This window comes from Tachypleus tridentatus, chromosome 1 (genome assembly GCF_004210375.1).
Source record: "Tachypleus tridentatus isolate NWPU-2018 chromosome 1, ASM421037v1, whole genome shotgun sequence".
In the NCBI taxonomy this organism is placed as follows: Eukaryota; Metazoa; Arthropoda; class Merostomata; order Xiphosura; family Limulidae; genus Tachypleus; species Tachypleus tridentatus.
The window spans coordinates 90,738,639-90,810,727 of NC_134825.1; the positions used below are offsets into that span (position 1 = coordinate 90,738,639).

The 72,089-nt window shown below is 33.0% G+C and overlaps 1 protein-coding gene and 1 long non-coding RNA gene across 13 annotated transcripts; both read left to right on the plus strand.

Moving 5' to 3' along the window:
• The first annotated feature begins 5,011 nt into the window (after positions 1–5,011).
• LOC143255397 (uncharacterized) lies at positions 5,012–27,616 on the plus strand. Of its 12 annotated transcripts, none has more exons than XR_013030630.1 (4): positions 5,074–5,329; positions 8,280–8,431; positions 9,596–9,719; positions 24,043–27,616. It is a non-coding gene; the product is annotated as an uncharacterized LOC143255397 (long non-coding RNA). The 12 variants fall into 12 exon arrangements; XR_013030626.1 differs by having other exon boundaries at positions 24,132–27,616; XR_013030619.1 differs by lacking the exon at positions 24,043–27,616 and adding an exon at positions 13,924–14,185 and having other exon boundaries at positions 5,076–5,329; positions 8,280–8,405.
• A 10,953-nt stretch (positions 27,617–38,569) lies between these two features.
• On the plus strand, positions 38,570–39,570 carry LOC143232688 (forkhead box protein A2-A-like). The gene is given in 3 exon segments (XM_076468425.1): positions 38,570–38,872; positions 38,967–39,293; positions 39,295–39,570. Coding segments are annotated over 3 exon segments (906 nt in total).
• Positions 39,571–72,089: the final 32,519 nt, after the last annotated feature.

The window sequence follows — 72,089 nt, forward strand, 5'->3', positions numbered from 1 at the left end:
GGAACAGGCACAGCTGTGATAGTGCCACAGCAGATAGATTGAGCTGCAGTGTCGGCAAGCTCGTTCCAGCGAATACCAACGTGGCTCGGTCCCAGAAATAGTGGATAGAAGTAGATGTTAAAGAGAAATGGACCAGTCGGTTTTGAATGTCAGCGAGAAGATGATGTGAACTAACATGAAACGGTTCCAGGGCCAGTAGAGAACTAAGCGAGTCAGTATAAATAGTGCAGTTTGAGTACTGCTTAGATTATATGTGATCCAGAGCAAGAGAAATGGCGTACAATTCAGCAGTGAACACAAAAGCTATAGAGCTGCACGCAACCACAACGAACTATGGAAGAGCCCAAACAATTACCTGATTTAGAACCATCTGTATAAATAGGAATGGAAGGATGGTTTGAAAGATGTTCAGCAACTATCATACATGCTGGGCCTTCTTTGTTAGAAGTGACCATGACTGCTTTTCTTTTACGTTTGGTTGCTTGTATGTTTTGTTTTTGAATTTCGCGCAAAGCTTCTCGAGGGCTACCTGAGTTAGCCGTCCTTAATTTACCAGTGTGAGACTAAAGGGAAAGCAACTAATCATCACCACCCACCTCCAACTATTGGGATACTCTTTTACCAACAAATAGTGGGCTTGACGTTATATTATAACGCCCAACGGCTGAAAGGGCGAGCATGTTTGGTGCGACGATGATTCGAATCCGCGACCCTCAGCTTACGAGTCAAACGCCTTAACCCACCTGGCCATGCCGCACCCTTTTGTATGTTAAATGTTATTGTCGGTCAATGCTTCTTTGATAGCTTTCATGTCCATGCTTCTGATAACAAAATTTTTGGCTTGGGCGTAGTTTCCGGGTAAGAGTATTTTTATGTGTTTTCACTGATTGTTGTGTCAGATCAATTAAAATGTTTTTAGGATATTTCATATTTCTTATTGTAAAATATACTTTTCCATAGAAGCAGTATTCAAGATTATTATTAAAATTAATGCATTAAATGTACCAAATTTAGACAGTATAAATTTTTACCACATCTTTTCTGTAAAATGGCCTGCTTTGAACAAGAATAGATGCAACTGTTTGGTTATTTCTGCCAACTTTCTCGAGTCGACTTCTTCACCTCCTTACTTTCAATTCATTTCCTCTATCTTTCAGTAATATTTTGGAGAATAAATGCTTTGAAAGTACTTGCAGAGATATTGCTCATTTTTAGCAAATTTTAACGCATTTTCTTCGTTTTCAACAGAAAAAAGGTAGAGTAGCGAAGTCTGTATAAAATGACATGCAATTTTTATTAGGTAGGGTATTTCAAGTTTCAAAAAGAAAACACATTATTGTTTGTTTTTGAATTTCGCACAAAGCTACTCGAAGGCTATCTGTGCTAGCCGTGCCTAATTTAGCAGTGTAAGACTAGAGGGAAGGCAGCTAGTCATCACCACCCACCGCCAACTCTTGGGCTACTCTTTTACCAACGAATAGTGGGATTGACCGTTACATTATAACGCCCCCACGGCTAAAAGGGCGAGCATGTTTGGCGCGACCATCGGATTACGAGTCGCACACCTTAACGCGCTTGGCCATGCCGGGCCCTTTTTTAAAATATTTTAATATAATCAGTAATTTTATTCTCAGTCGAGTGTGTGTGTTTTTCTTACAGCAAAGCCACATCGGACTACCTGCTCAGCCCACCGAGGGGAATCGAACCCCTGAATTTTAGCGTTGTAAATCCGGAGACATACCGCTATACTAGCGGGGGGCTATGAAAACACCTTATGGAAAAAAACTTCACTTTTACTTCTACATTTTCACCAGACCTGTTGGACTTTCAGTAAGGAAAAAATAGGGAATATAATTTATCTACAACAATTAGTCTAATTTCAAGTCTACTTAATTTGATACGTATCTTTCTTCTTTTTTGTATTTTAGGCTGGATTTTGAGATATGACAATTAAAGTTACATTAACATTTGGATTATGCATTTACCGGATTTTTCAACAAATACATTATATGTGTGTGGTATGCAGGCATATTATGTTTTCTATCCTCTTACTTAAATTTTAAAAATTATCTTCATATTGTATATGTAACCTTAATATAGAATAAAGGTCAAGAGAGCTATTAAGTTCTTCTCACCCTAGGTAACCACTTGACTAGGTTATTCAACTAAGGTGTTACATGCATTTTCTCGTGGGATATATATTTGAAATGCTTATATTCTATGTGATCCAGAGCAAGAGAAATGGCGTACAGTTCAGCAGTGAACACAGAAGCTGTAGAAGGGATTCTGCACGCAACCACCGAACCATGGAAGAGCCCAAACAATCTAGTAACTCTCAATTACCTATCATCAGCATAAGTTTTCAAAAAATCCTGTCTCATATTAGCATGAGTTCTGTTTTTAATTACTTTCAGTTTTCTGAATACTCTTTCCCAATTACTTGAATAAAATATAGGGTTATAAAATATTAATTACAAGGTGGTACAAGTAGTCGTATACATGTTAGTTTCGTATAATAGTGAAAAAACAAAATACATTTCTGCTTCTGATTACACTTTACTTACAGATTGCATAAAATATAGGCCTGGCATGGCCTAGCGCGTTAAGGCGTGTGCTTCGTAATCTGAGGGTCGCGGGTTCGCGCCAAACATGCTCGCCCTCCCAGCCGTGGGGTCGTTATAATGTGACGGTCAATCCCACTTTTCGGTAGTAAAAGAGTAGCCCAAGAGTTGGCGGTGGGTGGTGATGACTAGCTGCCTTCCCTCTAGTCTTACACTGCTAAATTTGGGACGGCTTGCACAGATAGCCCTCGAGTAGCTTTGTGCGAAATTCAAATTCACAATTCAAATTGTGCATAAAATATAATTACCTTTAATTTCCTCTTGACTAAAACAAACTATATCACCTTTGACTCTTTCACCACTGACTTCCACTTTTACGCGTGGCTGTTTTAATTGATTTGGTATTTATTTCGTGCGAGGTTTTGGATTCTATATGCAAACTTTTTAAAGTGTTTGACAAATAATATTAGATTGCCGTATTATATTCTAGTTGCTTTGATTTCAAAAATAATTATAGGGTTCAGAAATTAGTAATTTCATATTTTCAGAAAGATTTTTAGTTAAAGTCATGATAATATGATCCCGTAGTATACTTTAACTGGGTTTTGACGTCACTCATTTAGAGTTACTTTTTCTTCTATTATATTATTCTGTCTGACCCTATGGATCGGAAATACCTATTCAGTTAGAATGCTACCATCCAATACAGAATTTTTAAGTTCTGCGTTAACTTTTGTAGCAAATGCTTGTGTTTCACCAAACTCGGTTTCAAACTTTAGTTGAGTAATAAGTCCTTTTTTGCCATGTATTAAACTGATAGCAAGTCAAAGTTCTTTGTCAGTGTATGCTTTAGAACTGGCCCTACTGGGTCAACATTGCTACATTTCCTAATATGATGAAAAGAATTCAATACATTAGATTCTAAGCAGTTATTTTATTTAAAAAAAATAGTGTTTTTTCACAAGGCTACTGCCAAGTTTTACCTTATTTTTAAAACAACGCATTTTTATGAAGGCAAGACTTTGTTTATTCTTTTCTCACCAAATAATAACTTGTTTAGTATGACTAAGCAACAATAAAAAAATAACATAGTGAATCTGCTCAGCAAACAGAATAAATTTTGAGATTGAAGATTATCGCACGCATAAATTTATAAAGCTGCTTTAGTACCACTTATGCACAGTGTATTTCACGACTCTGTTAGGTGGTGTTTCTACTCTTAACAAGTCAATTTGTCATATTAGAAGCTTCACCAAAAGACTTACCGATAATAATGTTTTCTTGATATCATCCTGTTCAAGACAGACTTTGGAAAGATGTTGTAATTCCTGGTCAGACATCCTTTACAAAAAGAAGAGCAAACAATATTTCTTTAACAGTAGCATTGAAGGCATAACTCACTTTGATGGAAAATATATCAATAACTGAAATATTTCGGGTACTGCTCATTTGAATATTGAAATGTTGTTTCCCTGTATTTTCTAAAAAAAAGTTTCCCAGTTGGTTTAAGAGTTTCTGCAAAAACTTTATTCACGGTAGATAGAAGATTCCGTGTACTACAAATACCACAAGCTGTAATTTCATTTCTTCCAGACAATTGTATTTTACGTTTTTCCATTCGGTTATGCCAACCACTTTTTTCAAGATGTCTCTTCAACACAGCACCATATAAAGGTAACTTAAAAAAAAAAGTATCATGATTTATTGTACCATTATGTGCATAGCAAATAGTTTAATACGAACTACTTGCTCTGAAGACAGTTTCGTGGCACACGAAAAATTTTACTATTTGAAAAACAACCTTTAAATTAGGTACATTTGCACCAATTTGATTATTTTGGCTAAAAATCACTCAGCGGTTCAATTGTGTTGTTATTCAAAGCTTGCATACAACCATTTATAAAAGCATAGTTGATCAAATAATTTTCGTATTTTGAAATAGTTTCATAAATGTGTTTGAAAATTTTATTATCCTTCATGAAGTTAACATATTGTGCAGAGAGAATATGGACACACAGAAATAAAAAGCCTCCACTTCTCTCTACTCCACAAGAGTGTATGATAGAATCAATTTTCTTACCTTCTTAATCTTTTCTTTTCATTTCTATAATCAAAAACTAAACTCAGTACCATTCTGCTTAAGCTGAATAAGACGTTCCTTCACAAAAGCTAGTTTTACGCCATGACTGGCATGCCATCAATACAAAACAAAATAACTTTAAACTGCAAGAATAAAAATTACAACACAATTGCCTGTAGCATGTGAAAGCAAAACATCTACAGCTTGTCCTATCTTGTACTACCAGTAGTTTTCGATTCAATGGAATTGGTATTAGCATGATCAAGAATAGAATAAAAGACAACCAAAGTATTTACAGATTATGATTCGTGTTCTAGGAAGGTTCAGTACAACCTTTTTGTGAATCAAGTGGCATTACATTACTATGCACATCTGTTATGTTGCAGGAAAACAATCCTTTTCAATTTAGCAACTTGACGTTGGGTCTAAAATAGCAGACACAATCTGAAGATTCAACTCGAAGTTCCTTTTTGATACGTTTTCTCGTGCGTATACGAACTCTATTTTGTTAAAAAACAAAACAACAAGAACTACTTCATTTTAAAATCATGAATTGAAGAATAAGAACTAAATGATTAATTTACAGTACTATGTGACGTGTGTCAAAACGAACACTTATAATTTTAAGAGGGGAAATCACTGTCTGATATATAGGTATGCTCCAAGTTCTGAAAATGGGGACCATTAAGTAAGTTGTTTGTTTAATCACTTCACTAGGCTTGTGCTTTAGTATAAGTTTTTCGTTTCAGTTTTTTTTTTAGTATAGAATGTACATAAGTTATTCTTCAATAATACGAGAAGTGAAAAACATTTCATTGACAGCAAATCCTGTACTAAACGTGAGTCGTGCATTGTAATCTCCTAATTTACTTGTGTATTTAAAAGGTATGAAGAATGCTCGTTTAAACTTCTCACAAATATTAACTTTCTCTTTTAAACTTCGTGTTTTCTGCGAGTCAGTGCAAATATTTTCCGTATATACTTTGAAACTAACGAAAATATTTGAATAAAACCAATATACATTACTTACTCAGATTTTTGAATTCGGTATGAATACACGTATTCATGAAAAAACAAATCTAATTTTTATAGCAACATATTAGACGTACAATATTCAAACTGTTAAAACACCAAAATACATAAATAAGAAGAGATTTTCCAAAAAGATTCCTTTAAAGCACACTAAGGAAAAAATGGAAATATACAACTATCAATCATGATTATTGTGCCAACACACAAATTGGACAGGTTTTAAAAACAACTTTCTACACTTGATTCACGTTTTTCCACGAATTATTTAAATAGATTTAAAACAAAAATAATACATTTGTATACCTTATGTTGAATGCCCCAGCAAAGATAAGATGCACCTCGAAATATTTATTGCTTTAATTATTTTTCAAATGTAGGCTTTAGGTACCACACTTTTATTTAATTATATTAATTAAAAATCAGGAGCTCACCCTTACACTCACTTGAAAAAATGAAAACTGAAAGTTATAATTCAAATGGCTTACTTAAGTATCTCCAGTGTAGTATTTAAGCCATCCATGTTAAAAGCATTATAATTTGTTTGTTTGGAGTTAAGCACAAAGCTACACACCAAAAGTATTAGAACCCAGTTTCTAGTGGTAGGAGTCCACAGACATACTACTGTGCCACTGGGTGCTGTTAAAAGCAGATTATAATTACAAATTTTGTGGTTTTTAAATACGAATTTATATTTTAATAAATAAATTAAGGAACAATTAATTTTGGCACATTGTAAGCAAATATTTAAAATTCACTTAATTCTGTCAAAATGCATACCCCAAAACTTGTGCATGATTAATTTTGTGAATATAAATAGTAAAGATGAATTCTTTATATGAAATAATACAAGCAAATAAACTACAATTGTAAATCTTCATAAAATTAGTAAACACCAAGAAACTTCTAAATGTGCTTCAGAGTTAACAAACTTCTTTTTGTAAAGATATATCACTTAAGTATTACTTTGAGATTAGATTAAGTTTCTAAAATTTAATCTAATTATCTATTTTTTCATAAAACTAGTATAAATATGTGCTTTATCCACTATTTAAGTATAAATCAATGATTTAAACCATATTTCTTCATCTAAAAGTGCAAGTTAAAAAATTATAATACACTCAGTATTAATTTGTCCAAGTTTTACTAGAAATATGTACTTTAGTGATACCTTTTGTTCCCAAGAATGATCCCATAATGATATATCAGTACTGCACCAATGAAATAGATTTATCAACCATGTATTACTCAACATCATATTACTCTGACAAACATTTGTATTGAAGAGATTAATGATTAATTTCTTTATAATCTACTACTGATTATTTAGTATCTAGCAGGATAGCTATTAGTTAATATTATACTAATAGAAATGACAAGAGATATTTACAACCAACTGCAGCACAGAGATGCACAAAAAATATCCAATAATTTTGTTACTTAATAAAATGTATAAAAATTACAATTAAAAGTTGGTTTAATACTGACAATAAATCTTCAAAAAAAAGAAAAAGGAAAGCATTTGAAGTTCAATTCAGCAAGTGCTTTTCCACAAGTATGAGATATGGTAAATTAAAATGTTGTGACAATAATTTAAAATAAACAATTTGAACTCCAAACACTGACATTGTAGTTCAATATTTACATGAAAATTATTTTGTTATACTGTAAGTAGTATTGAACATGTGTTGCTAAAATATCCACCTGGTGATTTGTATACTAGTTTGACAACAAAAGTTACTATTATATATTTAGAATCCCCTTCTTATAAAATTAGAGGTAATTATTTTTTACATACCTTGAAAACAAAAGCAAGTTACGCTACAATAATTTTAAATGAGGTAAATTTTTTTTATTTATAGCAACCTTGTTCCAAATATATTTTTACAATGCCTCTAACAACTTCTAATGAATTTTAAATTGCTACTACGTAACACTGAACACCATGTTTAAAAAAGGACAAAATATACCTGAAAAGAAGAAAATTAAATTAACATGTGTAGTCATTCAGAGCAAACATTATGCTATAAATAATTAATTAATTGTGATTTTAAGGAATTCTTTGGGCATTTGGGTAACCTTAATTTTAAGTTAAAATAATAAAAAAGAAGAAAAACAGACAATTTTCAACCACCTTATAAACAAAAATATTTAGGTTAAAATTTTTATACACATTAAAGAAATCAAATACAGTTCCATTTTATAAGTTAAACACTAAAATTTTAAGTGTGCCATTGCAAGCTTTGATGTCAGAGACGATGGAGTATTACATTACAGCATGAAACTAATGTCACAATAAATAAAAGTTAGTTTAAGTTTCTGATTGACCCACAACACTGGACTAAAAAGTTATTTTCTAACTTCACATTGAAATATAGTATGAAAATCTGACAGAATTGTATTAAAATTACAATTTTAAATTGATAAATGAATATTTGAATGTTTTCTCTGTGTGTGTGTGTGTGTGCACACATAAATATACATATATATATAACTTTAATAGGCATCACCTTAAGAAAGATTTAAACCTCAAATACTGTGTCAAATTAAAGTTTTCATAGATATTATTACCAATGTATCTACTCTTTTGTTTCATTTTTAAACTTCAGGATCCACCTGGTTTAATAGTATGTACCAACACACAATACTAGAAACCAGATGAAAAATGAATGAATCTTCAAATATGGATAGAAAAGCACTGAGAAATCCACATCATCCTATTTAGGAGAAGAAAGGTGGCTATAATCTTTAGAGCAATCTGGTGAGAAAATTTAGACTTTGCACACTTTGCCTTTTAAACTTGGTATAAAGAAAAATTGGAATTCAGTAGTTTCATGTAACTTTTAAATATGTTCAATTTTCTTACAGACTCTTGACAGAATGGTCAAATAGGAAAAAGGAACATATCCCATACTTTCATAATTTGAAGTAAAATCTGATATTTCTACATGACTCTTATATCCAAAATATAAACTCCATGAATAATAACAATCTTACTTATATCAACTCATTTAGATAACTCCATAAGTTCCAAAAACAGTAAGTCATGAACAAGTTTGTAGCATAGTTATATTCTTTAATGCACATTCAAACATTCTTTGATAAAGAGAACAGACAGGTTTGTAAAGTTAAAACTAAATCAATTGAAAAATAAGCTCCATTAATTGACAGTCTCTGTCCTTAACGTGAACAGGCTTGTAAGTACCAACATTTCTCCAAAATGCAGTACCCTCATGTATTCTTTTGTTTTGTGGTATGTTAAAATCGATGTAAGCAGAAGATAAAAACAATCTTAATTATCAATCTATTTGAAAAGCCTTAATTACATTTTTATAATGACAGAATAAAGTATTTGAAAAACACAGTAAGCTGAATTTTAAATAAGCTCCATGAGTTTCATGTTTTATTATGGATGTAAGTAGGATAAGATCTGTTTATTTGTTTAAAAAACTGCAGTCCTCACACTGACATATTGTTTTTTGACAAAATATTTTTATATCACACATTATATACTTACATATGAAAACCATTTGCTTTGAAATTAATAAGCCTTATAAATTTTTCTTTAATGACAATACAGATGCTTATTTATACATGAAAACTGGAACTGGTATTTTTTACAGATGGATGTATGTAAGTTCATCCAAAATAATTATCTTAATGACATAAGAAACACAAATTACAAAAATAGGAGATAATTGTGCAAGATAAAGTGTATGATCTTTAAAAATACTTGAAATTATTCTTTAGTTTTGGACATTAAACAACTAAATGCATTAAAAACCTAAAATGGTCATAAAATCCAGATAGTGTTCAATAAAGTTTACACTGCGCATGCAAAGCAATATAATGTTGGTTATTATTAATGTCACAGCAAAACTGTGGTAAGGCACTGTTATTTAAAAATATTATTAAAATATTTTAGGAAGAAGGCAATACTGGACATGAGAGGTATAACGGTCCCAAGATGCACCATAACGAGCTTTACAGCCAGCTTCAGACTTCATTATCTGGCTTATCAAAAATATTATGACAAAAAGAACTGGCAGGTAAGGGAAAAAATGATGAAAACCTACAAAACAATAAATATTTCGTTATAAATTACTTTAGTAAAATAAACATATGATACTTGCACATCAACAATGTAATTACATATGTAGAAAAATAATAATGTTCTACAAAGAATATGACTTACAATACTACACATTTCACAAAACACACAGTGAATATGTCACTAAATTTATTTTTTCTTAGATAGTGAACTTATGAAAAAATGTTTATTTTTCATGTTTAATTAGGCATTCAGGAACTGAAGTTTGTAATAGTTATATTGATCTAACAAGTTATTCTTCTTTATTAATTTCTCTTCTGGAAAATGTTTAAATCAAGAGTTACATAACTATACTTTCAAATGTTTTGAATGAAATAAATGCTTCTCCAATCTCAGATATATTTCAACCCTTTCCCAACAGGCTCGGTGTAATATACACAAGTTCACCTACATATTTGCACACATTAAGTATATACATTACACTTTTGATAAATCATACGTATTTTCACAAAATTTGGTACACTTTTAGTAAAGGTTATAAGTATTTTGTACAAATAAAAATCAGAGTTTTTAATGAAATATTTTAGTTTGTGAAAATAGAGCCTGTTTCATTACTAGTCTGAGTGCAAAGTGATTTCATGTTATGATTAAGAAACTATTCTCCAGCCAAAAATCTCAAATATTATTTATGCAATCTCTAGAAATCTCCTAAAATTATTTCAAATGTTTGTCTTCAGTAAAACTTTACATATTATGCTACTTTTTATACTCTAACTATGTGGGGGTCTGTCTCTTGATAAACCTTGTAACCATCATAAAAACGTTAGGAAATAAATATAAATTATGCTTTTTTTGTGCTAAGATGACTACATATTATGATACTAAAATACAAATGTTTACTCTAAGTAGCGTAAGTCTCACAATGCTATATATGAACATAAATATTTATTATTATTATATTAATCTTCCAGTCATGTCGATCTAACATAACATAACTTGCATTGACATGGTACAGATACACTTGTATCCAGTAATACATAACTGACCTTTAGTCTTCCCTGTCTTGGCTGTGTTTTAGTGGACTAGTATTTTGTAATATACAGTCATCATTTCAATTACTAAACATTACATTTATGTATATAAATTATTACTACTTAGAAATAAATGATTAAACCTATTTTTCTTAAATATAGAACAATAAATCACTAAATAAATAAAGCAAACAATTATCTCTTCTCATCATGACCTTTGTACTCGGTTTTGCTGGACCTAGGTTGCTAAGCCTTTTAAAATTTCACATGTGAAGGATATCAAACAACTTTGTTTAGGTTTTATACGGCCTGGCATGGCCAAGCGTGTAAAGCGTGCGACTCGTAATCAGAGGGTCGCGGGTTCACGCCCGCATCGCGCTAAACATGCTCGCCCTCCCAGCCGTGGGGGCGTATAATGTGATGGTCAATCCCACTATTCGTTGGTAAAAGAGTAGCCCAAAAGTTGGCGGTGGGTGGTGATGACTAGCTGCCTTCCCTCTAGTCTTACACTGCTAAATTAGGGACGGCTAGCACAGATAGCCCTTGAGTAGCTTTGTGCAAAATTCAAAAACAAAAACAAAACAAAGGTTTTATACATGCAGTTGAATATATATATATAAACATAAATAACTACACTGATACCATAGAATTCCACTATGTTTTATTAAGCTTAGTAATTAAGATTTATTTAGGTTTAAAAAAATTTGAAACTTCAAGCAGACTAAAAACAGAACCTACTTTCTTTAAAACTTGGGTTGAAAGAATGTGGTAGCTTTTTGGAAAATTAAAAGGGCTCAGAAAACCACTCTGGGAACATTCTAAGCTGTTGATTGGTTATTCACATGTCATATACTGTGGTAAGAGTATATAAGGGACCATTTCAAAAAATGGAAAGAATTGAATGGGGCCACTACATTTGATTAAGCACACAAGCCATATTTCATCAAAATAAAAAGATATGAGGTTCCTATTTTATATTCTAGCTTGTGAATATTAGTAATTTGAGTTCTTAATTTGTATAAAATTATTGACTCACTATTTTGACATCACAAACATCTAATTTTAAGCAGTGCTACATTCAACATGCCATGTGACTCACTAAAATCTATATTTAAGTGAGTTCTTTGAATATTTACTTTTAAATTAAGAAATTAACTCATATATAATATTAATGTTTGAATTATAATCTACAATTTGTTTTCAAGCTTATTAACATAAATTCATAAAATAGTAGATCAATAAAATTTTCCGTTGCACCAAAACTTGCTTGCCCTTTCAGCTGTGGGGGCATTAATAATGTGACAGTCAATCCAACTCTTCGTTGGTAAAAGAGTAGCCCAAGAGTTGGCAGTGGGTGGTGATGACTAGCTGCCTTCCCTCTAGTCTTACACTGGAAAATTAGGAACGGCTAGCAGATATAGCCCTCGTGCAACTTTGCTCGAATTTTAAAAACAAAACTAAACAATAAAATTTTGAACACAAGATAACAAATGCAATGGCATGGCTTTTGAACCCTGACCTGTTGTGAAAGGGTTAATGTTGGCTATAATGAACTAAATTTCACACATGAAATTTTATCCCATAAGTATGTAAGAATTTGATTTTTAATTTTATAAAATATAAATTATATAGTAGCTTTAAACTGTACATCAAAGGAATGTTGGAGTACATCATGGAATTAAGAAAAAAATTTAAATATTTTATACTTAATTTTTAAGTATAAGCAAGTACTTTACATTTTGCACTGAAAGTTTATTGACCATGTGTGGTAAGTTCCTTTGATGACAACTATTAAGTAAGATGTGGATATTTTTATGACAGTTTTGTGGTTGTGGATTTCACAAGAATATATGCAGCATAATGTTATCTATACAGTTTGTGTCAAGTCTGAAAAAACTTGAAGGAACAAATCCACTTACAAGTCAAAGGAAATTCCATTTTTTTTTGTAAAAGAAGTGATAATATTTCCTGATACTTTATATAAACAAAAATCATGGAGCAGTATGATTTACTGTTTTACATTTTTGTAAAAAATTTGAACCAAATCCATATATTTGTTGTTAAAAGGTGGTTTCATTCTTGAAATACTGCTAGATCACAAATAATATGAAAATTTTTTATAAATCTTACCGCACGGTAAAGTCCATGAAATGAAGATTATAATATCTCCCAGATAATTTGGATGACGAACAAAGCCCCACCAACCAGATGCTAAAAGTTGTTTTCCTTTCGTGGTTGGAATTGATTCTAGATCTGCTTACAACATATAACTCAGTTATCTTATTAGTTTTATTATCAAACTGCAAATATACTGAGTCAAATCATATTGAAATTTGAATGATAAAACCTCAATAAATATAGCCTTAAGACCATAAAACAATATTTTCTAACATTCAATAAAATCCTCCCAAAAATGGTTGTAAAAATTTTAATCAATCAATATGACTACTTTTGATAATTTTAGGGCTAAATAATGCTAATTTGGCAAAAAATCTTAACACAAAGTTTTTAAACTATTACAAAATTTCTTGTAAACATTTACAAAAGCTTAAATGTCTTTAAACCTGTAAGCAATGATTGAAATATTAATACTTTCTCATATGGTTTCAAAAGATTTTATGCATGCTTGTACTTCACTCTGATAATATACTGAGAATGAGCATTTTAAAATAATAAAAATAAAAAAAAGATCATACACCATTGGATTCCACAGTCACAAATTAGTAGATTTACACTGCAACTTCAATTATGTAGTTATTACTTGACAAAAAAATTAAAAATTGTACCTGTAACTCAAATTTTTGCTCAATGTAACCTTCTCACTGGAAAAATGTTAAAAATAACAGTAACTGATATCACTTTACCTACAAACCTGATACTGCATGAAATGCCAAGGCAAAATTAAAGGTAATTCCAATAAAGTCCATTAATTTCAAACTCATATACATGGATTCATATTATATGCATAAATGAAATGCAACTGTCAGTAACCAAATGTTAATAATGAAGTATGAGCTTACCTATGTTCTCAGGAAAGTATAGGTTTTGTAATCACAATGGTTGTAACCTTTGAATATCGCGAGAGACATATACATATCAGTAATAACCTCTACTCATTCTATGCCATATTATGATGTAATTGATACATCATTCATATCACTTTTATCATAGACTACTGCCATACCCAACAATATGATGTATACCAAACTGTTGTCAGGACAGCCTGAAGACTGCTTACAATAATCATTCATCACTTTTTGACTTGCTGTCTGTTCAAGTTGGTAGATGTATCTATGTATCAGTTTATGTATTATAAAATAACCATCACAAATTTTGTTATACAACTCTGTTTCTACAAATTCAATGACTAAAGTTAATTTTGGTTTTTGAGAGGTTGTAAAGTTTGTTTGCATGTTTTCAAATAATAAATGTTACTGCATCCAATGAAATTGGACAAACAAAAGTGAAACATGAAAAGAGCTTTCATTTGATGTATCACTCATCCTTATTGGTCTGCTTTTGGTTTTTAGCATTCACTCACTGAAAAATGGTGTTGGGAAGATTTAAGTAATCATTATGATTTTTTAAAGCTTATTACCATTAGTAGAATGGTTGCTTTGAAATACATCATGCAACTTCAGCATGTATTAGTACTCTTAATGTTTTCATTTATTATTTTGGTGTACAATAATATTATTTTGTTTATGTGAGATACATACATTCACAACTGAGATTTTGCATTTATGCACTTAAATGGCCAAGAACTGTAATTTTGTAGGACTTCATACTGATATCTTCTGCAAATTATCTGTTTTTATAATGTTGTCAAATAAGTTCAGACTTTACCTTCCAAGTAGGAAACTGTCATTTTGTGGATACACATATACTTAACTTTGTCAAATACTTTTCCCTTTTTAAATTGTAAATCATTTAATATCATAAAAATAATCAACTAGTATTTCCAATTATTTCATCTATTCAGTAATAAAAATTATGCTTAAATCAGTTAGTCACAAAATCAACCAATTAATTGAAAGGTATAATTTTACCATACTTAAAATGTATTTCCAATATGTATTTACCTTTCTTCTTACAGTGTTGCCCTCTATATACAAATCTTTTCTTTACATATACCTCAAGCTTTGTACTGCCTCCTTGTTGCAATTAATGTATTCCAACCATTTCTTCTGCAACCCATCCTGCATTATTCATCAACCAATAGTAGTATAGCATCTTCACAAGATGCACCTGACTCCTTCTATACACCTTTACTGAACCTTCACTTCGAAGTTTGGCATGTGTGAGCACAAGAGAAGTGGGGAGGACAAGTGAGAAGTGCAATAAATACGTTTTTAGAATAAAAAAATTATAACTTCCGATACAGCTTTTTACCTTTTCTCATAAGATAAACTAGAATCCCACAATGAAGAGCAGGAGGGCCAGTTAAAGGAGAGTACCTCAATGGTCAACCACCCCAGTGCCCAAGAACTGGAAAGTAGTAAGAACTGCTATACTCTACTTGAAGAAGAAGGGTGAGAATGTGTTGGAGAGTCTGGAGGAATGTCATCTCCAGAAACAGTGCAATATGTGAATACAAAACCCCATTTTGAAAAACTGCCCATCTCGAATTATCCACTAAAGGCATGTCAGAAATGGGCATCTATCCCCTTCTGCTTTACCCAAGCAATCAGTTGATGGTACAGTCTAGAATGGGCATGCTTATGAAACAATTATTGCAAAGTAGAGAACCTTTCAATAACCTTGTGGAATATACCATCTCTACGATGAGTCTGCAGAGCCATGGACGATAGAGTCGGAGTCTACATGGCTTACAGTGCATATTAGAGATCTGAAGCTCAATAATACTTATTCAGGCACCACTTGTTACAAAGCAGGATTCATGTGATAGAAAATAAGAAAGCAAAGCCTCTAAAAAAAAAAAGAGAAAAATGAGTAAAACTTACTAGTTATAGTCACATCAAAGTCTGGATCATGGGCATAGGTAGAAATGAAACCCCAAAGTGCAATGTGATGAAGATAGTGAGAGATGAACATAATGAGCATGGCCCACATGCAAATGTGGAGAATCTACTCCAACAGACAACAAATATGAGAAGCAAAGGAAACTGCTATAAGACATAGCAGACAGTAGGAAACATGGAATAAGGTATGAGACAAAGAAAGTAAGGAGGAATAGGCCAAATAGACCAGAAAAAGGACCAAATTTATAAGGGAGAGGGGAAAGATCACAAAGGAAAGCAGATTGGCAAGGAGTACAAATATGGTTGTGCAGACCCTGAAGAATAGTTGCACATGCAATATCACACTTCAGATATCTGACTAGACACAGTGTCTGTCAGGGCCTGGATGATGGTAAAGACGGGAGACAGAAGGTAGGAAATAGGAGAAAAGGAGGAACAACCCTCCTAAGCTGTCTCAAACTTAAGGAGAAGATACGTATGAAGATAATGAGTACATGAAATGCGAACAGTAAACAAATCCTCTGAATCTGGTAGGAACTCATGAGCAGTGAGATTGTAGGAAGTAAAAATCCTGTGGTAACTGGAAAAAAAGGAAGGTATAGGAGAAGGCCACCCTAAAACCAGAAAGCAATATAACTTAAGATTGACACTTAAAGAACCAGATGAGAAATTCTGCCATCTGAGCCATAGAAGGCTAGTTGTCAGAAAATCCCATGCTAGCTGACCAACAGTGGAAGACCTTTCACCTGTGCTAGTACACTTTCATGGAAGGGGTTAACAGGGAGGTAACTCTATATGTGAAGCCAGCCAGATCTTCTTGCCCAAGACTACACAAAAACCATGCATGAAGATATAGGAAAAGGAGATTGGGCTGTAGAGCTGGAGAATAACACAGATGCAAAAAGGAGGGAATCAGAGGAGTAAACACTGAAGCCTTGGAAGCCAAAGTTGTGATGACAAGTGGTGTTGAAATCAGGAGGAGCTGACAAGGTATGGATGGTATAAATGAAGCAGTTGGATAGAAGAGTACACATAAAAGTATATGCAATACCAATCCTGGCTGAAGGCTTCAAAAGCAAGAATTTGTGGTTGAGGTGTTAGTAACCAAATGAGAGAGGCAACTGTGTATTGAAGTCCATGGCAAATGCATTCAGTTGGGTAGAACTCCCCCAGTGCAAAGATCTCTGAAAAAGAGTGAAACAAATGACAATCTGTGACTGGACAGAAAGCACATGACATATTACATGCAAATGAGACTTCTATGATGTGCATGGGCCCAGTATAGAAGATCCAATGTCTGAAAACAGAGATATCTGGGCTGGTTGCCTCCTTTGAAATTAATCAGAGCTACTACCATAGAGCTGTGTGAAAGATGCACCACCAGACAATGATGGGCAAAACAAAGGAAGTAATGTAATACCCAACAAATTGCAAAAAGGCAACGAAAATCAAGAAGCAAGACATTCCTATCTTATGGCAAAAAAGGATCAGTATGTGACTGAGTTGAGAAAGCATGATGAATTAAAAGTCCATGGAACATAAGATGTAAAGAAGAAGGTAGTGTGTGACCAGTGTTGGTGTAAAAGAAGACTCATATATGTAAAGTTTGGGTAGGTCAAACAAAGTAAGGACCTCTTTAATGTAAACAACCAGTTTTTTGGAGCAGCTATAGAAAGGAGGTGGTGAGTAAGAGTGGCTGACTCCTGTTCAGAATTAAATAAAAGGAGCCATACATCCATGTAATAACAGAATCACAATCCCAAACTTGAAAATGATGAGCAAAAGCTTGTATAATACAACAAAACACTTATTGAGCCAAGGAAAATCTGAAGGGAGTGACTGAAATAAGTTAACCATCCCAAGATGGACAAATTGAAGTGCTAACAGGAAGTGGAGGTAGGAAATGGAAACAACCATTATTGGCACCTACCACCAGTGAAAACGTCCATCAAGGGGAGGACGATGAAGGAAGAAATCAGTGACCAGATGTCAATTCACAGTTGTCACAGACAGAACAAAAAAATGAGAACTGCCCCAGAAAGATGGTGACCCTGTTTAATTACTCAATGCAAAGTAAATCCTGACAGGTGCAAGCATGTCATAGAATCTTAAGGAGAAAGGAAAATGGGTAATGAGACAGGAAGGGGAAGAAAAACGGATAATGAAACCTTCTGAAAGAACCTTTAGCATTCATTGATCATTGATGAAGTGAGGTAAAAACACCAACAGCTGAGCTTCCACTGGATCCAAACCCTCAGTGTAGTCGCTGGTAGTCCATTGAGGAGATAAAAGAAAAGGAGTTCTAGCAGGGACGAACAGGCTACAAAAGTTGAAAGGACAGACTGATGTCAGGCTGACATCAGGGACTGGATCAAATACATGAAAGCTTAGAAAAGGAGAAAACCTAAAGTCCTGAAGTATATGGTGAGTAAAATGACCCAAGTCACAAATGAGTCTCAGAAGGTCCAAACAACCATGTATGTAAGTCCAGAATTGAGGATGAAGTATAGACTGAAGTGGAGGAAAGAAAGTGAAGATTTGTTTCTTAATTTAGAACAAAGCTACATAGTTGTATATCTGCACTCTACTCACTTAGGGTATGAAAACTGATTAACAGTATTACAAGTTTTTATATCAACACACATTGAGAATAATCAATTAGAAAATTCCAGTAATCACCAAGTTTATAAACAGTTACTTTTCTTCAGATTTTTGTTAACTTGTTTTTGTTTATACACTGAGTGCCAGCACCCATACTTGCTCACAGTCTTTGCTCACAGACATTGACTTTTCACTCTTTTCATCCCATGCATAGCACACGTGCACACTTCAAATTTGCACACACGCCTTAAGCGAAGAATATGTACTCAAACACGCTGCTATTTACACGTAAGGTAAAATTACGACGCACATCCACAATAATGTTATTCATACAATATATGAAAACAAATGATTGAAGGATGCATAAATCTTTGGAAGACAGCTCAAGACAATGAGAACAAAATATGTAAAGAAATTGAAAGTGTAGGACTGAGTGCATCAGAAATTGAGGAATCAAAGTGGGAAAAGGTATTATGAAATAAATCTTCCTATGTACAACCTCACACGTGAATACGTCCAATAGCCGCTCTGTGCCTCCTTTGTTTTTCTGGGTTCATGATGTTACACAATTTATGGGTACGTACAAAAGTGTTTTTATGATATTTCTAATTTTGTAAGGACAGTAACTAATCAACGATGTTCATGCACTGAAAACACTTTGGGTGTTTTTCACCGCATTTTGATTCACCTACAAAGCTAACGTACGAAATCCTGTTGCCTTTTCACGCCATTACAAGAGAAGTGACCAGACGTTACGACTCTTCACGAATGTCTCGTTCTTCAAGCGTCGTATAAATATACCTTATAGTACATGTACCGCCTCTAAAATTTCGAATTCAAGGAGTCTCTAATCATTATATGACAAGCAAAAGAACGTTTAATAAGTTTAATTCATCTGACTTAATGTTTTCACAACTGGTAAAATAAACGAAAATAGGCAAAGACACGATGTTGGACACGTTCCACCGTTAGGTTGTACAAAGAAACTTTAATTACACCATGCTTATTCCTTCCTTTTAAAAACACGTTTTTATGTAACCATTCGTACACTTTCATATCTTTTTAAACATCTTTTCCACTTTTGATAAATGTAGCTGACTATGCGTAAATTCAAGCCGAACAATGATATTAAAAGGTATTCACAAAATCTAATAAATTATACAATTTTGCAATATTCATTCGAACAGAAAGTCCAGTGCTGTAAGTCAAATGAAACTCAGATATGTAGTACGGCCAAATCAACCTTCTGCACGCGCAGTTTGTTGGTAACTCGAGCCATAGATAAGCTTTATTTCACTTCTCTTTTTGAACGTACGTTAAAACAATCTGTCACACATTTCCTGTGAATGTACGATGCCCGAGTGTTTGTGAACGCAATAAATTTCCAGGCAACTGATTTATGGCATCTCCATATTTTTAGAGTTTCTTGCGCTTTCTTTCTGTATGAAAGAAAAGAACTGAAACTGTGTTTGACAGAGAAACGTATTTAACCTTTACATTTTTTAAATTCCTTTTCAAATTAACTACACTTTTACTTTCTCTTTTAATCAATGAATGAGCTTCACTTTGTGTTAATATTAGTCTCAGGTGCAAAGTTGTATTAGGAAAACGAACAAATTTGAAGATAATGTTTGAAAAAGGCTTACTCAAATATTAATGTGAACTATCGGTCTTACGTTTTCACTACAACTCGACGTAGGAGTAAGCGCGAACATTTTAAGTTATTCCCCATTCTGACAAGGACAGCTGATTTTTAAGTAACAAACTATTAAGAGAAAAGACTTGCCGTTTCATCAGTATTGGTTAGTCTAAGAAAACAACACTTGAAGTTTCTAGCTGAAGTTTTTAAAACAATCGTAAGAGTGGACGGTTTTTCTTTGCAAACTTTTCAAGAGATATTTAATAAATTTCATGAAAATATCCTAATTGAAGAGTGTTTAAATTCTCGTCATATCAACTTAAGCTACTGGCATAAATAACGATTCTTGATGTCGGAGTGATGACAAGAAAAATGTAAATTTCATGACGGTATTAGAAAGCAAGTAGTAAGCACTGTATGAGAAAGAAATATCTACCATCATACATTTTAACGAATCTTGTTAGTATTGTAAAGTCAGGTGTGTTTGGTATAATATCGTTGCGAATTTAAAGCTAACGTGTGTTGCTAGCGAATATCACTCTCTTATTTTTTATTGTGATTTGTTGGTGATAACTGACAAAAAAAGTCGAGATATATAATCGAAAACACCTTATGTGTGAAATAAGTACCGATCAAGAAACACCCAAAAGCGATTTAATGTGGGACGTATAGTTATGAACTCAAAATTTCGGCAAAACTGTAACCAACATTTAAATCACCGATAAGAAAATTTCGTCACATATTCAGTCCTTCGGTAGAGAGGCCGCGTGTTTAGTGTTTACAAACGGAGCCTGATAAATGTATTTCCGTATTTTGGTGTTGTTAACTAATATCTATTTTGTTTGAAAGACTCTATTAAATAATATTATTTCAGGTTCAACATATGTGTGTGGTTGGTCACTGTTATATTACAAATTGTTGACTATCATAGGAAAGTGTATATAGAAATATAATTATGTGATAATTACTTAAAAACAGTGAGCCCTTATAAACGAATTAAATTTATCTTGATTTCTATTTGGACAATGAGTGAACCCGTTGGATTCAGCTGATTCTAAATCGTCATTTGTAAACGCGTCTCTCTCTAAGTGTATATAAAGTGTTAAAAGGAGAGGCTTTAGCTCTCTCAGTGCTCCTACGAGGAAGTGATTTGCTGTGGTGAAACGTCTACGACATCAGTATTGGAAGACCCGTAACGAGTTATGTTTGTTCGTGAGTTTTTCTCTTCAAATCGAGAATGTTTCTCTTTCTAAATGCACTTTAATTAAAGAACGATCTGGAATTCTTAACGACGAGGTACACGAAATAAAATGAATATTGAATAGAAGCTTTAATGCGTAGGGGTAGTAACATACTCTTAATGTTTTTAATAAAAGTCTCCGAGTAAAACGTTCCTAGTGATTATTTGAAAATTTCCTCTGTGAGAAAGTATGAGAACATGAGCTTCGTTTGCTGCACGTAGTTAAGGATGAATAGAAACTTTGTTTGTTATTATTCACTTACTTATTATCTCTTTCACAAATACAAAAACATCACATTTTAGGAAAGTGTAAAATACTTGACATGAGAAGGAAGGTGAATAATAATTAAGAGTTATTAAAAAAGAATGAAGGCGGACGAGGTAACCGAGAGGTTAAGGCGATGGACTGCTAATCCCTTGGGCAATGCCCGCGTGGGTTCGAATCCCATCGACGTTGGAAGACAATTTTAAGGGGAGTTCTTTGACGATTTACCGTTAATTTTCCAACAGAAATACACGTTAAACAAGATGCAACGAAAAAGTGCGAAAGAGAATAACACTGTCAAATTCAACATTACGTTTTTGACCATATTTCTTTGGTTGTGTTATTACTCAAATACCAAAATATGTCTAGTTATCGTGTTGTTTTAATAACGATTAACGTACAATTGAGTTACACATATTTCTGTATTAGTTGGTCCTTTGGTTTGAAACGATATCTTTAGTTCTCTACTAAAAAGTGTAGGAATGGGGCGGATATACAAAACTTGCAACACAAACTCTTATACACATTAAAGAACCAAATATCAAATCTTCAAACGGATATGAGATACACCAGAAGGTGGTAAAGACACACGAACCAAACAACAAGTCAGAAAGCCAATTGAAAACATCAAGCGAGCATATACTAAAAATGCACGAAAAAAAAATTCTCCATCTCATTGACTGTCTCACTTTGATAAGAGCTTCTAGCGATGAAACTCACTAAAGTCGTAACTGCACCAAATAGAGGAATTACATGATAATGCTACCGTAAAAACGTTTATGAAATTATTTATCAACCACTGGTAGTTAACAAACCACAACGAAAAATACATTATCCATTGACTTTTCCACTCTTTTCATCCCATGCATAGAACACGTGCACACTTCAAATTTGCACACACGCCATAAGCGAAGAATATGTACTCAAACACGCCGCTATTTACACGTAACGTAAAATTACGACGCACATTCACAATAATGTTATTCATACAGTATATGAAAACAAATGATTGAAGGATGCATAAATCTTTGGAAGACAGCTCAAGACAATGAGAACAAAATATGTAAAGAAATTGAAAGTGTAGGACTGAGTGCATCAGAAATTGAGGAATCAAAGTGGGAAAAGGCATTATGTAATAAATCTTCCTATGTACAACCTCACATGTGAATACGTCCAATATCTTTTGCATAACCTCTAAAACATCCTAAATAGTTCTCAAACATTGTTTTTCATTAATACTGTATATTTTATATCATTTTCTTCACCCTAACTATACAGATTTGATCAATTTGACCAACCCTGTAACTACCATGAAAAAAAAACATAAATTACCTTTTAATCTTTCTAAAATGATTACTGTTTGTAACAGGAAACTACAGTTCTTCATCTCAAATAAATTAAAAGCTTGTCACAGCTACTTTCATCTATATTTAATTTTATTATAATTTTTACTTTTGAATTATATATAACTAATAATCCCACCACACAATCCCATAGCTTGGTAAACATGAAGCTTATGTTACCTTATTGAATGATTTAATGTACAAATTACTCATGAGTATACCTCATGAAGATTTTTGTTTTCATAATATTAACTGATATAAACTTGTCTAAACTAAAGTTTCTAATTTTTTCATTTGATTTACTTTTGTAACACAAAAATGAAAAATATTTATGAAAAGCAATGAATATAATACTTTTAACAATTAATATAATACCTTTTATAATGAATACAATATCTTTTACCTCATTTCTTTTGTTTTTGGTTGCTAGTGAAAGTTAATACCTACTTTTTTATATTGATGGTAACTAAATTATTATTTTGTTTATTTACATAATGCACCTAAGATTGAATAATAGCATACAATGCAAACAGTGTCCTGTAACTATTTTAATTTAACTGGTTTTTCTAACTAATACAAGAGAGGCTTAAATCAGTTCCTTTAACTGCTCAACCTGAATATGATGAGATACTTTCAAATTGAAGACAGTTCACAGAATTCTGTACTGATACAAATGTAGCATTATACATCATTGCAGGGATTAAAACGTGGCTTCTCTGTTGGTTATAACTGATATAGTATAAAAAATGAGAGAACTGTTGGAAGTTTGTGAGGATATAACAAGTGAGCATGGGAAGAGGGTTAGATTTTCTAGCTTGGTTCCATTAGCAATTAAGATTAAAACTATAAAAAATTGGACTTTTCCTGAGTAATATTTACATCACAATGATTAATTTAGATTGAATTCTGTACTTCAGAGAAGGGTTGTAAATAAATGAGAGAAAAGGAAAGACCTAGAAAAAAAAAATTGTAATTCTCATACTAGGGGATATTAAGAGTGGTTTTAAATGTTTTCTTTTAAAAGTAAAATCTTAAGACTTGATGTTTAACTATGTTTTGATGCCAAGTTTATTCATATACATTGATACTAAAGTTTAATTAAATTTTAAATGTAACTGTTGGAGGTTGTGAAATTTAGTTTTGATCTGTTTGTACATCAGTTATGAGTATATGAACCTGTATCACATAGCTACTGACATTTATTTCCATCATATGTGAAGGATGACATCCAGAAACCATTCAATATACCATGTTAGAGCAGCTTGGAAATTCTGGTAATATGCTGTGGACTATATTAACTATTCTTTAGATGACTGGGGAACAATAGCAGCAGTGTGCTACCTCAAGTAGGGAGCTTTTCTCCAGTACTTTTTAATCTCTCTGAATCCTTTGAAGGTGCAGTGGACTGATTACCCAGAAATCTGACCTTGTACTTCATACCTATGTGTAGTACAACTGTGTGTGTGGAAAGCTGGACTTATGCCTGTGACTGTTGATCTTGAAGTACAGTTTGGGTAATATGTGGTTCAGAATGTTACATTTGTTATTGTTTACATCTTTGTAATAGACATTTTGGACCTTGAACGACCTCAATGATATTTTATGAAGGTTGGCTCACAACACCTTATTTTATATCACTATTAGAAACAATTATTTTCCTCTATTTCTGTATTATTTACCTGTGAATGTTCTTCAAAATCTCTATGTTTTTGACAATAAACATTTAATATAAAGATTGGGCTGGTACTGTTATGCTTTGTGTAATAAAGTAATTGCTGTGTACTTGAAACAGAACTGTATAAAAAGGTTTTTAGCTTTTTAATTGGTGTTTGATTTATACAGTATTGGAAGTCATTATTAAATTAATGAATAACGTGTGTATAAAATGCGATTATTATTGATTGTTTCCTCCTTTTTCATGAAAATAACCAACACCTCAGGACAGTTATGCTTCCTAATACATTGCCAGCTTTCAGTATTTAAATGGTAACTTGTGTACTACATGAATAAATAGCATTACATAGAATCTCTTGTCTCATCCATTCCAGCTGATGAGTTCTGATATTAAACAAAATGCTTATTATGTTGTAAGTTGAGGAAGACAGAAGTTAAATCTGAACTGCTGTTCATTGCATCTATCTGATTTCAAACCACAATGTATAAAGTAAGTAGAATATGAAAACAAAACATTGAAGTTAACTTGGTTTTGTATATAAACAATAGTTTTTTCAGTGATACAGAGGAAAACATTTTTTATTGACAATGTTCCCTGTAATTTTTTCAATTCATCTGCAGAATGATTTCTTTTAATGTACACCAGCATCAGAGTAATGTGTGGATGTGCACTATCAGCTGGTTATTTAAGTTTTAAGCCTATCAACTGCCAGGGTTATTCAGATTTTTCACTATTACTGAGGATGTGCATGGATGGAATTACTAATTGTGCATCATTTGACTGGTTGTTGTTTGTTCATGCATTATAGAAGGAATTCTGATTATAATCAACATAAAATAGCTATAACAGTGGGCTATGTATCATCCAGTAGTGTTGGAAATCGATACAAAATTGATGACACTCATATTACTTACAGATGAAGGTGAATTCTAACCTATTATCATTTCATGCAGGGATTATTCTTCCTCCAGTAAGACAAATATCCCAAACTTTCACCAAATGTTATATAGGGTAATATGTGAAAATAAAAGATGTTGATGAATTGTAAGTTAGCTTTGTTAAATTTGTGATATGACTGTTATTAAAATATGTCAGTTTTCATAGAAACTGAGATCAAACACTAAACAAAAATTAGGCTAAACTGTTGAGAGTAATATATGACATTTTGAACAGTATTCATTGTCATATATTAATAAACTTATAGTGGCATAAAAACAAAGTGCAATGCTCTATTTAATGTAAATTCAAAATGCTAAAATATTGACTTATTTGCTTTCACCAAGTATTTTTTTTAGAATGATACTTACGATAAATTTCATTCAGTTGTAATAACTCATTGTATGGAAATCACCTGTATTCTTACACAATGCATGAATATTTTGTCTAAAATGTTTCTTTAAAGCTATGCTAAATAACCTGTTTATTTTATCTTCATGATAATTTTTTATATGCTGTAGTTATATATTCTCAATTTCCTCTTTGCTGTTTTAAGTAGGCATCATGGTAATTTAATACTAAAAATAAAGTAACATTTAATACCATCTACAAAACAATAAAAAAATTCTTTAATTACCAAATAACATTGATAAATTCTATTTAATTTCATATCATGCATTTGTTTTTTAGTTTAACTTAACCTTTTTCTCCTGGAGGTACAAAGGTGGCTTTTCACTACATACTTCTGTCTTATCTTTTTCTTCACACTGTTTGGTAATGTGTTAGGTACCATCTTCTAACTAAATTAATGTTACATTATACATTTTTTGGTTCAAGGGAATTCTTGTAATTGTTGGAACAAAACTTCCAAGTTCATGCTACTGGACAAGAAAACAAATTTAATTGCTTGATTTTTGTACATTGTACCTGTGAAGCAATAAGATGTATAATCACTAGACTTTGCAAGGTGATTTCCTGTCCTTAAGATTTTGTTTTTTAGTTGTTACTTTTGAAACTTGAAGCAATACACTTTGTATCAAAATAGTATTGCCTTTATGATGCCTGTTTGATTTACAGATTCTATTCACTTGAAATTGATATAAAATTTCATTATCTGTGTTGTCTCTTACAAAATTAGTTTGACTAATGTAATCAAGGTTTCCCAAACAATTTACAAAAATTAGTTCGGAAAAAAAAACCTCTCTGTACCATTTAAAATTGTAAAAAAATAATGTTTGTAAATTTTTGAAATATAATTGTGTAAAATTAAACAGTGTGCTGTAGTTGAACTAACTAAAATAATATCTTTGTTTTATTTTATAAACATGAAGTACTTCCAAAAACTGTTGAATTGTAAATAGTGATATGAAAACATATTTGGTCATATTAAGTCAATGATTGACAACGTTACCCAAGAAGACCTTAGATAGTTTAATTGTGGAAGTTATTATGGTGTTTATGTATACTTTATATATTATTTTAAGAAATTTATTAAATATAAGTATGGCTATGTGGGAATCAAACAAGCTCTCTCTGAAGGTCTAAACTAATAGAGCCCAGTAATTAACTGATTACATTCATGTGTAGGTATTTGCATGCTTTTGAGTTTCTTTATAACATGCAAGTTATTTACATGTAAAATGTGTATGCTGACCTTACATTCTTATGTTGCAAAAACAGATTTGAAACAATACATCCACATTAACATTTTGGTTTTGTTTAAGTTGCAGTGATCTATGGTGTTATATAAAAATGTATCTCATACAGTGTATATGTTGGTTATAAGATGTTTTTTTTCTCTACAAGTGGGTTTCTTGTCATCACTGTTCATAAGATGACCTGTTATGTAAATGTGTATCTTATACAGTGTACAAGTTGGTTATAAGATGACCAGCTGAGAACTTGAGCTTTATCAACTCGCTCATCATCCTTTCTATGTCTATGTAGAATAGTGTATGCTGGGTGCTATGAAGCTAAAGTCCATCAACCACCTTTCCTCACTTAAAAAAAAAAAAATGTAAATGCTAGATGTATTCATGAAAAATGTACTTTTGTTATCAAACTTTCATGATTAAGTTAAAAGAATATAACTCAAACATGATATAGATTTTGCAAAGTGTAAAGTGTTAAAACTTATACTGACCAACCATGTGGAGAAAATTAATAAACAGTTTGATGGATGCAATTTTGAATTATCTTGATGATATTATAACACCTCATTTGAAACCAATAACAATCATTTTTGTATATGTGACATTTTTTTTTCAATTAAAATATATATAAAATTTAAAGTTATAAACATTTAAAAACTTTACAGGAAAGGTTTACAAGAATGTAAGAAAATACAAAAACCAGGAATTAAAATTACAATACAGGTAAGCATTTCTGAAAAAAACATTGCAATGAAATATTTTCAAAATTTCAAAGCTGCAAATTGACACAAATATCACATACAGAAATAAGATATTTTAACTGTATAAGCTGCTTGATCAGTAGAGTGTTCATCCAGTTCTTTTTAGTAGGGTTTGGTTTGTTTTGAATTTTGTGCAAAACTACATGAGGATTATCTACACTTTAGCCATTAGCCATTTAACAATGTAAGACAAGGCAGCTAGTCATCACCACCCACTGCCAATTCTTGGGTTACTCTTTCACTAAGAAAGAGTAGGATTGACCATCACATTATAATGCCCCCATGGTTGAAAGGGTGAGCATGTTTGGCCTGATATGGAATCAAACCCACAACCCTCAAATTACAAGCTGAGTGCCTTAACCACCTGGCCATGCCAGGCCTTTTAGTAGGGGCAATAAACAAACCACACAACAGCTGTGTTGTTCCCATTAATCCAGTTCTCCCAGAATTAAGATTTTGACTCTAAAGAAATGTTTTAACAATTAAAAATAGTAACCAACATGTTATACAAGCCAACATTATCGTAAACAAGCTTATAACATGTAAAAAATCTTAGATTCAAATTCATCAACTCATCAAATGTTTAAAATTCATATGAATAAAAGACAAAAACAATACTTGTGAGCAAATCTTATTAGTGTTAATGACACAAGTACATATACTTTCAGGAGTGATTACCGAAAGAAAACGAAATGATTACAAGCAATACAATATATTTACTTGTGCTTATTTGGTTGCTATTAGTTCACACAAAGAGCATCCATTAATTTCTGCTTAAATGCTATTTGTTGTAGTATTTTGTCTGTACAAGGATAACTAGTTTTGTAAATTGCTTATTATGATATATAGTTATATATTAGAGTTAACATTATAGTTAACTATAATGAATCTAGCTGTCAAACAAAAGAACAATAAACTGAACTTGATGAACTAACTAGTATTATCAAAACATTTTGTTACATTCTATTGCTGTAATGTGAATATACATTTAAACTATGTTACCTTTCTTTCCCAAACTCATTCCTGGTTTGTATCCCATCTTTTGCAACATAGCAAAACCCTTTATTATTTTCAGGAAGAGCACTACTAAGTCCTTGTAAACTATTTTCTTCCTCTAGCTGTCTTATAGGCTTTTGAAAATTACGTTTTTTACTTTCAATTTGTTGTTTCTCTATTTCATGTTTTCTCTTCAATGAGTGGTTTAAAACTAATCCAGGTCAAATGTCACTGATAAAAAAAGTCAAAATTATATGAAAATATATTTTTATAGAAACTGAATACTCCAGAAGAAAGCCAAAACAGATTTATTATAGGGAAATCTTACCTTACTAATCTGTTAATTTATTTGTTATCTAGATTACAGAAAGTCTGGACTTAGTGGACTTCAGGTTTTTAAGAAATATTTTAAGAGTGCCATAAAGAAAATTACCTAGGAAAGTCATAAAAAAGGGTTGGTGAAAGAGACGTTAACTGTAGTGTACAGTAATTTGGATGGGAAGAAACAAAAGGTTATTAACCCATTGTCTTACCTTCTCCTTATACCTATTTAAAATGTTTTTCCTAATCAATTTGGGTTTATACATACTTAACTTTACTGTTTTATAATCACATATATAAATTTTGCATTATGCATTACAAGTTGTTCTCTATATGCAAAAGTAATATTAATGAATTCATATTTTAAGGAATAAAGTAAGGGTACAGGATCACCGAGATACCCAAAACAACTCACATGAACCAAAAAAATCCAGGAAAGTAGGAAAAAACTAATAATCTAAAGACTAGTCTATTAGAAGAGCAGAGGCAGAAGACAGGAAACTGGGAATAAGGACATAAACTGTAACATGCCTTAATAACCAAATCCATCAAAAGGGAAGAGGCCTGACACAATATGCAACTGAGAGGTACACTCAGGAGGGAGAAAAATGCTGTTCAAATCCAAAACTTCCCAATCACTGAAAACCATGATGGGACAATCATCAGTTTATTATAATTGCTGTGTGAAATTGATCAATTTCCAACAAGCCAGAGCCGTCGCTTCATGGGTCAAGCATTTTGGTTCAGACCCATTGGATGTGGTCAATAATAGTACTTGCAGCAGTTGTCATCATTACAATCTGAACTGCAGGAGCATAACTTATGAACTCGAAAAAGGATATAAAATAATTTGTAATTTTCTACAAAGAAGAATAAAAATGGTAACGAGCAATGTAACTAAAGCAGAAAAACCAAGAAAGTAAAAACTTATAAATTTATTAAACTTCAAGGAAAAACATTTATTCAATAACACTGCCAAGTAAGTAGTTAACAGCTGCAAAATTATTTGCATGTTAGTATGCAGATATGCAAGTTTCAAAATCAGCACCAACAGAGAGTAGTACGAGTTAGAAAAAAACACTTTGTGAGAGGAGATAAAATAGTGTACTCAAATAACATTTTTGTAATACAAAGCAATAAGGACTAGGACTAGTTCTTGTTAGGTGTTGAAGTACACGATATTACAGAGCATACTGATAGATTTAAATATAAATAGTCGGTGATCAAGAGGTTGGATTTATATTGGCTATCAGGGGCTCCAGAGGTAGAAACATTATAATAGACAATTTTTATAGATCACATGTTCAAACAGAAAAAAAAAATCGATAAGAAATCCTGTGTTTTCACACTTCCAAGTGAAACGTTTTTCAGATAGTTCTGTGGTAAACTTATTATCATGACAGTAACAAGCGACTGAATGGAATTAACTTATGCGTGTTGCTAACAGTGGGAGTTGTCGTCTTCTGAGTCGAGTTGTCTGAATCTGTCTTCATGTTTCTTCTAATTAGATCTGGACTCGGCGGTATTTTGGTAGTTTCATGTTGGAAGATTTCCGTTGGTTGTTTGTGATATCTGGGTGCTTTGTTTGAACCAGTATTGAGTGGTCGTCATGTGGGCGTTCAGCTCTAAAATGAAATATATGATAATAACAGCCGTCACGTAAAATACAGTCAGCACTGTACTTCGACGTTGTCACTATCTTCATGAAGTGCATGGGATGGTTACTGTTCTTAGAAAAAATTCGATGAACTGCGTATACCTTGGCTTGTATTTGGGGTTCTATGCTTTGTCTAATTTCTTCTGGTTGAATTGATGGGTCGACGCCCCTGAGGAATACAGAATAAAGATTGACTGGACTTTTAGTGGGGGAACAACTTACTTTAAATTCAGTGTTCCATGGCTGGCACAGATAAATTTGGTCTACAGTAGTGGCTGGTTGGATGAGGATTCCGCCCCGGCGTAAAATTCGGGTCCTGGACGGTTCGATGGTTGCCCCAGGCTTGGCTCGGGCGATCAACGTGGCGACTTGGTACGGCGGTAGGCCGTCGACGATTACCGGCGTCACTAACTGGCGAGGATGAACGTTTCGTTCTAAATTGCATGTTGACAGAGATTTTGGCACGTCCGACTTGCTCGGTGACTAGCTCAGGCCCTCTCTCCTATTACTTCTCAAACAACGTGGCAGGGGTTTAGTTTACAGAGAGAGAAATCAGAAGAGTTCTCTCTCCAACTGGGGTGTTCAGGAACGTCGTGGTTCCTCTTCGTCCCCTTTCGTGAATTGTTATTTGGAATAAGTTGTTTTTTTTAAATTAATTATTATTATTATTTTTAACTCTTTGGGTGGAGGATGTCTCTCTAAATGTTGTCTTGGGTGGAGGCAAAGGCAGCACCGGAAAGAAAGGCCGAGACCTGTCCCGAAAGGAAGAAGTCAAGCAAATGTCAACATGAATAGAATTCAAATCAAATCAAACGGTGCGATTCAGGGTCTGGCAATAAAGTCGCCTGGGATCTATAAATCCAATGCCTAAGTTTTTTGTTTTTTTTCGCTGTGGGGGGAAACGGGAGTGCCCCGAGAAAACCCACTTTCACAGGACAGGCCCCGAAAGTTTTGCCTGTCGTGTGTCCGGAATCTGAAAAAAAAAAGGAATACATGTTAATGACATGGGTTTATTTATTTACATTCTTTGTTGAGTAATTTGTGATTCTTGAAATATGTTGTAAGGTGAAATGTATTTTGTTGGTGCACTGGATAATTTGTGTAGTGATGCCGTTAGTTTGTTTCTATTTTCTGCTTTTAGATAATATTTAAGTGATATTTCCGTTATTCTATCTCTTATTGTTGGTAAATTGCTAATTTGATGTATATAATTTGTTGGCGTGAATGATGGTAGGCTGAATGCAGATTTTACTATTCTGTTCTGTTGAACTTGGATTTTTTGGAGTGTGTTGTTTGACATATTGTATGTTACTTGACATCCGTACTCTATTAGTGGACGGATGTAAGCCTTGTATATTTGTATAATGGTGTTTGGTGAGCATTTCGATTGTTTACCGGTTATAGTCATTAGATGTGAAATCCTTTTTCTGATTGATGAGTGTATATTGTTTATATGTTTTTTCCATGTTAGTTTTGTGTCGAAAGTGATGCCAAGGAATGTGATGTTTTTGCTCATATTAATGGTTGTGTTTCCGGAGTGATAGTTTTATTTTTTCTAGATTTTTTCTTTGCTTCTTTAATTTCCTATAGAAGATGATTGCTTGTGTTTTCGTTGGATTTAACACGACTCTCCACTTGTTGCTCCATGTTGAGACGTTATTTAGTGATTCTTGTACGCGAGACATGGCCATCACTGGATTTCTGGAGGTGCTCCAGATAGCGATGTCGTCTGCGTATTGTGAATTGTGTGTGTATGTTAGATTTGGAAAAGGTATCCTATTACTTATTATGTCAACTATGCTATATATATGCTCGCAGGCATAAGGAGGGTCTTTCTTTGCGCCCCCTACGTCGTAGAAAAACCATACGATTTCCGAGGGAGATTGCATAAAATAAAAGGAAAAGAAGAAAAAGAAAAGAAAAACAAGGACAAAAAGATAAAAACAGGAAGAAATATGGATCGTTTGAAAGAGTTATAGAGTAAATATAGTGTGAAAAAAATTTGTACTCATGTCAACAGATATGGATTTTTTTGGATTTTGTGATATTGGCCTTCCTAAAACTAATCATGTCTAAGCTGGGTCATAGTCTAAGTGTATATACCAACTTTCGTCCATTCAACCGTTTTCGAGAAATCTTGCGGATAAATACACACAGAGGAATGAAAACATAACCTCCGACAGTCTTCAGTGGTGGAGCAAATGAAATAAAGAAATTCTTAAACATACAAATCTCATCTATAACGTGAGATTTCTGCATCAATAACAGAGTTTTTCACCCTTTGAACCTTACAAAGACCACTGTCAAAGATTGATAATTTTGTATTTATAATCTGAATGACTTAACAGTAATCACATGAAATTTCTTGATAACATATTTTTTATTATCTGTACAGTAATTATATTTGTAAAAAATAATTCAATCTAAATGAAGAAAAATCAGCACTCTCATCATATCACGAAGAAGAAATTAATATGGCGTTTATATCAGAAATGTTTCCTTTTGCTCAAACAAACTGACATGATCGTATATATTAGAAATGCTAGAAGATATTTCTTTGTAATTAAACACCAAGCTAAAAACTTTGGGATATCTATGCTTTACCAACTACGGGTATCGAAATTTGGTTTCTAGCATTGTGTTTGTTTTTTGAATTTCGCGCAAAGCTACTCAAGGGCTATCTGCACTAGCCATCCCTAATTTAGCAGCGTAAGACTAGAGGGAAGGCAGTTAGTCATCACCAGTCACCGCTAACTCTTGGGCTAATCTTTTACCAACGAATAGTGGGATTGGCCGAAACATTATAACGCCCCCACGGCTAAAAGGGCAAGCATGTTTGGTGCGACAGGGATTCGAACCCGCGATCCTCAGATTACGAGTCGAACACCTTAACCCACCTGGCCATGCCGGGCCTCTAGCATTGTGAGTCTGTAAACATACTGCAGTGCCATTGGTGGCATTTTAAAAGAATAGATTGTCTTTGACTTAAAAAAATCATCATTTCTTGATATATGTAAACCTATACTTTATTTACATTATAGACCCAATGTGTGTGTCGGTAAATATTAAGTCACGCACGTACGTAGAGGGTTTCGCCCCCGAATCCCCTATATTTGTATTGTAAAAAAAAATGTTCTTGTGTAGTTATAATGCAGCTTCTTATTATATTTAACTTTTTCCACATAGTCAAAATTCTTGTGGATTAGAAAAGCATTAACGTGTTAGGTTTTGTAGGTTAGGTTATTTGTAGTAGGCGTCTGTGATTTGTTGGCGATAAATTTCAACAATAAACAAACAGCAACACAATTTGCTTGTTTTAAAATAACATATTGAAACAAGTCAAATGTTACACTGTTGATTATCACAGTTGTATTCAGAGCTTTAAATAATTGTCTCTGTTTGATCAAATTCCACGCATTAATCACTACTCTGCATGTAGATAGTACAGTACTTCACTGTAATAAAATATAATACATATTTATACTAATTTAAGTCTAGCTTCCCATGAAGTATTACAACAAAATGATGATTTGTTGACTTTTCATTGGATGTTTGTAGATTTTATGAAAACAACCGTACAATTATTTCAGTTATAGTTCATGCAAAATTGCTTCCACATTTAATCTCATAGCACTTATTTTTCAGAAATTTTCTGGGGGGTGTACCCGACCTTTTATCATTCTTTGGACAATATATGTTGGTTTTTGATTTCACAAACTAGAACTCCAATTCCAAACATTCTGCGTACAGATCTGTAAGCACGACACATTAAGAGTAAGGTAAGAAACATTTTGAACTGTTATAACTTTGATTTCTCAACACTCATAATGTCAACAACAAATATTTACGTTTGAAGAGGAAAAAAAAAACCTCTTTGCCAAAGACTGATCCACAGAAATGTATGTTATAATTACAAAATTCAATCAACAAATAGATTAAATACTCAGTATTCACAAGCTTCACTTACTCCGTATGTAAAATACACCAGTCAGACAAATCTAATATATTCCACTTAAGAAGTACCATATATTTATAATAAAAACCATCCTTAAATATCCTAGATTTATCTCTTTAAAGAGAATAATGTTAAATCTATTCATCTCAATGAAACATCATTTCAAATTAGTTTTTTTTTGTATAAAAACACATTTCAAAAGACTACATGCACGTTATAAGAATAAGGAAAGATGAAGAGCATAAGATAAGTCAAAATTTTCGAAAAGTTAGTTGACATACAGTTATATCTCTCCTATCTGAATAACGTTTAATTTGCAGTCCCAACACGATAGTTCGTTGCAAGTGTTTGTCATGCTTATGTACTCTTCACATAAACTTGGGTACTACTCTAAGATATATGACAACTAAACCGTGTTAGCACACGGCTCTGGAGTAATTAGCTTTGGAGCGATACTATAGAGTTGCCTCAAACATGAAGTCAAATTTCTTTAATGTTTAGATAGTTCGTTGACGGTTATTTTGCTCATAATGAATTTGTAGTTATTTTAATGGCAGTGATATTAACAAGTTTAAATCCATCCAGAAATAAACGTCACCCATATTGAAGCTCATGTAATTCCAAATTATGTAATGACAAGCTAAATCAAAGTGATTTCATTTCTCAAATATATTTGTCAAATCATAGGACAAGTCGTTGAAAAGCTTTGCATTCGTAGTAGGTTTTGAAAGAGGTCGCTATTAATAAGGTTAACACAAATTAATATAAAAATGTTGAAGTACAGCTTCTTTAATAGAGTAACCATTGTCAGTATATTGGCTGAGCTCAACATTATCGGCTAGCAGTTATGGCATTATTGTTTAAAACGTCAGTACAAGTTAACCTTAAAAAGAATCAACAGAATCACATATTCTGTCAGCAAATTTTAATGGCCTATATTCACTTTCAGAATATCATAATTATCAGGTAGTGTTGTAGTTAAAGATGTAGGCACAAAGTACTCCAACAAAGATGCAATAAAGCCTTTAATTGTATCACCAGCTTCAAACGACATATATCCACTAAAATCAAATAACACTGTGCCATAAATATTTATATTATCTACAAAGACCTATTTTACTTATTCAACGGCTCCAAAATACAGTTGTTTTATTTAAAATATCAAAACTGCCTACATAAGTGTGTAACATATATAGTTACAGCGTGTTTATACAATTTTAAACAGATACGTTAGTGTAATGTTTTAAAATTACTATGTAAAACGGTGTTTTGTGGGTTCTATAACGGATACGTCCTTCTAGTTTGCTTAACAGGACATCGTGTACAAACTACAGATAGCCGCTTCTCACATTTAACGCGATTCTTGATGCCTTTGCAGAAAATAACATGTAATTGAATGGTAGATATACTTCTTTTGAAATCTGCTTAATGGTACGGTGGTTTTTTAAGCTTGTGGATGAAGGAGTGCAAGAAGACGTAGGAAACCCAATAATGCAGTAACTCCTACTAAAGGAATAAATTCTACAATATTAATTTTTGTTAATAGTAAATAGTTTTAACGGTGCTAATTATTTTACTGTTTGATAGAGAACTTTAATAAACACTCATCTCGTAGATCTTCTGTTTCAAACCAACTACACTGCTAGATTAGCTTTAGAGAAACGTTTCTAAATCAGACCACTCTCACCTGATTAACAGTATATTAAAAAATACTATTTCTATGGATTAATAAATGGGTACTGAACGTTCAGTAAGCAAGAACGTTTAGCAGCTGCAATATTAATGACCTACATCATTTGTGACTAATAATAAACAAGTGAATAGGACGGAATTATTTAAAGAAATTCCAAGTTTTCATTTCATATTTCACCAGAGAACTGTTTTCTTATATCATAAATTAAAATACAGGAAATATGAATGGGTTATTTAGTTTTTTAATATATCGTACTATTAAATATATATACATATATGATTTTTGTACTTTTAAAATATAAGCACACGAAACATTCATCATATAATAAAAATCATATAACCCTACATTTTATGATTCCTATTTAGCGTGATTTCATAAGAAACCAATTCCACTGTGATTTGTTTCAGAAATTTATTTGTTGAATTTTGAGCGATACATTACTATAGTTTTACAATCGTTTTTATATCATAAATATATCTTGTTACAAGTAGACAGTCTTTCGTGTATTTCAAGTTAGTTCTATCAATATTTACTTGTTTTTAATTAATAGTTCTACAATTAGCTTATTCTTCTCTATCGAAATCTAACAAGAATGTTTAACTACAATTTAAGTACCCACCATAACAGACAGCAAAACTCTTTTTCATTTTTAGATGAGCTCTTTTATTCGCCGTGCCAAACTGTCGTCAAGTTACTGAAAAAAGAAATTGCTCTTATACTACGCTGAGGTCATGAGTGCATTCTAAACGTGACATCCAAATCCTGTTATTCGATCAAAATAACCCAAAAAATTTGCGATAAGTGATGCTGATTATTTGCCATTTTTCTAACGTATAAATACAAAATTAGGGACTGCTATCTCAAATAGCTTTGCACGAAGCCTAACGAGTTACTTTTGTTTTTCTATTATGAGCTATGAACATTATATTCCTATTTTCATTTTAACAGTAACAGTCAAAAGTCAAATACTACTTCTATTTGACTTCCATTGTGCTGGTTGAACAAAATATGATCACCCTTTATGTGAATTTTTCTATTTTCATGACTACAGACGTAAAAACCTTTCCTCTATGCACGTGATATAAAATGCAGCACATATATTTTCTGTATATCAGCATAGTGGCATAACTCCTATTTGAAGTGTGGTTATGATTGCACTTTTCTCTAACATTCTGCTAACATATATTACAGAAAGATAAAATCTGGTTACAAGACTCACAACTGATTGCGGATATGATGTATGTATTTAGTTATTAATCCAGCCGGTCCGTATTCTAAACTGACTTTCACCTCACGATGACGCTAAACTTACCATCGTTATTAATACTCTAGAAGAAAGGGAGTTTGGTAAGGAGGCGGAGTTAGGTGACGTTTCTACATATCATCCAATAAGAATAACAGTGTCGGCGTAATTCGTGATAACAAGGAACCCGCTTGAAGTAAAAATGTATTCTCAAGACAGCTGGTATGGGTATTAGAACTGGAGGCGTAACTCAAGGCTAATTTAAAGCTTTCTGTGCCAGATTTGCATTCAAACAAAGAAGAAGGGCGTAGCTTTATGTACACAGTTCGTCGGCAGGCGTATTTTCTACAGGATCGGTACCCAAGCGGTGGAAGTCGATTGTCCGCATAACTAACTCTCTTTGGTGGGTTGTTCTCTTCACTCTATCACGTTTTTCGTTGTGACTTGATAAGAGCTAACCAGCAATGTTTGTTTGGAGAATATAATTTGTTGAGCTGAGAACTGCGTTCTTATCAGATCTCAGATTAATGTCTGTATCAGCTACCTGTTATCGTCAAGTTTGTGATAAAGTGTAGAGTAGTGATAAAATATTATATTAAAAGAAAGTTAACAGGCATCAACTGAACCTTCATTTACCGAAACCATTAAAAAGTCTAGAGCGATAAGACCATATTCGAATGTGAGTAAGAAAGAAATAAGAGTTATGTTACAATTGACTTTGTGAATTATATTTACAACGAAATTTAATGTTGCTTTTTACAAACCTTACATTTCGTTTCAAGGTTAAACGAAACTAATAATTATGATTACGCGAAAGGTTAAGAGGACGTTCAGATTAGAATGAATTTTTTGCAAACTATGAGTAGTATGACCAATACGTACAGCACGACCAGTATCAACACAGGTTCAAGTCTCACTCTGAATTATACCACAGAAGGATTTGGTCCCAACATTGATTCTACATCCACTAACATGACTTCTACTGCAACTATAGATTTCATGGGACCTCCAGTAGGAATGGGGATAAGTGGAGGGCCTTCATGTATGACTCAAGTTCCACAAACTTATCCTATTGGAAGAATGAGTTCTCTATGCTTAGAAATTAATGATACAACTATCCAGTCCTATATGAATACAGTGACTGGACTTAATTCTATGAATGTAACAACTGTTCCCAGCACGGAGTTTTTTATGTGTGGTCGCCTCGGCCCTTCACTCTCTGGTACCGAAAGTGTAGCTAGTTCATCCAATGTAGCGATGGGGCGTGGACGCCCGGATAAAGTTTAGTTACACACACGCCAAGCCTCCTTATTCATAGATTTCATTGATCACGATGGCTATTCAGAACTGTCCAAGCAAGATGTTAACCCTCAGCGAGATCTATCAGTTCATCATGGATTTGTTTCAATATTATCAGCAGAACCAGCAGCGTTGGCAGAATTCCGTTCGTCACAGTCTGAGCTTTAATGATTGTTTTGTCAAAGTTGCACGAACACAAGAAAAGCCAGGTAAAGGAAGCTTTTGGACACTGCACCCAGACTCTGGAAACATGTTTGAAAATGGTTGCTACCTACGTCGCCAAAAAAAGGTTCAAATGTCAAAAGAAAGAAGTGTTTCGACAAGCACATAAAGCCATCGAACAACAACAGAAACAGCAAAGTACAGAATCGAAGATCGGTGTTTCTCCACCGCACCTGAAATCGGCGGACACTTCTAGAAAGCCTCCTGACAACCCTTTTCCTTATCCACCACAACATTCGGGACAGATTAATTATCAATTCCAACCAGGGTCAGCAGCATGTTGTCTCCTCTCTGTCTGCCAAATCTCAGCTGCTGACAGTAGACGCAGACAACTATAACTGTCATGAACGCTCCTTGATAGATGGTAGTGAAAACCATAAACTGGAAACGACGTGTTGTAGTCCGCAGATCAACACGAATTACTCACAATTATAGTGGGCTAGATCCTCACCAGTTAGGACTATTTACTCGTGGTCTGACTTTATCCTACCATACTAGCCTCTGGCCACGTGAGAGTTGACCCCTACTATAGTTCTTCTAATCATTTTTATCAATAATATAATATCTGATGACACCAAAGCAGACATGAAAATTTACGAGATAACTCAATACTCAGGTTATGCACCCATGTCACCCCTTAACGCAGGACCTCCGTCCAATGAAACAAACAGTTACTATCATCATTCTCTCTACTACGTTCATCCTTCAGCAGTTTCCAATATATGATCTCTATTTTATTTATTACGTTCACGTTCTATCTGCTACGCTCACTCCCAAAGCAGTTGTAACATACGAACATTGTTCTCTCTACTATATTTAAATCTTTCAGCAGACTCTACGCATTGTTACATCAGGATTTGTTTAGACTCTGGCACGGCAAGAACTTGTTGCGATAATTCACAAACAGGAATTTCTTCAATGATGCCTGAAATATTGTTGCCCAACATTGAATATCGTTATCGAAGCACTAACATTTAGTGTAATCTAGCCGTGTGGGTGAGCACGCTATATTTTTTTCTCTCTATGTCAGTTGCAGTTGGTTCATATCTTAATTCTATGAGCAAGAGCACAATGAATGTAGTTTTCATGTTGTTGTTTTCATGTGTATTGTTATTTAAGTTTTATATATTCAAGTTATTGTTCCTCCTATTCTTATGAATTATATTTTTTAACATTCTTTACAATATTTTGATTTATTTTTGTATAAACATATCGCTAGCTGTTAAGTTGTTTTTTAATCCTGAACAACTATTAATTTTGTGATGTACTGTCCCTACAACTGGTATTAGGTGCACTACATGTTTTATGAAGGTTTGTTTGTTTGTTTTGGAATTTCGCACAAAGCTACTCGAGGGCTATCTGTGCTAACCGTCCCTAATCTAGCAGTGTAAGACTAGAGGGAAGGAAGCTAGTCATCACCACCTACTGCCAACTCTTGGGCTACTCTTTTACCAACGAATAGTGGGATTGACCGTCACATTATAACGCCCCCACGGCTGGGAGGGCGAGCATGTTTGGCGCGACTCGGGCGCGATCCCGCGGATTGCGAAGCGCACGCCTTAACGCGCTAGGCCATGCCAGGCCTGTTTTATGAAGGAATAGTAAAACGACAGCTATGTTTTAAATACGTAACATCGCTTCTATACAAATTTAAAATATCGCCTTTAGTAATTTTGAAATTAGAGTATAATGGTAAAGGACAACCTTACACTAACTATAATTTAGTGTGTGAAACAAACACTTTGCAACTTAACGTAAATATAAATCTATAGTTTGGATTGTTATAAATATACCTTATTATAAAATAATATATATGCCGATTTTTTTAGTAAAATTGTTATTAAAAGCCTGAATCGAGAAGGTATTTGATTTATGGTCAATCAAGCTCAGAATCGTTATATTTGCTTGATATAAGTTACAAATATTATTTCGTATAAGCACAACATCAGAACTATTATTCAGTGTACAACAGGTTTGATAATGGTTATTTATCACCTATAAACATGACACCAAAATTAACACGTTTTTTGTTTTATTTTAGTGTTAGTTCACTTACCAAAATGAAATCACCATGCTTGTGAAAAACTCAGCTATTGTTTTCTACCATACGCAGTATAGAGTATTGAAAACAAATAGAATCAATTTATTCAGTACGGAAAAAAAAAACGAACAGTTTTTTATTGCGGGTTATGTGGTGATAACATAGATGACCTCGCATATGTTAATTCACAAGTATTTTTATTTGAACTAGTTGTAACAACAATACTAATATTACTATTTCATTTGTTTGCCTATAGCTATCTCTTCAGACACATTATAGCTTACATACTTTATTTTTCAGATTTAATTTTAACAATGAAACTATAAAGCGATGTATAGCGAATTAAATTCTTCGTAATTTTGACACGTAATTACAATAATAAACAACAGTATTACATTATAATTACGTTTGGAAGATCATCAGTGAAATATTATAGAGCAGCACGGTTCACTCTATCTTTCTGTTTGACAGAAAGCTGCTGCTTCCTAATGTGACACAAAGGAAGCTCGGATGTCTGTTTCTGTACCTCTGTTTTGTTAAGCCTAACGAGAGAAGTCTCATTTGTTACTATCTGTAACTTAAAATATAATTGTTGGTTTTATGAAACATTCACCAGAAAATTTCAAGAATTGATATTTATTACTTTATTATAAATTTAACTCTATAAACAGCTAAAAAAAAAGCGTTCAGATACATGACGAGAAATCAGTTTGTGGAATATAAAAGTATTAAAAATACGTAAAATTAGCCATAAATGTTAATTTTTTTCTTATCTGCAAGTAGTATTAAGACACATATGAGGAAGTATTAAGTAATATGTTAAGATAGTATTAACCTGTACCTAAACCAAATATAGCTATGACTTCATAATGCAAAAAATAATGTGGTATCAGAAACGTTTCTGGGACACATTAAATCACATCTGTATGTAGCATAATACAACGTATATCTGGAGACAATATAATGCTCCGCTCTAGAAAGCACTGTTAAGTACGGACAGCATACTTTAAGGTATATCTGGAAAGAATATAATGAGCCAATATAGAAAGCAGTATTAATTACGGATAGTATAATTTAAGTTTCATACTGCCAAACTCCATAAATATAGTATCTTTTACTATCTAGATTCTAGAGGCAGTTTGAATGAATATAGGGGCTATAATACAAATTATATTAGGAGAAAATGTGAGTGGATTTTAACTCAGTGCGAGTTCCATTTAGAGACGATATTAAGTTATAACAGGATATGATAACTAGTCAATCTTTAACTTTCTTTGGTTTACCACCAGGGGATGTAAATAAAATATCATGGTTGGACTAAAAAGTCAGTGAATTTGCTTAATATCAATATGATATATTATTATCTGAATTAAATAATAGCGTGAAAGGAGTACCGTAAAACTATGTTCAGATAGAATAATTTTCAAAATTTATATTTCTTGTATAATAGTAAGAGTTTATTTGGAAAGTGCAGAGTTCCCGGCCCGGCATGGCCTAGCTAAGGCGTACTCGTAATTTCGCGCCCGCGTCGCAGTTAACATGCTAGGGTATGACTGCTGCCTTCCCTCTAGTCTTAAGTAGCACAGATAGCCCTCGAGTAGCTTTGTGCGAAATTTCCAAACAAACAAACAAACAAACAAACAAAGCAGAGTTCCTTAGTTTATTAGGGTAAAGTATCAAAAACTATATATATATATATATATAATTTCAAACTCCAAAATGTCCCACAGTGGCATGTCACAGCGACATGTCTGCGAATTTATAATACCAGAATCCGGGTTTCGATTGTTTGTTGGTTTGTTTTTTGAATTTCGCGCAAAGCTACTTGAGGGCTATCTGCGCTAGCCGTCCCTAATTTAGCAGCGTAAGACCAGAGGGAAGGCAGCTAGTCATCACCACCCACCGCCAACTCTTGGGCTACTCTTTTACCAACGAATAGTGGGATTGACCGGACATTATAACGCCCCTACGACTGAAAGGGCGAGCATGTTTGGTGTGACGGGGATTCGAAACCACGCCCCTCAGATTACCAGTCGAACGCCTTAACCCACCTGGCCATGCCGGGCTTCCCAGGTTTCGATACCCGTGATGGGCAGAGCACAGGTATCTTATGATGTTACTTTCTGTAAGTTGAATCCTGTCTTTATCTGTGCTGCACTCTGTTCTTGGATTTGTCTGAATAATTTTGTAAAATGTTCAAAGGAAAGGAAATATTACCTTTCCAGTTAAAGTATTTGTTTACAATCTCTAGCAAGGAAATGAAGGAAAGCGACATCTCGGGATCTAATCGTTTATTATTTCACTTCTTCACAATCAAAGCTTCCGCTCACAGTGTTTTAAATATGTCTTGTATTCTATGATTACACGCGTTCTTCTAAAATCAAGTAACAATATTTCAGTTCCTCTATTATATTGATGTTGTAGTTTGTTCTTCCTGCAATTTGATTCAAATAGATTAATTCTTATGATACGTATTGTATGTCATACTGTTATAACAACTAAAATCATTACATATCTATCTTTTATGTACTATAAAGAAAATTGTGTACTATAGAAATGAAAAGAGTAATATTTTTATTGATGTAAGCATTAATAACTCTTCGTGGAGAAATGTGCTGATACGACAATTTATTGTAAATATATTGCAAACAGCTATTCATAATTCATTACAATATACAACATTCTATAGCATGTATCATGAAGCTCAATTTTCTAAATGTACATTTTGAAACATTTTTATAGTATGCGTTATGGTAACGTTTACTGTTTTAATAAGATATATTATAAACAGTTGGGTTATAATATAGTATACAATAAAATATGCTGAGATAGTAGGATACAGAATGGCATAGAACGCTCTATTAGATGTATTATAAACCATTCTGATAGTTATCATGTTCATTATTCTGGTTTATTATATTTTACGGTAAAATTGTAAATTATACTTTTCTAGTATAATATATTATAACAAAACAGTGTATTTTATAATATATTACAACAAATGAGTGTAGTTATAACATATTATACTGGAACAGTGTACTGTTATTTGTATACCTTACTAATGTTTCTAAAAAAAATAGTTTTAGATTTGTTTTGATAAAAATTCTATTTCGACAAACAAAAAAGTGCGGACGGAACAAAATGACTAAAACTGAAAATTAATTAATGAAATGGAGTTTGGACATTTAAGGAAGTCCACAATTAATTAGGTAACTTGGCAAAAATCAGTTCAATACGTATATGAAAGAAAATGTTCTATTGTAATGCTGTTGCATATGTTCTGAACAATTGTGAATTGTATAAGCGTCCAAATCCGAAGCGCTCTAGAGGCTTAGCGGTCAGCTTGAAAGTCTATAACTCCACAATTAATGTTTCACACCCAGGGTGGACACTGTGTGTATAACCTAGTCTGTTGCTTTATACTTAGAAACATACAAACAACCAATTATGTTCCAAACTGGTAGTCAATTTCAGGTTTTTTCGCAGCGTTTTGTGCAATATTGTTTTCAGCCATTGAGCGTTTTCGAGGCTTCGTTTAAAAGGTCCATAATTTTCAACGCTGTCTGATGTTTTATACTTTTGGTCATGAGAAATGGGGTAGACGGGTCAAAGACACTCATTGTTGCCTAAGTGCTGAAAGACAAAAAAGTCAAAATGATATACCTGATACACACTATACAGAAAACTACTCACAGTACGGTAATAACTGAGACACACAGTTGTGACCTTTAACCTCCAGAACGTGTCTGCTGTTGCTAACACAGAATAAAAATAGCTGTCAAAGTAATAATGACAAGCCTCAAAAGATTTATTTGTGAAAAGATTGGGTTAAATGCTATTTGTACTATTTTTTAATGTGTCTTTCTTTTTGCTATATTTTTCAAAGATTTGAAATATAGTGTGAATTCCATCAATTATACATTTTTGTCTAGTATAATTGGTTTCAAAATAACAATAAAAACTGTAAATTTTGTTGAAAACGTTTAACTGGTATTAGTTTCCTTGTTTTGTATTTTTCTTATAGCAAGGCCACATCTGGCTATCTGCTGTGTCCACCGAGCGGGAATCGAACTTCTTATGTTAGTAATGTAAATCTAAAAAACTCGCCGCTGTTGCAGCGGGTGACTTTTGTAATTTAATGGTCACTTAACTGTTTTAGCATCCATGTGAGTGGTTGGATTCTAAGTTAATTTTAACGGCAGATAGCCGTTTGGTTTTACTAACACAAGATAAAGTCATAAGAGACGATTGTTTAAACAGTAATTACGTAGTTACGTTTTGATTAACAAGTAATAAAAACTAATAATTAATTTTACTCAATTCAATAAAACAGTGCATCAAAAGGCAGCAGATATTTTCGAATCTCTAATAATAAGAGAAGTGTTCCTTATTTGTAAACGAATCGTATTTATTGAACGTAATAATCTAGTGCGATATTCACCTTTGTACCAATATTCTATTAGCGATGTCTGCCACTAAATTAACACAGAGATCTTTTGCAGAGTTTGTAGTTTGCAAATTACGTGAAATTTGTCTTTAAATTCTACATAAATGATTGCGAAATATGTTAGGTGGAGGACTAACATGACTTGAATGCAGAAGGACTGTGTGAAGTGAATATGAGGACATGGTAAACGACCACCGTTATAATATAGAAAATGTTGAAAAAACCTTCATTGTATTGGTGTAAAACAACTTACACTTATCTACAACTAAAATGAATGATTAATTTCTCAAATATTTTTCCATTTGAAATTTGCTCATATGTTCTGATTAATTACATATGTATTTTTTCTAAAACAATTTCGCCGAGCCAAAATATGTCTGACTACTAGAGAAGGCCCGGCATGGCTAGATGGCTAAGGCACTCGACTCGTAATCCGAGGGTCGCGGGTTCGATTCCCTGTCACACCAAACATGCTCGCCATTTCAGCCGTGGGTACGTTATAATATGACGGCCAATCCCACTATTCATTAGTAAAAGAGTAGCCCGAGAGTTGACGGTGGGTGATGATGAATAGCTGCCTTCCCTCTAGTCTTACACTACTAAATTAGGGACGGCTAGCGCAGATAGCCCTCGAGTAGCTTTGCGCGAAATTCAACAACAAACAAATAAAAACCATATTTATTTTCCGGTTTAGTTTTTATAGAGTGACATTGCTATTTCTATTGAGTTTGAAGTACGACGTCTCGTAGGTTGAAGTAACATACTTTACAAGGTCTCATTTGCTTCCGTTTATGGGTTCTAGCACTACAGTACTGTTTGAAACAAATATTGCTAGCTTCTCTAACGGAATTATATAAAGTGGGGGTAAGCAAGGAGATACACAGTTCGTTTTAGTTTCTAATTCTTGAGCAAACATCAAAGGCTTCAAAAGAAATACGAAGAATTTCATGTAAAAAAGCTTTTGATGCAAACTATGTTTCACGTCAAATCTATAAAGAGAACTATTTGATGTGCGTCATAGATTTATAAACACTCAAGTAAAACGTTTTAAAGCACCAGCTGCAAAAAGTAAAACTAAAAAGGCTTAGCTCAATGAGCAAGCGTGAAAACTGACACTTATTGCCACATTAACATGTACGAACTGCGGTAGAAAGGCGATCAAAGCGACATGTAATTCAGGTTAACAGATTAACATTTCAGTACGCTTGAGTTAAGGATCAATGTACGTCTATGAGATATGTTGTTCATGTGAAGGTTGCCTATGGACACAGCTATTTAAATTAGGTTTTGCTTCTTTATTCATCAAGATTGCTAGAAATCAGGAAAGATATAAGACTGCATGAAACATTTGTAACTCGTGTTATTTAAAGTTTGTCCCTTATTAACAGTGGACTGTTGAACTCCAGTAATTGATATCTAAATTTGCTGCAAAATTTCTGAGAACCTGTTACATATGTTTACCATATTTTCTCAGTTTGCTGTTATTAAATATACCTTAACATAGTTTAACCTTACTTCTACAGAAAAATTTTAACTTGTATATCAATAAACTTTGGACCTTTATTATTTTGGAATAGTAGGTTATTCTTCTAAAAATAATTTACGATAAAAGACCTAATTATAAGATGATTAAAATGAAATAAAATGACCGTTTTATTATGTAAACTTTAATAATCATTTATACAGCATTTTAAAAACCAAACAAAAATATTTAATAAATACCTAGAATTTATGATTCGACTAGCGTAAGCCGCAAACTTGTTTTTGTTTTTTGTTTTTTTGCTACATTTCTCTCAATTTGTTCATTTTCGATTTTAAATAAAAGGTATGTAAAAAATAATTTCAGATGATTTTGTCTCCCACAAACATCATCTTCACCAAGTTTTTGGCGATTAAACTGTAATTTTTAACAATTACCTATTTAAATCAAGACATGCGCAGTGCATTGCGCGACCAAGAAAAAAAATGTGAAACACGCCTTACACAGTATTTTTACAGGGACCAACGAATAGCGATTTTTAGCTAGCTGTAACTTAGTGCTTCCTTTATCATGTTTCTGAATTTTTCACCCATATTGCTTCCTTGTTTGTTTACTTCACATTTCGAATTTCAAGAACATCCGTGCAGTCACAACTGAGATATACGGTATCAAAATTCGACTTATTTGCTTCCTTTCTTTTTTCAACTGTTCTTCATTCTAATGATACCGCTGCTATCTTTAAAAACGTAGATAATAGTAAAAAACATTCAAACGGTTCGTAAGAAAGCAGCATGACACCAAACTACATACACTTCGACAAGCAGCTCGTAAAGTTCTATACCTGCACTTCTCAAAAGTATTAAGTCAGGTGGCAGAGAAACTAAAGTAACTTGGTTTATAAAAATAGTTCATAATTTAACGTTGGTTCAATTAACTGAATCATAAGTAATAATTTTTAAAGAGGTTCTAATATTTTCGTTCTCCCAATTAAATACACTGCTTTGAATTTAAAACTAACTTTGAAAGTCTGTTTTGCAGAATTGCGACTAAATTCAAAACTGATAGAAGTATTATATAGAAAGGCAACCTATGAATAATGTTTAAAATGCTTTAGAATTTCCTGTCGAGATTTTCGTAAGTCCTTCTCAATACCTCCTAACATTGCCCTAACTTTCCAAAAACTTCTGAAAACTACAGTATTAATAAATTTCTTTCGAATTTGCTTCCAGAGCAACAGTTGTTCTCAACTGCAAAAATAAATGTTAGAAATTAAACTTTAACATACCAGAACTAATTGCGTTAGAGAACTGCAACAAGATAACAGAATAATCATTCTTAAGGTACACAAAACTAACTCTGTCGTCAATTTTAGCAGGGCTTTTTATTATTAAAAATTAATAGAAATACTGTATGATCCATCTTTATTTAAAAGTTTTTCTATCAATTCAACCAATTTTGGAGAAATTGTGTTAAATAAGCATCTGATTAAACAAAACAACTCAATAATATACTCAGTATTACTACATTTCTACTTGAGAAGTAATAATGCCAGGACTGTACAGTTTTACGGATCACACCAAACAATATAGAAACAAATACAACTTATGATCAATTAATTATAACAGCCTTTGACAGTTTTCACTTTAAAACTTCCTGCTCATCTCAACCACATGGCATAGTCTTGAGATAATATCGGTATGCCTCACTGGCTATAAGATTTCCGAGTGCTTTAAGTATCTAGAGAACTGAAGTTAGATTAGATTCCTCCAGCTGGTGCCATTGAAGCTCCAAATGGTTGGCTACATCTTGTATAAGCATCTCACCTCCTATGCTCCTTCATGCAATAGATAACTGACAAAGGTTGAGTTTATAGAAGAGTTGAGAGCTCCCATAGTTGATGAGAGCCCTCGATCTAAGGAGTTTCTCCTAATTTATGTTGCGCTCTTAGGTTGTGTTCTTACCTCAACCACAATTTGTTCCTCTCCTCCACCTTCATATCAATACATTAAAATGTAATCAACACATATTTTTTGAAATTCATAACACCAGACATTTAGAAAGATTTTCTTCCTAGTCTTAATAAGTCCAAAAAGGTATAAGAAACAAATATAAGTGTGTTATATAAAGTATATATTAGCTCATACCTCAGTCGTGTGACACCGGTTGGCCAGTTTCTGTTGTTCTGGATTACTACTGTGGTTTTTATGGAAAGTGGAAAAACGCACTGCATGGAATGGAAACAAAAAGAATTATATTGATTTCGCACTTATGTGTCAGACCATGGCCTGATTGTGGTATCTCACAATTCCTAAGTTACCTACTTCATTCTTATTACATTAAGGAAAAGATTAACTTTTAGTTGATTCCAACCTGTACAAATCTTTCCTTAGAAAGAAGGAGTAATACAGAGGCTTGGTTGTACACAATACAACTCTCTTGAATAACTACTGTTGTGTGTATAACCTTGGCCTAAAGTGATGATTAAGCAGGTCAACAAATTTCTAAATTCTGTTGATGATGGCGTGACTGAGAGCAGAATACCTGGATAATAAACTATTGTACTGAAAATTCCACCCTTCTTTATTACTTTGGACAAGGACAAATTGAATGAACGCTAAATCTTGTATAACCCAATGAAAAGGATGAATTGAACTATAAGTTTTCCTTGCAATTTGTTTTTGACATTTTATTAAGCTTGTGTGGTAAATAATTCACAAAATAAATCAGAAATGTAAAACCTATATATTATTTAAATCTTATAAAAAATAGGCTTACTGTGGTGAATAAAAGATAAATGAAAACACCATAAATATAATATAAACTCTACCATTATAAGAACCTATCCTTTAGACTTATTCATACGAATCCAAAAGAATTTTGGAAAAAATTCAAGAGTATTGCTTCAGACAAAAACACAAATCACATGCTACAACATATCACACACAATAAAATCGTAAGACGGACGTAGAGAAAGCTGACCTATTAGCTGACTACTACGAATCCTCCTTTAGCGACCTAAATTCAGTAGACTTTGACACACAACACCAACATCATGTCAACAACTTCATAAATACAAACCAAACTTCATTCTCACCACGGTTCCCTGGCGAGACACTAGAAGCATATTCAAATTCAATCAACAGAAAAGTAACCATAACTGAACTAAAAATTAATATCAAAAACTTGAAAAATACTTCCCCCGGACATGACCAAATTCCAAACATTATTCTGAAAAAAAGCTCTACTCTCCTATTACAACACCTCACAAACATCGTGAACATTTCACTAGCAACTGGATATTACCCTGACACTTGGAAAAAAAGCCGTTTTAACCACGATCCCAAAGAAACAAACCAACAGAACTAATCCAGATAATTTCCGTCCCATCAGTCTGTTAAGCTGCCTTGGCAAACTGATGGAGAGAGTTATCTCCAACCGTCTTCTCCATTTTTGTGAATCAAATAACATCCTTCCAGAATCCCAAAATGCCTCCAGGAAAAACAGGCAAACAACACATCACCTCACGCGACTAACCGAATCAATCTATAAAGCTTTCAACAATAACCAAGTAACCATTGGGGTATTCCTAGATGTCAAAAATGCATTCGACAGCGTATGGCACAATGCCATCAAATGCAAACTAAAACACCTGAAAATAAATCCCACTTTAGTTAAATGGATTTCAAATTTCTTAACAGACAGTACAGCACGAGTAAAAGTCAATAAAACTATATCTAAATCATTTAATATAACCGCAGGAGTGCCCCAAGGATCAGTCCTCTCTCCACTTTTATATATTATTTTCGTCAGTGACGTACCTTTCCCAAATCTAACATACACGCATAATTCACAATACTCAGACGACATCGCTATCTGGAGCACCTCCAGAAACCCAGTGATGGCCATGTCTCGCGTACAAGAATCACTGAACAACGTCTCAACATGGATTAACAAGTGGAGAGTCGTGTTAAATCCAACCAAAACACAAGCAATCACCTTCTACAGGAAATTAAAAAAAACAAAGAAAAAATCTAGAAAAAATAAAATTGTCTCTCGGAAATACGATTATTAACATGAGCAAAAACATCACATTCCTTGGCATCACTTTCGACACAAAACTAACATGGAAAAAACATGTTAACAATATACACTCATCAATTAGAAAACGGATTTCACACCTAATGACTCTAACCAGTAGATAATCGAAATGTTCACCAAACACCATTATCCAAATATACAAGGTTTACATCCGTCCACTAATAGAGTATGGATGTCAAGTAACATACAATATGTCAAAATCCAGAAAATCCAAGTTCAACAGAACAGAATACTAAGATCTGCATTCAGTCTACCGTCATTCACGCCAGTAAATTATATACATCAAATCAACAACTTACCAACACTAAGAAATAGACTAATGGAAATATCACATAAATATTATCTAAAAGCAGAAAACAGAAACAAACTAACGGCATCATTACATAAATTAACTAGTGCACCAACAAAATACATTTCACCTTACAACATATTTCAAGAATCACAAATTACACAACAAAGTATCTAAAGAACTAAACTGATGTTAACAACATGTATTCTCTTTTTCAGATATCGGGCACAGGACAGGCAAAACTTTCGGCGCCTGTCCTGTGAAAGTGGGTTTTCTCGGGGCACTCCCGTTTCCCCCCACAGCAAAAACTTAGGCATTGGATTTTTAGATCCCAGCCCAGATAACTTTATTGCCAGACCCTGATTCGGGTCGTTTGAGTTCATGTTCATATTTACTTTGACTTCTGCCTTTCGGGACGGGACCTGGCCGTTCTCTCCGGTGCTGCCTTTGCCTCGGTCTAGGATAACATTAAGAGTGACCTCCTTTACCCAAAAAAGAGTCAAAATTATTTAAGAAATAAATAAATAAAACTAAATCTAATAACCTTTCATGAAAGGCGACGAAGAGGAACCACAACGTTCCTGAACACCCCAGTTGGAGAGAGAATTCTTACGATTTCTCTCTCTCTAAACTAAACCCCTGCCACGTTAGTTTGCGGTTTTTTTATTCATACGATTCCTTTGGTTGGATTGAAATAACACACTTATATCATTCGATCTTCTGTTGTACAGATTTACGGATGAGATGTGGAATTGCCCGAAAGTTATATAACTAAGTGACAAATGGTGAATCACATGACAGGTTGTGCTACATGTTTATTTATAATAAATAGCTGAAGAAAGATATATCATGAATGTTTTTTTTTCTATGGAAAAATTAAATGTAATAATTCTTAAAAGTCTTCATTAAACAAAAAATTAAGATTACGAGGAAAGAAGAATTAGAAAGTTGAAAGCTCAGTGACAAATGTGTTAATTTTCTAGCATAATTTGAAGTTAATTCATATAAAAGATATATATATATATACATCACAGCTTTTTAGACAACAAATTTCCGTTACGCAATTCACCATATTATAGATGGTTTTATGTGTCCAATGTTATGTATTATAATTTATCTCGGACGCGTATCCGATTTATTACATTACGTATTGCGATTTCGAATAGCCAAAAATTCTAATTTCAATTTAGAAGGTAATTGAATATCACTATGTATCAAATTTATATTTACCAACTAGATTCATACACACGAATGTATATCTTAACAAAAATATATTTTAATACAAAAACAACAATACAAGTTATAGTAACAGTTATTACAAATAATGATTTATAAACAAGAGTTTTACAAACTCAGTAATAATACTGAGTCTTCTATCTGGTCTGGAACTGAATCTTTTATTGACGACTCACGAAGAGCGAATTAATTCTTTGTTGATACCCAGATACACATCTCTTGACAGAAAAGGAGCTAGCTTCTTCACTCGTGAGTTGTTTCCGAAGTTAATTCTCTCAAGTTAAACAGTTCGTAATGCTCGAAATATATAAACATTACTGGTCACATACCTGTAGTTTTCCGATTAATAAGCGTTTATCACAATTATAGCTTCCGAGGTTTATAGTATACTGACTGTAGTAAACCAACAACAGTATTAAACTGTCTCTTAATGGGTCGATTTATATAATTTTAGGATGACGTTTTAGAAAGTTTAGTTAGCCCAACAATACTGGTATTTACGTTGATATATACATTAATGGTTCTTATGCCCCAGAATATTCTACAAATTTAGAGAATAGGCACGACTTTCGCAATACATATTCAACTGTATTAATTACTCACATTTCTAAGTATATATTTAACTGGATTAAACATCAATATTAAAATAAATACATAATGGTAAATAAGAAAAAATATTTTTACGACATCCGAATAAAGATACAAAAAGAGCTATATTTACCAAACAAGTGCAAAAAATTATGCAAAATGTGGGTTATACTGCTACAACATATTTAAATGTTTATCGTGTTAGGCGATACAAGTTGACTTTGAATGAAAATCACCAGATAGGCTTGCGTAAATCAAAACACTGTGTACATATATACAAAGTGTTCGTTTTTCTCCTAATTCTTGCCTCTGAATTACCTTTTTCACAATCAACATTTCTCCCTTCACCATTTATTGGAAAAAATAATTAAAAATTAATTTCGAAAACAGTTAGATAACATTTATTTATTTATTTATTTACTTTACGATTAAATTTTTCTTTCGCTTGAAGTCCTAATACTACCATAAAGATAAATTTCAGACTTATAGGTAAATTCGTACTGTGTTTGGAAAAGTTAAACGGAAAAATACATCACTTAAAAGTTACGAACACATGAATTAAAAAATTTACATAAATATGTGTCCTGACAACTTGTAGATAAAATACTCGAAAAGCACGTTAAAATATTAAACAAGATGTTAAAAAATATATTCTGGATCTTACCAAAAGTCCAGTTCTGCTTTGAAGTTACAACTTTATTTTTACAAAAAAATACGTTTCTTTCCACATTTAATCGTGAATTAAAGCAGAAAAAAGGATTTTCCTTGACTTCAAAGTATTCATTTGACTCACCTACTCAGTGAAATTAATACAGATAGTGAAATGTTTCAAGCTGTTCCCGCGAAATTGCTATACGTATTTTGATGAAAAGTAATCACATTTCATGTTTATTTTAATTTCCTGCTCTCAGAACCCAGGTTATTGACATAAACATTTGGTAGAGTATAATTTTCTTCCCCGTGTCTGTAAACGATTTTATTATAAATTGAATCCCTAATTTCCGTGACATTATGAAGAGCCTTTTATATCCTTTTGTTACCCATGACTAATCAATATCTGCTCTATTGTTCGAAATGAGTTGCCATAAAAAACGATGAGGAGATTGAGAACGTTCGATTCGATAATGTTTAAATTATTAACTTAAGTGGCCTAGTTTCTTAAACAACAATCACATAATTGTGTCACCTATATAAAAACTCATTTTAAAATAACAGTTTTATAACAGGGTGACTACTGAGTTAAAGAAAATGTTACAAAACTAATATTGCGCCTCTTTAAATAACCAAAACCCTTGATCATAATGTAACTATAAATACATATTATAACTTCTGTAAGGCTGGAACGTCTTTTTTTTTTTTTTTTTATTGTCTATCACTTAATAATTAATCACTATTATATGACAATCTCCTCTTTGCTATTTGTTTAGTACTGAAAATGCGTAGCCAGATACTAAGCCTTTCTATTATGGCCTCTCTTTCTTTTTTTTTTATCATACACAGTGTTGTTCGAAGAAATTTCCTTTAGCTGCCGCTTGGTTTAAAGCAGTGGTTCTTAACCTTTTTCACTGTTTGCACTCCTTTCAAATCAGTAATCATTTCTCGCACCCCCTGGAAACTTAAATATAAAAAAAGCTAAAAATACAAAGTTGATGTAATCAAAAATTTTTTTTTAATCTTCATACATACAGCATACCTTTTTTCAAGACAAAAAATTCAGGGTACATAATGAAAAATTAATTTCAATGTTTCTTCTTAGGAGAACTATAAAGCATACTCTTTTGTAAAAATATAGATTTGCTTTAATTATTCATGGGCATCCTCGCACCCCTTGGGAATCATCTTCGCACCCCCTAGGGATGCGGGCACCCCTGGTTAAGAACCCCTGGTTTAAAGAAATGACAAAACATTAAAACTTTGGTACACTTTACCTGTTTGCCTTAAGCCCTGTGCTAAAACAAACCTGTTCTGGTAAGACATTAAGGATACTAAATATCGTCGAGTATAGAAATTGTACAGGCAGTATCCAATATAAAGTTTTTTAAGACACTGGTTCCTAGCGATAATCCATAGTTACTTCGTAAGCTGGGTGCTAGACAATCCATTTTAACACAGGAGAAATACGGGGCAACTTTGAAATTTAACATTTCTCTTATATATGTGTGTGTGAGAGTAAGTATCATGAAATAACGTGATGTCACAACATGATGTCAGCCATCATAAATTCTTGACATAGACATTTGTTTTGGGTTGGTGGAGAAAGTAATCTTATTATTATAAGAAGGGTTTGTTTTGGCAGTTTTTCATGTAAAAGTAGTTCTTTATATGGATTACTATATAGAGTTTTCCGGAAAGGAAAACTAATCAGAATTTAAAAAAATCGCTTTCTTAGAACAACATATTATTTTATTACTTGAGTGTCATAACAAGTTATAATACTCCTGTGACGTCATGTCTAGATTTATAAAATTACTATTTTTCTTCAGCACACTATTGTATTTTGCGCAATCCAGTCCTTTGTTATCTATAGAATAATCAATGATGATTCATTTGTGTAGTTGTTTTAATAGAATCGTAAGTTCTACCTTCTGTAACATAGTACTTCCCAGCGTGTTACGTACGGTACGTATAGCTTTTAATTTATTTCGTATTTATTCACAGCTATAACTTCTGCAACATAGTAAAATATTATTTCTCGCAAGGAATAGTAAAATGTTTTTAGGCCTAGTTCTGACAACTTTCGAAGGTCTGAGTAGCATTCATGAGGTAGTTATGTAACAGAACTAATAACAGTAGATCCATATAAGTCAATAAACGATCCTTTTCTTTCGTACTTATTGGTGTTTAGATCTTTTGGTAGACACTGGAGGGAGAGGTTCACCCTCGACCTACTCTTGCAGTTGTTAATATGTTACTGTATAATATTTATCTAATAAGGACACGAGGATCAAATACTATGCTGTTTATGTTGTGTTGTTTTGGTTAACTTAGAGCAACAATGGTCCTATTTTTCTTATTTTTAGAAGCTGCTTAACTTCTGTTTTTATTTTGTTTCTGGGTGTTAATTTGGGTTTTGATTATCGAGTCTTCCATATATTATCTGCGTAATTTTTGTCGTTCTTTTATCATGTTGATAAGTTGGTTGCCTGTGAGTATTAATTTTGCTTAAGTATCGACTTGAGTTTGACTTTAAAGGAATATTTTAGAAAGTTATAATTTGTTCTGAATTTCGCGATATCCGCGAAATTTAGGTAAGGATTAATAGATTACAGAGAAGGCAGTTAGTCAATACCATCCACACTCAGTTCTTTGATTACTCTTATATCAATGAATAGTGGAATTAAGTGTTACATATGTAACGCCCTTACAGCTGAAAGGGCGATCATGTTCAGTATGACGGGAATTCAAAACCGCAGCACCCACATTACTAGTCGAACCGGCCCGGCATGGCCAGTTGGTTAAGGCACTTGACTAGTAATCTGAGGGTCGTGGATTCAAATCCCCGTCACACCAAACATTTTCTCTCTTTGAGCAGTGGGGGTGTTATAATATACGATTAATCACACTATTCTTTGGTAAAAGAGTAGCCCAAGAGTTGGCAGTGGTTGATGATGACTAGCTGCCTTCCTACACGAGAGCTATACGTGTTATTCGTCCCTAATTTACAAGTGACAGAATAGATGGAATGCCGCTAATATATATCAACCACCATCAACTATTGGGCTACTTTTTTATAAACAAATAGTGGGATTGATCATAACTCTATAACGCCCCCATGGCTGAAAGGGCGATCATGTTCGGTGTCACGAAGATTCAAATTCACGACCGTTAGATTGTGAGTCAAGCACCCTAACCACCTGGCCACGCCAGCCGTGTTATGTATAAACAAAATGTATATAAAAGAGAAAATGAATTAATTTCATTATTGAGCAAATTAATTTCCCTACCATGTAGAGTTAACAGTTTCAAGTTTAAAAGCATCATGAAGAAAAAGATGTTCTCATTCTATTTGGGTTAATTTCCTGTCTCCTCCTAAACTCATGGAAGCAGTGAAAAAGTTACTTTTTTCCAGCATAGAACTGGAGTTATATTTAGTGTAATATTCTTTGTTTAAATTGTTTGTTATTTATTATTTAAAATCACATTTCTGTTTAAAAAATTAAAGTATTTGTTAATATTGCAGAAAAAAGCAATTATTATTGTCAATTTCTCTCCTTTAAAATTAATATTGAAATAAATTTTCCCAAATAATAGTGAATTTAAATTTTGAATTGCAGTGGTTCAGTTATTTAGGAAATTAGAAGTTTATTTTATATGTTTATTAAATCAAGAACTATTCAGTACTTGGCTAGAATAATATTAAACACAAAAATATTTTCAACCCAATGTTTGCTAAAAATGGGAACTGATACAAAACAGTTCCTGATGTTTAGAATTCTTCAGACAATTGAAACTATTTGGTCTTAAACTTTACAATCTCAGTAAACATTATGTTAAAATATATCAGCATATTTTAAAGGACTTTTGTTCCTAAAATGAAGTCATGAAGTATCCAAAAAGTTCAACACGGTTTACATGTAAGATATATGTCATTTCATTCTCGGTCTATAATAGGCGACAAAAAAAAAACTGTCCCTATTTAAGTCAATAACTAAGAACAAAATGTCTGCCCAACAGATTCAGAACAGACAGAAATGTTTTAAAGTAAATTCTAAAGGTACTAAAAAATCTCATAAGATGAAATATAATTATGAATAAAATTTCTGAATCAAAATATATTATACAGATGTCGACCAGGCCTTTTGTCCAATACTGGGACTCTTTAGGCTAGTTGTTTAGACCTTTATACAGCCGACATAGTTGTGTTGAGACGCTACTTATATAGGACAATTGCAAAATAGTAACCTGAAATACAATATTCAGATTTCTTTGAACCCAGTTTTTGGATAGTTGTGCTTCGGGGAAAAAAACTGGATTATTGAAAAATGTTCATTGTTGTTTCTTCTAGTGCTTGCATTTAAAAACAATTTTTAACAAAAGTACAAAAAACAAAAAACTTTACTTAATACGTATATTAGACAATGTAAATTATATCTTAACGCAAAGATGAAAATTTTCACAAACACTGAAGTGTAATGTGTTATGAACCTAACATTAGAAATGTTTGTTATAACAATACCATCTCGAGCCAGTGGTGGAAAAACAGAAAAACAAAAAACTATCCAATTCAATTTTTCTAAGTTTAAGTGATATATTCTGGACAACTCATTGGCTAAAAAGAAGACATTTTTCCGTTCTATTTCAGAGTCGTGGCTGCGAAAAGTGATTTAAAGGGGTAAGGTGACTGTAGTCTGTAAGTACATCACGAGCTTAACAGTCAAGCATACGAATCATGGAAGACTCCAAATGACACAAAGAGGTATTCAGGAACCGTTTATATCCACCTTGGAAGATATTGTGCAGCAAGTTGAGTACAGTATTATGACTGTAGCTACTTTTAAAAGTCTTACCATCTGCTCATCCTACTGCTGACTATTGTGATGCTTCCATCTTCTTTACCGAATCGTAGGTGAAATCATTTGTATCTCAGTTGAAAGATAAAACTAACAAATGTGATATTAAATTTACTCCCAGTTAATAAGGGGACTTCAAAATGTTTTATTTCAAAAAATATCAACTCACAAATGTAAACTTGACTTGAAGTTTTCTCGAAAAGATACGTTTAAAATAACTCTGATTGGAAGTTTCCTTTGTTTTAATATTCAATAAATTGTAGTGTAAAGCCCCCCTTGGATCCTGATTGGCAATGTTAACATTCAAACCATAATGTTTTTACTGTTACATCAGTCGAGTCACACGAACAATATCGCTAAGTAAAGAGAAGAAGGAATCCTCAATAGCCACGGCACTTGAAATTTCTTTAGGCAAGATTAGAGTAAATTGATCTATTTCATTTTCATTAGTTATACTTTTGAGAGCCAGCAATACAAAGCATAGGAAGCTTGAATACCCGATTCGATTTCATCATTCTTTTGGGTCTCAAACTGAAATTATTTTAGGCAGGATTGTAGTAAATTAATCTATGAGACCTCGGGTATAGTCAAATACAGCAATCGAAAGGGTTTGACTTCCTGATTCAAAATCTCAGATCGGTTAAGAGGTGCCGGAGTTATGAGCAAAACGTTCATACTTGTAAAAAAATCTCAGAGTCGTTCTATGAGCCGCTATGCCACGGCTGAAACTAATCTTAAATATTCTTGTTAATTTCATCAATATGTAAATCTCATTCTTGTTAGTAATTAATTTTGAAACAGTGTATTTATTACCTAGTACAAAGAAAGCTAAACTTAAACTTTTCTTAGACGTAAGCACAGGAAAAAATTACCGTATTTTCCGGCGTCGAAGACGTTATTTTTTCCCGAAAATAAGTCTCAAAAAATTACCCTGTGTCTTCCAGGCTGAAGGTTACGTTGCTCATAGGCCTAAACCTAAGCCAGAGGAAGCGTTTTGATACTAGACAGTAATCCAAGCCTCTCTGTATGACCCAAAATGAAATGTATATGTTTCTTAGTATTAAATAACAAATAAATAAACAAGAACAGGTCACCGTACATATGGTGCAGTAATACAGGCACTCTTTTTAACTCCCTAGGCTTGGAATAACATTATAAGTGGCAATAATCAGATATTTCAGTGGTAATATAAGGTATACACTTTCAAAGGTATAAAAGATAAGCATTAGCTTACAAAAAAACGAGAAGTGGGTAAGAGAATTTATGTACCGTAAATCACTAAACAATCCACGAAACATCTTGATAAGATTGGTGGAAGTGCTGCGACCTTATTCTTATGTTTATGTTTTTTATCGATATTTAGCTAATCAAAATAGGGGTGCGTCTTCGATGCTGGGAAATACGGTACTTATTAGGAGCATTGTTAGAAAACGCTATTAATTTTTATTTGTTATTTAAATTTACTATTATTTTAAAGTAATTAGCTGGAATCCAACAAAAGCTGTTTCACAGATATAACTTAAGTTCATGTTTATTAGAAAGTCACAACGATTACAAGAGCCCAAGATTACAAGACACAATTAGCTTAAGAGTTACGTAATCTCTGTAATTTCGTTGCTTATTTATTTATAGTCTTGTCATAACTTGATTAGTTAGTATATTAAACAAATCCATTCTGATAGTTTCAACCGATAAATACATATCTTCTTTAAAGAACTTAGGATCAAAGTAAGGAATAGTATGCAGAAAGTATTTAAAGAGTTCGAACATAGTCACAAAGCAGTTAAATATAAGTAGATATCACTAACTATTTTACTTTATTTTGTTTCGGTCGTAAACTTGTGTTAGCACAGACCTACAACTGAATTCAGACATATTTATGTTACAGCATGTATTACGATTGACAACTAATATTTATCTCACAAAGTTAGTTTAAGTAAACTTTTCCAACATTGAGGCAGTTCCAGTCGTTGAAGTGCCACTTGTCCAGCATAACTACTGGGCATCACATCTCAATGACGTCACAAACTAGTTACAACTGCTTCTGTAAAGCTATCTGTTAAAAAAAAAATCCTAACGGAGTGCATCATAACTAGAGAAGTACCTCACCGAATTGGGGGGCTAGGCCTAATAAGAAACACCTACGATCATCTGCTGTTGTTAAAGTGTTTACTCTTCTCTTGTCAAGAGTTTCATGTACAAGATTCTGCAGAAGTCTTGATAGGAAATGTTTGGGAGCTGCTAATTTAACATTACTGTTATACATTCTCTGTGTGAAAAAAAGAAAAACAATAAAATAGTTCAGTAAAACACGTTTCTAAATTATATTATGCCATAAGATGATAAAATATGTCTTGAAAAGTTCCAATTAAATAATATTTCATTAAAACCAGTTTAACTTGCTAGTAAAACCTTCATTTTAGTGCACTTTAATTTATTAAGTTTATATAAGGATTGTGTTATATATATATATATATTTTGAAATATATTTAACAAATAAACATTATTTAAACAGTTAATATTTAGCTTTATGGATGTGGAATAAGTGTTATATGCTTGTTCAGATGATTCGGTAGGAATTTTATTTTATTTAAATATAAACTGTTTTTGTCTACTGTTCTATTATGAGGTAACTTTGAACTTTTTTTACCATAGTGGGGAGCTGGAATGCCAACTTCAGGAGTTAAGGTTTTTTCACTCAACACCCTAATACTAGGACCTTATTTTTTATCACTTAGGTTCTTCTGAGAGCATTCTCTTTCACACAATTGTATGTAGACAATGAAGAATGAGATGGCTGTGGAACGTTGTGGTCTTGAACCCCTACATTTTACTTTTTTATTATATATATATATATATATTTGGTATTATATTCATCACGTTTAAGGGTTAGCGCACAGAGGTTCAAACTGATAAATTTTATTTTGAGCACTATTTTTATTTCCCTCGTTTCACACCTAGTGGCAAAGAATTAACTAGAAGCGCATTTTATTTAAGCTGAATATAAAAGTATGAGTTTGAAGGTTATAACGGAAACTTTTGATAAAGAAAGTTATAAAAATTTAATATAAATATTTATATAATATTTATAAAAAATTTATATAAATATTTATAAAAATAAATACAAAGCAGTGCTGGACTTGAATATTTTAAAAAAGAAAATTTTAATAAAAATTACTGTTTTTAACAAATAGAACCACACGTGCTTTAAATTTTCGATTTTTACTGTGAAATACACTAAAAGTAATTTAGAATGTTTTAATGAATTAAGTGATGATTCTGTCAATCCTGCAAATGTATTGCTGATACCAATGGATTCAGAATTTAAACAAACTCTCGCGTTTCACACAATGCCCAAATTAATTTCAAGTCGAATACCTCAGTAACCAGCATCGAATAGATAAAAGATATGGAATATTAATTATAAGAACGTTTGCTAATTTTATTGTCTCATAATATATTTCCGGTGTCGAACTAAGATATATTTCTAACCTCTTGAACCTTTTGATTTTCGTGACTAGGCTAAATCTATATTCTCAATTTTAAAAAAGGATTCCAATGATAATGTCAAAGATAACCTTGCAAGGATTAGTGATGACGTCAAAGATAACCCTGTGATAATTAGTGATGGCGTCAAGGGTAATCCTGCAATGATTCATTGTTTCAGGTTCTCACCAAACCTTCCGGCCGTTACGATTTCCCTCGTTACTTTTCATACTGGAATTTTATAAAGGAGATTATAACATACCTATTTTTCCTCTTCTCACGAAAAATTTCTACATCCACATTTCATTCAACCAAAACAGTTCACAAACATCTTTAACTTTCATTCAATTTAACTGGAACGAAACTTCTGGCTTTATCCTGAGCCGTGGATATGACTCATTCTAAACACATCTGTTAATATTTTTACAGCTTTATAAATGTTAAATATGGAACCAAAGTGTTATTACTTTAAAATTCCTGAATGGCACAAAACAAAAAGTAGCATCTTGTTTATGTTTATATTTGTCCGTGTTTATGAAACCACCCAGTGACTGACTGAATGCTTGTAGTTAAATACTTAGCTACTTAAAGTTTTATCTGTGCTCTGCCCATCAAGGATATCGAAACCCGGTTTCAAATGTTGTACGTCCGCAGACATGCCGCTGAGATACTGGGGAGGAAGATACGAGGGAAGTAAAAAAGAGTACTTAAATAAATCATAAATATCAAGGAAAGACTGAACAGACAAAGATAACTCGATTTTGAAATAGAAAAAATAAAAGAAATAGGTGAAATCTGGACATATCTTTTTGTAGCTGCTCCGTGGATAACCGTCAAATATTGATTTCACTCGCGGTATATTGTGTAAGGCGTTCAAGTGCGTATGCGTACATACATGCATAAATATAACTGTTTGTTTGTTTTTGAATTTTGCGCAAACCTACACGAGGGTTATCTTCGCTAACCATCCACTACCCACCGCCAACTCTTAAAATACTCTTTTACCAACGAATAGTGGGATTGATTGTAACTTATAATGCCACCATGGCTGAAAGAGCGAGCATGTTCTTTGTGATAGGGATTCAAATCTGGGACTCTCGGATTGCGAGTCGAGCACACTAATCACTGGGCCATGCCAGGCCAAAAGTAACTGTGGGAAGAGAGAAACAACGAGTGTGGTTTCGGCCAATATTGTAACAAACGGCAGCTGATCAGTAGATCCAAAGCTACTGTTGATGTGGTATTGGAGGTGAAATGCCTCGAGTAAACCCACTTATTTTAGCCAAGTCTGAGTTAAATACCCAAGTAATGCCAGAGATGCTGAGATGGAGAAATGTATAAAAAAACTGATAAACAGATGTTGGCAACTTACAGAAATATGAGATGTGGAAAGGTGATTACTTGTGAGTTATGGTTAATAAGGTTAAACGAGGAAATACATCTGTTCCGCGAGGAAAGTGTGGCCGCTAAGGCAGATAATTAAGATGTGAAAGAGTTTCGAACGCAGTATTTCTTATAAAATATATGAGCGACCTTAGTGATTCTTGTTTGAATCGTAAATAGTTCATTATTTCGTTTGGCATGTTGTGTGGGTGTGTGTTGGGGAAGGAAAATGGCTATACGTAGGGCGCGGTTTTGGAGTGTGTACATCCGGTGGTGCGTGTCAATCATTATCCATGGTACATTTTACCGTTGCTCCTTATTCCGATATTGGACCGATGAATACTTTATAGTACAACTATCTTCGCAAAATAGTTGAATCCTATTCTAACTTTAGGTAGGATATTGTGGAAATGCAGTTTCCAGAAGAACTTATTATTAAAAATAATATCAAGGAACTTGATATTATCAGTTAAAGTTATTGAAGACTGATTCATCTTGAGGGGTACATTTTTAATCCTGGGGTATTTTTTTGTTGAGTCGCTTGTGAAAGATAATGAATGACCTGCAATTTTAGCGAGTTTAGTTTGATGCACCATTTATTACACCAGATTAATATTTTACGGTGTAGCTTTTAGACTCTACAGGACGCTTAAGATGCTTCAGACGGCGATATCGCCAGCAAGTCGTGAAATATGTGTGAATAAGTTATCTGGTTCAGGTAACTCGTTTACGTATAGTACACATATTAGAGGGCTTAGCATAAAACACTGGGGAACTGACTTGTACAATATAAATGTTCGAAATATTGATTTGTTTACACGAGCGCTAGCGGAGCAATTGTGAAAAATAACTTGTATAAAATTAACTAGAATATTGTAAGTTTGAATTTAAGGCCATCATGCCAGACATTATCAACTTCTCTTTGACATCAAGACACGCGGCTACAATATCATGGTTTCAACTGGATCAATGGAATGTCAATTATGTTAGTAGTTTCCAGTCTGTCTGTTTTCTATTTATATCTTGTACTTTACTGATTAGATTGTTATTCTCGAGATGCCAAATCAGCCATGATGCAATTGATTTTTTCAAATAATTTTCCAAACAGTTCAACAAACACATGGGTCCTTAGTTGCTCGAGTTGCTGGACTTGTAGCCTTTCTTGAGCATTACTGTAACGATATCCATTTTCCAGCGTTGTAGAAAGAAGGAAGAGAGTAAACATAAATCATATAGATGCGATAAGTGGAGCAGTAGTAATGGGAACAAGTTTTGTTTTTTTTAAGAATTAGATTATTTACCTGGTTGCTAACTGGTACATTGTTCTTTAGGTGAGGACTTTTTTTTTAATTACAGTAGGTGAAATCGGTTTGGCTATGTTGTTGCATGTCGGACGGACAGCTTCGTTGAGTGAAACTAGGAATTGTATGTTAAACTTAACTGACTTAAATTTGTGTATTCGTTAACATTGTTTTGATTACTTGAGTTTAATGAGTGTCAGGATGGAGCGGTGAAGGTACCTAATACTAATCGGCGAGGAGTTTGTCTTATCGGCATCGGTTATAGCGATTGAGTTATTATAGGTTAGGGTGTGAGTACTTTCTTTACATACGTTATTTAATTTTTCCCAGAATAATGGTGACCTGTTTGTGTTTCTCCAGTGGGATATTTTATTGTACTTTAATAAGTTTGTTGATACTGGACTTGGAACTACTGATGGAAGTTTTTATGAATGTATCACAAGTGGCTATGGTCTTAGGTTTCTTTTTTGCTTAATAATTGAGGGGCTTTAGGGAAAGAGTTTTCATGTGCTCCGATGTGGTTTGTTTAATATGTGAGAGCCTGTTGCGGTTCTTGTTATAGCTTCGTTTATGACTGTAGTATGTTTAACAATGGTGTCCGCTGATATTTATTTCCAAGAGATAACTGTAGTTTACTGTTACAGTGTTGCCAATCAGTGTTAATAAATACGTAGAATTTGTTGGGAGTAGTGTCAGCACCTTTCTGCAAGGTGAAACTGAATGAAGTGTGGTCGTGATCACTATCTGTATCACTAAACAACAAAACATTTGGAACTAGAGGAAAATCTAGTGATTTGGGGTAATTTGATGGAGCTCGTTGAATCAGAATTTATGCATCTCCTCTTGATTTTGAATTAATGTAACATCTCAATATTTTGTTAACACTATCTGAAACACCATACAAACAACGCAGCATAACACATTTATGCTGTGAAATTAAGTTTATTTTCCCAGTTTAATGTCTAAAAAAACAAACGGTTTTGACAGCTTCAAATATTAACTGTACTGTTTTGGTGTAAAATTACAAATGTATAATTCATGTGTGCTATTTGTTCTCGATACTTCTGAAGCGAATGCATCACTTTTACTTCATTCCCACCCTCATCTGTTCCAATCTGAAATCAAACCCTCGTGTGCACAGTCTGCTATAAGATCTGAGAAGTATCTCGGCTGACCATAATAGGAGCGGAATAAAACGCTTCTCATTCACTTAATTGGTCACTTCGTCTCGCTACTCGCATCTTACCCACGATAAAATCAAATTCTACAAAACTTTGTTGTTGTTTTTTAAATCTTATAAGTTCTGGTTCTGTAAACATATTGTTTTTATATTTTTTTTAAGAAAATCATTTGAAATGCTAACTGCTTCCAGTTCAAGTGACGTCCGAAAGTGCAAAAATCACTTAAGCAATTTGTGGAAAATATATTACAGCTTCACCAAAAAAAAAAAAAACAATTACATGCAAGGTTAAGATAGCTTATTACCGTTTTTTTGCGTGTAATTGGTGATCAAGAAAAACATTGGGCTCCACATGTGTATTGTACACTTTTACATATCATGCTTGACACAGTGGCTGAATAAGAAGATAATAAGTATACCATTTGCAGTTCTCGTCTAAATGACTTTCAGTTCTGCATGACTAATGTTTCCGGATACTCAGGCAAAACTAAATAATAGATGAAATATCCAGATATTGCATGTGCAAAAAACAAGTACCTCATAGGTATGGTTTTCCAGTGCAACATCACCAGCAAAATAGGAAACAGAAGAGTTATCTTATAAAGAAGACAATGAATCGTCTTCATCCTCTTCATCTAGTAATTCTATTACTGTGGTACCTCAATATAAACCCCACATCCGACCACACAAAAAGACCTGAGTGATTTAGTTCGTGGCTTGTCTCTATCTAAGCAGTATGAAAAACTTGTTGGCACTCGTTTACAACAATACAATTTATTAGCTCCAGGAGTTTAATTTACCAAAGTCACTATCAAATCATTGCTTCTCACTACAGTGTGTAAGATACTTTGTGTTTCTGTACAAATATTGATGCACTAATAGTACAATTAGGTACTGAACATCCTCAAAAATGAAAACTTTTATAGACTCATCTAAAGTTAGTCTGAAAGCTGTATTTTGTACAATGGGAACACTAAACCACAAATTTATGTTTTTCGTGGCGTGAACATGAAAAATTCTTATCAAAACTGTAGATTATACACTTAAATGCAATTTACCATGTCTAAGTTTGATAAGGGAAATTTTCTTATTCTCACAATATTGAATTGAATATTTTGAATAAGTCTACTATAACTCGAAAACTAGAGATGATCACTAATTTTCAATATAATTTTTAAAATCTATAATTAATCAAATTGCTCACAAACATTTGCATTTTCTCTAATAGTAGGGATTTCTTTTCGTACAGTGTATTTTTTCAACTTTAAGTGGCTAAGTATCAGAGTTAGCGTTACAATAACTAAATCTATGATAACTGTTGAACCGTTGTGGTGTACGTGGGTTGGGGTATTGTCGTTAATAAATGCAAGTTTGTTGTACAAAATAAGAGGATGTAAGATTCTTCTATGAAATTTATTTCACAGCACTTGAAATCTGAATGATTGGAAATGAATTCACCAATAATTACTAGTAGTCTGTTTCAAACAATAATTTATTGGGGAGCGTATATGGGATTCAAATTCTCCATACGTACCTAAACACAACACAAGACTTATTCCGTTTTGAACATAATAGCTAATTATTTGAAGTAAGAGTATAACTATTAAACAAACTTATTCCCTATGCAAACCATGTAATGACTTTAAAATCAATGATCATCACTTTCCCTTCTTTGTGGATATGACTACTATTCCATTTGAAATTCATTTCAACTTATTTTACCCACAGCTATGATATAATGGAAATAGACGGCTCCAATGATATCAGTTTTTCTTGCACCGACCCAAGATTTCTTTCTTCTCCAGCTCATTCAAGAAAATTTGGTGAACAGCAGTCTGTTCTTCTTGTCACTGATTGGTTGAAGAACAGTAGCAGCAGTGTCTACGTCTTTGACCTAGGTTGCAATTCAACCTGCTGATGGTTTCAAGATAGCCTTTCCATGGCTTATTTGCTCAAACATAAACTTATCTACACTTTTAACGTGTTTCTGTAAGCCTTTGAACAACCATAGCTTGTGGTTTAAAAAATTGAGCTACTAAATGACAAGATGGAGCTGGTTGCTAAACAGTAGGTGCATACCAAACACAGATCCAATTTACATACCGAAGATCGCATTATTTCACAATTTTACCATTTACCAGCTTTTTTAAAGTGACCAATTTTTATTCCTGCATGTTAATGCATACATATGCTTGAAGACATAACTGAACCACACTGTGAATGGACATAATACAAGAATTCCTTTTGATCCTTAACAAGTTTGATGAAATTCCAGTATATATTGTTTTCACTCTATCTTTAGTCAAAGAGACATATCTTACTAATAATGTAATAACATGTGACTTTGCTAAGTCTTCATTCCATTTGCTGACTTATGATGTCAACACTAAGGTGCATAGTTAGTCAAATGTAGTTAATATAGTTTAGCTATCAACTACACTTCCTTCTGAGGAAATTATAGAACCACACAATGAAATGAGTCGTACAAGATACTATACAGAAGAGTTTCCTTTTCAAAACCTTTAAATGTTTAGTGAAGGCACATCGTTAATGTTTTTATCAAGTATTAATGTCTATTTTGTAAAATACGGACAAACAAAATGAACTGAGAACACTTCCCCTTAAGCCTTCAACACACTCATGTTCGATCAATTTATGTTATCGACTAGTTAACTGTGTCCTCACTTAGGTAGGCTGGCTGTCACAGCTAATGTAGAGAATTCAGGTAGTATTCCAGATGGTGATGCCTCATCTAAGGTGTGGATATGACTGTTTTAGGCACGTAATAGATAATCTGACCTCAACTGAGTTTCCTTCTGTCTCTTCTCTCCATTGACCATATAAAGGTACAGACATCTTTCATGATAATAACTCATTTGGGATTTTACTAGAGTACTCCAAATCATAGATGGAAAGAAATTACGCAAATTCGTTTACATGAAATCTACTTTTTAATAACAGGACGTTAGAAATTTTATAAATGAGCTCTAAATCGTGTATAGGAGGAAATGACACGGATTCATTTACACAAAAGAAGGTTTTTTTATTGCTTTTCAGACAGGATAAAATATAAAATTTAAGCTAAGGCGATAAACTGCACCAAAGATAACTAACTAAAAAAAACAGCGTACTGAACTGAATTATTGACAAAAATGAAAAATTAAGAACAGAAAGATAGGAATGAAAGCAATTTATATATTTTATGACTCATCTGACACCATGATTGCCAAATCTAGTACAAAGATGATTTATGAGTCTCAACTGAATGTATAGGTAACATTAACATGGATAGACGATCCAGCCATTTAGTTTGTGACAATACTATCTTTTCATGTGAACTTTAAAGATATAAAAGTGTTGTAGAATTGCATTAGCGAGAGTTTTGTAAGTATATGGTCGAACAGGATTGCTGTAGCTAAGGATAAGGCTGCTCTGCGTTGACCTAAGGTTTGGTTTTGGAGTCTGTTGCTGTCCTGTGTGCTCTGCTATACGATTGTTTTCGCTTCATTGAAAAACACTAAGGATTACATTTAAAATATTTTGTATGAGTCCTTACTTCCTTTAATACTCTCTCTATGGAAATATCCATTTTGCAGAGAACTGTCACATATATTTTATGTGGTATCACATGCTTACCCATGGCAATACTATATGTTTACTAAACGTGAGCCAAACATGTCTCCTTTAGCGTCTTGCATCGCATCTGCAGCAATACGCTAATCGTTCTTGTAGTGAGTAATTAACTGTTTTTTTAAACGTAGTAATAAATGTCCAGAAAAAGAAATAAAAGCGTAATTGGAATTCTAGAGCTATATAATAGTGTTAAAGATATCTTTATTGTTTAACTTGACTATTACAACGCAACAACGTGTTAATAGTATAAATAGAATCATAGAGTTTTATAATATTGTTAAAGATAACCTTATTATGCAAGTTGACTATTGTAACGCATCATTGTTAAGGATCTGTTCTGATGGAGTCACATGGATCACTCTCACATTTGTTGTCTGAGAACGATATTCCTTCACCTGATCATCCACGGGCTTCAAGACCCAACAAGTCACTCTTATCCTGGCCTGGCATGGCCGAGCGCGTTAAGACATGCGCTCGTAATCCGAGGGTCGCGGGTTCGAATCTCGGTCGCATTAAACATGCTCGCCCTCCCAGCCGTGGGGGCGTTATAATGTGACGGTCAATCCCACTTTTCGTTGGTAAAAGAGTAGCCCAAGAGTTGGCGGTGGGTGGTGATGACTAGTTGCCTTCCCTCTAGTCTTAAACTACTAAATTAGGGACGGCTAGCACAGATAGCCCTCGAGTAGCTTTGTGCGAATTTCAGTAACAAACAAACACTCTTATCCTGAACAAGGTAGATATACCGCGGTTGCTATGTTTACTGTTCGTTTTTCTTTATGTTCACTCCTCAGTTATTAGAATTAGTATATTTTTCATAAGTATCTAAAAGATAATTAGATTTTGTATTATAATTGGTAAAATATAGCTAGCATCGTGTCGCTTTGTGCGAAATTCAAAACAATAACAAAGGCGTGATTAAGTGAAACGACTGTATTCGTTTGATGATCTATTTAATTATTGATTAATAAATTAATACTAAAAAAATGAAATAGCATTATAATGGAGAAAAATAGTTTTAACCAGTTTGAATTTATATTTTATACATTTACTGTATGTCGTTTTAAAACTAGTTTTTTTTTAAAGTTTTGAACTAAAAACAAATACAGTACTCAAGGTATAAGGTCATGATATGTTCTCTAACTTCTGTCTTTATTAACAACATAATCACAGGACTTTCACTGTCTGTCCTGTGAAAGTGGATTTTCCTCGTATTTCGTTGCTTTTTAATTTCGCGCGAAGCTTGTTCTTGTTCTAAAACTAAGCTAAATTAACTTTATGGATTTGTTGAATTTTATTGAATTATTCCTGTGGATGATCTGTTAAAAAGTGATTCTTCAACAGGGTATCTGTTTTTGAACACTGAGTGAAACTTTTTTCCAACTCACTCTAAGGTTCATCTTCCATGATCTTCACAATTTGTTGAAAGAAAAAATATGATTGCCAAAAAATGAAAATCTAATTTTTAATAAAAATGAGATAAACCTGGTATGTATTTCAATTTTATTCAAGATATATAAATAACACATTAACATCTCATTAGTTGGAAAAGTTCTATTCCATTCTTCTTACATGAAAACAATTCCAGTATTGTTGCACAGGCTTTAATAATAAAACATTGAGTGCAAGTTAAAAACAAAATGGAGCAAATACACCAATCGTAAATATTAATACAGGATACCTGTTGTTTTCACTCCAAAATATATAGAAAAAAAAAGAGATTTGTATGTAAAAAGGGGCAAAAATTTACTGTAACAATATTTTTGTTAATATTCTTGGTTGTAATTATTTTATGTATATTTTGTTTCTACCTACATTAAAACTTCTTTTATTTATATGTGTTATTTGAATATGATATATTTAACAATACTTTTCAATACTTATGGATTTGAGTTACATTTGACCCACTTGGATATTTTACTATTATTACTGTACACTCTCAAGACATAAAAAGACTTGTATAAGGTCTTCTCATACACAAAAAACTGCCATAATTTGTAACCAAGTACAACTGAATCCAGTATGCATGGAACTGATCCTTTGGACTGAGCCAATTTTGAAAGAGGAATATTTAATAAAATTAAAAACCTATCAGATGTATGTACATGAAACATAGCAAGCTTTTAATAAAACATACAAGTCTGTTATGCACAAAAATCTAGATGAGTCACAAAGATATGTTTGCAAA